We start from the raw sequence: 72089 nt of genomic DNA on the forward strand, positions 1-72089 counted from the left end.
TGGTGGTAGAATAGGGGCTCAATCTTTTTAAGCCAAGCCATCTAATTAGCATGTGAGCCAAGTTTTATGAAGGTGAGTCAGTTCAGACGTGTTGCTCCTGAGAAAGCCGAGCCAATTTCTTTTAATGGCATGTGCTGTGAGTAATTAAACCGGATTCTGCAATCAGCATATTGTCCTCCCTGGCTGCAAACAGCCGCCAGTAGGCTACAGTCAACAGGCACATCCATGGCAGCTCCTGCCCAGCAGGGACCAGCAAGCCCCACAGCCAGGATGGAAGGAGGAGAGGATTCAGGATGCTTTTAGCACCCTCTGATGGTTCCACAGCCTTGCCCCAAAGAGCTTTTCAGTACAAAAAAAAAATTAAAAAAAAAAAAATCAAACAGAATAACCACATTTTGGGGTTTCCTATCCTGCCAGCACAATACTCAGTGCCTGGTAGGCAACTGGCCCTGCTCTGCCAGTACAGTCCCAGCACAGCACCGGTTTTGGAAACATGGATGTCATGACCCACCCTCGGTGGCTTTCCAAAGAGATCTTGCAACCTCCCCAGCTTCTGCACGCAGCTTTCATCCAGAAGGAAGCTGCTCTAACCAGGACTATTCCCATATTGTTTCCATTATATTTTTATGACTGTCATGTGGACAGGGGAGAAGGGGAGGTGGGGGGAGACAAGAGAAAAAGAGAAGCAGGACGTCAAGTTCTGCCTTTGAGGAGGGATCTGACAAAAATGCGATGGTCAACTCCCTCCAGCACATACTTGCAGACACTGAAAATCTGAGTGAGCATAGGCAGCCCCGTGACGGGAAGGACCAAGCACTTCCCTCAAATGCAGTTTTACAGCCCCTCTTGCAAGCAAGAAGGCTATAACCTTAGTCCCCCTTCCTTTTTTGGGATTTTTTTGGCCTGGGCGATTTGCTCTCGATCACACAGGTCAGGAGAAAGTAAGCACAGCAATTTGACAAACTGCTGTCTGCCTGGAACCCCTCGCACGGCTGCAGCGGGACGCAGCGCTCAGCCCTTCCCCAGCTGATGCCACGTGTTTTTACCCCGGCGGTGGCACCCCACCTCCCCGTGGGTCACAGCGGACCCCGCCACTGGGGCTGGTTGCGGCTCACATCCACAGGGTCGTGCACACCGATGCGTGTCCCCAGACCCCCAGGGGACAAACCGTCGCGTCCCTCACCCCTATGACGAACACCTGACCCTGACGAGCCTCATCTAGAAAATGGGATAGTTTTATTTCAGTCTGGGTCCCTTGGCTGGATCCCACTGGTGCTAATGGATTAAAGTGCTGCAGCTTGTCCCCACGTTGATGCCACCGTGCTGGAGAAAGAGAGCTAATCTCTCCTACCCTACACGGGTGTCCATGCCCCTGGGCTTTGGCTCTGCTGCACTGGTCTCCATCGATCCCTGCCCTCTCTCCATGTGCTAAAATGTTTCTGGAGTTTGTCCTGCTGCCAAAGAGGAGGAAAATGGGAATCTCGCAGAATTCGTGAGCGGGGAAGAAGTTTGCTAGCCTGGTCACGGCATGAAAGGCAGAACTGAAGACTTCTCATTTGGTTGAGAATCAAGTTGTGATATCGGGACTGGCTATCAAAGGAAAAGACAACAGAGACAGATAAAAAAGGGAAATCATCATCTCCAAGTACTTTTACTTAGTAAAAACCCTCCACTGGATGCAAGCTCTTTCTGTAGCTGGTCCTCCCTGCGATATTTCTTAGAGTTGTGTGTGAGCACCTCGCCTTAACTCTCCGATATCTCCTGAAATAAAGCACGTACAATTAGTGCCTTTATATTAGGGTACAGACGAGGCTCAAAGCAGCACAGCACGTGCAAAGTGGTTGCATCCAATATTCTTACAACATGACAGCAAGCGCTGGGTGCACATAACTAGGGTGGATTATCTTGTCCACGTATGGCCACATGTCCACCGATACTGTTTTAACCTTCCCCCAGAAAATGTCGTTTTTATCACGGAAATCTTTTGACCACATGAAAACCATCAGACCTAAAATGCACATCGCAGTGCTTTATGGGCGCTGCAGTTTTCTCCTGGGGTTTCCATTTTCTGCAGGGTCAGGAGGCACAGCCAGACTGCACCACGAGAACAGCTTGCAACCAAAAAGGAGACATCAGGATGGGCAACCAAGCGGCAGAAGCAAACCGGGTCAGGAAAAGCAAATTACCGCTGCCACTTTCAGCTGCAACATTCTCAGTTCCATTTTGACAGACCCAAAAAGACTTTTGTTTTCACCAAAAATTTCTGTAAAAGAAAAATTGCTTTCAGGCAAGGACTCATTGTTTCCTTCCTTTCTGCTGAGCGATGACAGATGTCGCAGAAGGCCGAAGCATAGGTGGAGTAGGAGAACCACATAAATACGAGCTAAAATGCAGCTATATTTCCTTCCTGTGAATAGCGTCAACCCTTGTAAATGCTGCAACGTGAGCAGCTGGGCCAGAGGCAGAGGAGAACAATAAACAACGTAGGAAGCGATTGCCAGCATTGCTAGAGAAGCTCCTGGAAATCCCAAGAGCGGGGTCCCCTGAGGTGCTGTGGGTTGTGTGCCGAGGTCGTGTGGTCCCCAGGGGGGTTACAGGCCAAAGAGATGACGAGAACGCAGAGAGATGTGGAATAGCTGCCACAGGGTCACCTAACGCATCGGTGGCAAAGCCACGCTCTCCATCCCTTCACACCCTGTCTGGAGACCTGTGTGTAGACACCAGAATAAGTCAAAGGTGGGCAGCAATCTCTCGCTGCCACAGTTTGTGCCTCTTTTTTCCATCCACATGCTCCATGATGGCTGGAGAGAGTGGGACAGCCTTCGGTATGTTTTTTTAAAAGCCATCCAGAGGTAGAGAGTGTACCACCTCTCCAGCTGAGTGATTTATGGTAGGAAGAGGCATCTCTGAATGGAAACGTCACCGTTTGGTCTCACGCTTGCACTACTTCTTAAGGAAAAAGTAAAACGATTGACTTTGGGGTCTTTCGCCAATGGGTTGTACGTGGTCCTGAAGCATCGGCACAGCTCCTTCCTCAGTCGTTAGCAATTTCTCAGCATTCTTTTGGATGTAGCACAAAGTCAGCGTGACCGCACCACGAAACATCACGTGGACTCGGTCTCTCAGGCATCATCTCGGGCATCATCACGCTCGTGTGCTGCCAACTAGGACGTGCCGACAGGGATACTGACTGCCCAGGTTGCCCTGCGGCTCTTCATTGGGACCGCACAGCCCACCCTGCCCTGACACCCTGGGGCTGCCATGGGCGCCAGCCACTGTCAGACCAGCTGAGATGTGTCTACACATCTCCGCTCCCTAGGTAGCCATCTCCTAAAAAAGCTCGTGTAGGCCACAGAATGAAAGCTGAGAGGAGACACGGTTGCTGTCTATAAATACATCAGTGGCTAGCACCAGGGAGGCAGTTGAGCTATTGAAGCTAAAAGACAATGTTGGCACAGGAACAAACGGGCATGAAGAGGCCAGGAATAAATTAGGCGAGAAATTAGAGAGAGAAGACAACCCTCTGAGAAGCTCTCGCCTGGAACAGCCTTCCAATACGGACTACAAGACACAAAGCACTTTTCTGTCGTATGACTGAATAAATTAATGAAGATGTGGGGTGGACATGGGGTTGCTGTATGTCACGGCTGCCCAAAACACAAAGGGTCACAGTGTGTACCCAGGTGATTCTTCCTAGTCCCACATCCCACACTCCTAGGAATGTGTAGGTACCATTATGCAAGACACATAGGCAAATACAGAGATATAGCTATAAATGCTAGATTTGACCTAAGCTGCCCCAGGCTCCCATCAAAGTGTCCATGTCTGGAAATGTAGCTAAGAAAAAAAGCCCACTGTAACTTTTTCCATTAGTTTGGTCATTTTTCTTACCTGTTTCGTGCTGATGCCCACCAAGACTCTACTGCAAAACATGCTGATGAGGAACTGTGGTAACTGCTTCACAGAGCTAGTGCAGGTCTTCTCCAAAGTGCAGGTGAAATTGGAATCCACCCCCTTGACAAGGAAGGGGTAGGATTAAACTGCTCATCCTATGGAAAGAGGTAAGGAAATGGCCTGATCATCCCAGAAGACCAGATGGAAAAAACCAGTAAGACTTATTTTTCTGGCTGTCAAGAGCCACTAAGATAACACACCCTGCCATCAGTGGTTGCCAACACCACATCATGTCCCCAGCCCACCACAGTCAAAAGTGGAAGTGAAACAAGGCCTGAACATGGACCAGAGAGCTCCTTCCCTTTGCTCCGAGAGAGGAAGGAAAGCCACAGCGCAGCCCCGACACAAAGCAGAACTGGGCACACTGGGCACGGCCACGGTGCTGGCAACCTGTGCAGCCTCGGAGGCTGCTGCCTCATCGCACCCCCAGTGCTAGCCGAAGGGATGCAACCCCCTGAAACATCATTGCCCCGCTCTGGGGTCTGATTTTCCCCCTCGGAAGGAGAAGCACACTGGCTTCCTCAGGGCTTTAAACAGGTTGACGAGGTCCAGCCTGCACAGGTGGAATCTCCCTCGACGCGGTGCCTGCCGCAGGGGTCCCTTTTCACACCACGTGCTGCAAAGCCGAGGGTGGGCAAGGAGGTGGGCAGAGGTAGCTGCAGTTCACTGCCTTGTTTATGCATATAAATCGGGGATTTATGGCAGCTCCCAGCTTTCCTGAGGAGCTCTGAACACTTCCCACCAGCCTCACTACCAACATAAGACTAAGTAATAACATCTACTGGAGGGAAATGGTAGGTGCTCCAGAAAACATATTCATTATATAATTTTTCCTCCTCCTCATGCCAGAAGAAAGCCCTGGTTTAGCAGCTGAAGATTTGCCAAAAGCCAGCCTCCACCATAAGATCACACATCTGAAAAGATTGCAAAAGTAGGTTTGCGCTTAAATATCTATGATGCATAAATGTATACGACAGACACGTTCTCTAACATCCCTGAGGTAACCTGAGTATAGTTTAAGTCAGTCAAGTAATGTAACTCAGATTCATTCTGTAAACATTTATAGGCTACATTATCTTTCACATCTATTTTACTCAGGCTATATTATTGCAGTCATCCCAAATGAGAGCCAATAAACCCTTCCTACCACACCCCATATCATATGTTCCCTATATACTTCATATTCAACAGACAAAGTTCACTAGGGATGTTTTAACCTGATTGTTTTTTAAAAAAATACATCTAGAAAGCCAATTCAGGGCAGATGGGTAGGTGAAAGGCCTAATTGCTAAACTTATAATTCATGCATAGCTCTCAATTCCTCTCTACATTTAGGTTTAATCCTGGGAACGCGGTTACCGAGCATAGCGGTCATTGCATATTTTTTTCCAATAAAAATCAATGGCTGTTCTCACAGGCACAGAATCAGCTTACATAAAACACCACAAGCTCTTCTTCTGGGCCCTGTCCTCAAATATTTTTAGGTTCCTTCTGACCATCGGAGACTCTGAAAATGTGAGCAATTTTGTCAGGTTTATGAGATATTGGATGGGGGACTGTCAGGAGAGGAGCCATTTCATGTAACTCTCCTGATGCCCAGAGAACCACAAAAGGCTCCACCACATCTACAAGTGCATCTAGAGGAAAACAACTGATTTCAATTCACTTTAACAATGGAAAGAAATGCACTCTTGCAGCTGTGCAATAATCGACTGTGCAATAGCCCATGTATTACAAGCTTAATATTTACTCCAAAAACATTTTCACCTCAGATGCACTTGGTTTGCAGACTTCAGGAACATGCTCCCACTCTTCCCAAGGGAGACGAAGGCAGGGGATGTTTGAAAGTCCTCTCCATCCTGCATTGCCCGAAGACATTCTCCCGCCTCACCACATGCCCTGAAGGAGCATAGCACGAGCCCAGGAGCTAACCCCACACTTGTGAATTGAGACCATCTTCCCATTCCAGCACACGGCTCTTGCACATTTTTGTTTCGAAATGAAACGGTGTTAAGGAGACCTCTGGGAAATGAAACAAAAATGGCGTTTTATTTCTTTTCTTTTTTTTTCTATCCTTGACTTCTCCTCAAGACCTCAAGTCCCAGGACATCCTGCCTGACACAATCCAGAGCTGGCCCCTTCAGGCTCTAAATGAAGTCACAGCTTCAGGGTTTCCAGGCAGAAAGTTCACTGGAAGGGCCATGGGAGGGGTTTTGTCCTTCCTAAGGAGGAGGAGAAGTTGCAAGAGAAACCTGGATGCTGGTTGCAAAGGTAGGAACTCAACTCTTTGAGAAGCAGGACAAACCCATGAATAATTTTTCTTCTTGTGCCCATATTGATGGTGTTTTAACAAAGTATAACTTAATTTGAGAGCGTTCACAGCAGCTCACAATAGTGACAAGAATAAATGAGCCATGACATTTCACTCGGAAAGCAGTAGCTGGGGAATTCCTGGATGGGAATTCATGAAACCTATGAATTCCCTGCAGGCCCCTCCTCTCTCTGTATTCATCTGAAACACTCATTTTTCAGTTCCCTGTTATAACACAGGGACACCCTGCCCTTACTCACCAGGGATCCAAAAGAACATGAGATGCTTAAATATTCTTGCATGGGAACATCTCCTATGTACCTGAAGAACAACCCACCTTCCATAATACCCCCAGAGGGTAACGAGCCCCAGCTCTGCCTGAGTAACGGCCTCAAGAAGGAGGAAAGGAGGTGATCTGTCCATGGCTTTTGTACCCCATAAGTAAAGGAGCATAGGGGGGGGCACACGCTGCAGCTAAACGTGCTTCTATTTCTGGAGATATTTCTCCTCTTTATGATCATGTGTCGCTTTGCTGTCACTGTGTAGGGACCTCAGTAGATATACCTGCTGTGTCATCAAGCATAACTCTTGGGAGCTATGTGAAGACTCACAAGTCCCTCAATTTCAACCTCCATTTCCTTGCTTTGCTTATCTTTCAGATGCAGTAAGAAAAAGGGATCCACCTTGAAACCCAGTGACAGCAAGTTAGCCCGTTTCACCCCCACTCAAAGCAGGCAGGAACATGCAATCTGGAAATCATCGTCACCTTATAAAAGTGGCCACTTATTTTGAGGACCCAGTAAGTCAGAGTTTGCTTCATACTTGAAGCTTGGCACAGCTTTCCTCCCAACTTTCCTATATGAAATTTTAGGCTTAACACCTTTTTTTCTGCAAAATTTGCTGTTGAGCATTCAACTCTTTTCCTGCTAAAGTTTGCCTCATGCCGAGATGTGAAAAGCACGGATTTTGGCTAAAAAATGAACCACTGAGGTCAGAAAGTTTCTACAGCCCTCATAAACTCCATAGGCCCGAGTGATTTAAGGCTACGACCCTAGGGTTTCTTTTGGGCCAGCCTTTGACTGAACCAGGAATTTAGTTGACCACTATGCAGTTCCTAGTGGAGACCGTTGCTTCGGGAGATATTTTACAATTCAAGATTGATTTCAAGATGGTGGCTCTGACAGAAGCATCTACGGTGTTGCACGGACTGTTGAGACAAAGGTTGGTGCAGCAACGGAGCTCTGCCTGCCATCCCCACGATGAAGCAGTGCGAGAAGGGAGGAGGGATCCCTCCATGGGTCCCTCTCCTCAACCTCTGGTCCTCAGCATCGTGAGGCTACTGGCTTCCCATGCCACGCTCATATTTCTCCATTCCAGAGCGCTGCAAGCTCATTTTTACAAACCTTTCACCGTTTCCCTCCCAAACCCCCTCCTCTCCCTGCTGGAAGGTGGTTCCTCACCTCCCACGTTGGGATGCGGAGGGGCACCCGCCCCAGCGCAGCCACCTGGGACCTGGCAGCCACGCAGGATGCCAGGGCTGCGGTTTCCAGCACAACAAAAATAACATCAAGACTATCGACCTATTTCAGGACCGTTCCCTCATGCAGGGCTACCCGGCCAAACTATTCCAGGCTGCTACTGTACTTGCTGATGGACGCTGCCTGCGTGTGCCCGGCATACTGTACATTCCCTTGTAAGGGCTTGCCCCGTTCCCTGCTATGCTCAGAATTGTCATCTGGCCCTTTGCCCCACACCTGCTGACGGGAACGTCCCCGCAACACCCACTCTCGAAAACCCACTCCCCGAGGCTCTCCTGGGAGCTCCCTGGCAGGCTACGATGGCTTCGAATGGAAGGAGGTGCTCCCAGGGCAGAGCTGAGATGGTGCCTCGTGGTCCTGCGGCGCAGGGTCACAGTTCTCTGGTCACGCAGCATCCCACGATGCAGCATCCCGGGCAGCAGACACGAGCTTCTCGTTAGGAAACTGGTTTAAAGACCACTCCCGTTTACTAGATCGCCTGTAGTCAGCTGGGACCTGGGACTAGGGCTTGGAGGAGGGAGGGGGATGTGAGGTCTGGGTCCAACACGGGCTCCCCAACATGGGTCTCCATCAGAGATCCTAGGGTTGGAGCTTCACTCGGGGTTCATCATCGCTGAAGTCAGCAATTTAGAACAGCAAAACCAAACTTTGAAGAGGTTCACAGGGGTGCTTCAATCATCGCTCAGGAGCAGGATGGCAGCAGGCTGTGTCGGTGTAACGCTTTGTGAAATGGGATCTGGGCTACACCAAGGTCTGCAGGGATGAGTAATATTAATGAGGCAATCGTAGAAGAGAAACAGGTAAAAGCCGGTTGATACGGGGCTTTCCGAGAGTCAAGACATTTCAGATCTCAACCCAGAGTGCTAAGGACTGGGGCCTGGATTCATCCTATCTAGCTGTATTTTTTTTAATAAGATGTCTCACTGCTCTGTGTTTTCTTTACAGCCTGTGAAGACAATTTAAACTCTAGGTCTAGGACAACTCGTCTCTCTCTACCGACTTCAGAGGGAACTTAGACCAGATGCCACTTCAAAGTTAAGGATCTGAGTTAGTGGGTGAACCTAAGCTGAAACCTTCAGTTTACCACCAAAGCGGATAGAGCTCCTACACAAACATCCCCATAACACATCGAACCTGATATCTGCCAGCGCTGGCCTGTGGGAAACCCCTCGAGGGCAGGGAGGAGCACGTGGCCTCCATTGTTAACCAGTTGCTGGGCCTTCTCTGCTGAAATAGGTGGTCATATCCAAAATTACTGCCATGGAGAGGGCGGCTTCTTGATTGTGAGAGCTCTCCACCAGCAGCTTGATTGAAAACATCCAGAGGTGAGCGAGTCCCTGATGGAGGTCAGCTTGCAAGCCAAGAGGTTGGCTCTGAACTTCCTTTGGGGAATAGAGCAGCCCCCTCTGAAGTCACACAGTTAACCTCAATAATACAAATGTGGTTTTATTTTCACACCTACCTTGTCTGTCCTCCTCTTCCTCACCATGCTCCCTTCAAAACCTGCCCTGAATACAAGCTACTCGCTGCTTCTTGAGCTTTTCAGGGGAAAATCTCTTCCAGTGGTCTGCACCTACCAAAGATGCTGGGCACCTAAGAGACATGTAGCAGGAGCTTTGAGTGCTTAATTCAAAATTCACATCCCTAAGATTCACATGGCTGCTGCTTACTCCTGGAAATACCTGACATTTGCAGGGACCATGGTTCCCACTAGCAAGGTGCCTACTTGCCTGTTAGCGGGCACTGCCTCTCTCTATAGCAATGGGGTTTTATTCCTGCTTTAAGGCTTTTCCTTACAAGAAAATGTTTAATTACCCAGTTTAAAAATGAGAATGATTCTTACCATGCAAGGCACATCAAGCTAAAGAGCAGCCTGAGCAGAGAGGCACACTAGAAACGTCTAGTTTGCCTATCCACAGCCACAGTCCTTGCAAAAGACTCCATACACATTTTGGCACTGCTCATTTCTCACACCATGAACAAAGACAGTCATGGTGCTGTCAAATCCTTGGGTTTTGCTCTGGAAATGGATCCCTCATCAGTGTGAAGCACAGCGGCTGTGACAACTCGTGTCGCAGGAGGCACTGAACACCTGCCAAGAGCAACAGGAGCAGACGGGGCCACGCACGGAGGCTGACAATGTGACTAACTGACACTTAAGCATGAGATATTGCATTTAAGGAGCACCATTTGCTGCAGAACCTCCTTCCCATTTGCCATCCGTGGGGGTAAGTCAACCAGGATAGTTAAGCTTTCAAAACCAACAGAAGCTCTGTGGCTTTTTGGCAGCGATGCGTCCCTGCTGTCTCTGCAATACTGCTTCCAGACGCGCGCAATCTTCAGTCGAAAGCACCGCTCGACACTGGGCACCTTCGAAAGTTCACCCACCAACCTCAAGCCAGCTCACTGCCCCATTGCCTCACGTTTAGATGAACCACTTTGCAAAATCTGGAAGCCGTTCCTTTGACCCATCAGACAAGGCTGCCGCAGGAGCCAATTTCTCAGCAACGCTCCTGGCCTGGAGCTGAAGCCATTCCTGCAGTAGCCCAGCCTGATAAAACTGCTGCTAGATTCCTCCCTTTTTGGCTGAAGATTTAATTTGAGATCTAGTATCCCACTGTGAACTCCCCCAGACTTCCAAAATGTTCTTCTCTAAACAGCCTTCCCGTCTCGTGCTGCCAGGCTTTGCACATCTGGAGTCCAGACTTCATTGTCACTGACCCAGGACTCACCATAGTTCTCCTCCTCCAGCTCAAAATTAAACACATACAGTCATCCTGATCTGAGCGCAACCCTTCTGCCAGGTGGTGTCAGCATCCCACAGCGCCAGGTCCAACAGCTCACGTTCACTTTTAAAACAAAACAGCCCCAGCTCAAGGCGCCCACACCGAATTTCTAGGAACCCAAAAAACCTCCACTGTCTCCTTAGTAATCACTGCGGCCTCTCCACCCACATCAGTCTGAGGATGAAATCAGGGAAAAATCTATTATTGGGCTTCTTATTTCTCCCCAAGGTAGAAAAAAACCCCAATAGCCTGTGGAAATGGACTGTATCGGTACCCCCGCAGAAGCATCGGCGGTCACTGGTTAATTCCCCACCAGTGGGAAGCCTCTGCAGGCGAACACACTGGTGGGCGTAATTTCTGTCCCCCACCACGTAAGCCCACGCACCATTTGGAGTCACAGAGTGGTTAGCATCAGACCACGGGGACCAGGCTGTCCCCAGCCCTGTAGGAACTAGTGCAAGAACCACCCTCTCCTCTGCTTTATTTCTTCTCGAGAAAGTTACCCAGCTCCATGCCTGCCTCGTGCAGGGTGTCTTCTGCCTGTGTGGCACCCTGCCCAGAGCCACCACCTAGGCCTCTTGCAGCTGTAGACCCTTATGATGGCACAGGACCACAGGAAGGAGAAAAAAAAAGATACACATTATATAGCCACTTTGCTCTAACATAAAAACTTTCCCCTGCTCCATATTCCACTGCGCAACCAGTTTTGAATTTGTCTGCAGCTTCTGGTGACTTTCAGGATGACACTGGAAACATTCAGGAGAGTAAACTGCTGGCACATAAAACTCTTTTGCCTCACCAAGATGAATCCTTTTGCTTATGGAGCTTGTCCCCATCCAGACATCCAGCTTACTCTAGCAAAGAAACTCTCCAGGTGTAGTTTCTCCTGCTCCTGATTGAGAAGAACATCCTCATCTTCTCCATCTGCTGCTCTGAATCATCAGGTGTAAAGTAGCAGTAATGTTACCCACAAGGAAGAGTCTGGAGGAAACAGACTGGAGAGATTCTCTGCTTTCAGAAGACAGCAAGTGCAAGAGCAACGGGTGCTATGAGGCGTGAGACTGCTATCTAGCAACCCTTGGAGGAAAGGCTCAGGACCAGTTTGCTCTCAGCTTGATGCTATCAAGCACAGGGAGATCTGAATCCCTCCTTCAAAAACTCCTTCCTCTAGCATCACCTAACCTGACCCTTGCTGTATTAAAAATATAATCATTTTTGCTCAATACTCGAATACTAAGGTCCCAACCATCGCTGGACACCGTGATGGGTGCCAGAACCATGTCCTGTGCATGTGTCTCTCCTTTTTAGCGAGCACCCGGAGTATCTCAGTGCATCCGATGTTGACAAGATGGGCTTTAACTTTGGAGAGCTCTTGGGTGCCAGAATGACAGCGCTGAAGAATGAGATCCGCTGCTGCTGGAACGGATGCTTGTTTAACACTGGCTCGGGAGAGGAAAATGCCACTTACTGAGCGTCCAATACTTGTTTCTCAACAACCCAAAGCTCTTGGAGGTCTCCCATCTAAATGCTAACCAGGCCTGTTGCTGCGTGGCTTTTGAGACCTCACAAGAACAGGCGCAGTATAAGGAGGATGCTGCGCTATTCAGGGCAAACGGGGAGACAGTCAATTTATAGAAAGAGCCTGCTGGATTTTTAATAGGCTAATATTGAATGTTTTATTTGAGCTTTCCTGCTTCAGATTTCACTGATCAGTGGGTCAGTGCATAAAACATGCAGGTTTTGTTTGTGTGCGTTGGTGTCTGAGCCAGGGGGTCTGTGACCAGCAGGGAAAAGAAAGAGAGGAGGAGATGGAAAAAAAGATATTATTACCTTTATGCACATTTCAGGGTGGTATTTTTCTCCTGGCATCACCTCCCAAAGTCTCCATCTGCAATCTGCTCTCAGCGTACTTGTTCGGGCAAAAAATCCATGGTCAGAATATGGGGTTTCATCCGTGTTCCCCCCCGACCCACCCTGAAACACTCACTCACAATAAATTATGCCAAAAAGAAATCCCCCCCTAAGCATTTTGCAAGAATTAGCATCCTGCGGGGACCTCTTTCACCCACCCCCGTCCTACCAAAGACCCACACGGAGCTCAGGTTTTATGGGCTGGAGCCACAGGCACTATCATCAGCTGGGGAAACAGGAGACCGAGCCTTGATCCTGCCAGCTTCTGAGCAGCCTGGCCTCATCCAGCAAAGCAGTTAAGTATGCAGCTTATGCTACAGCTTAACTGGCTCGAGATCCCTGGCTAAAGGGCCTTGGAGAAGAGCAAAAGAGCAAAATAAGGCTTGGCGTGCGTCCTGCATCCGTCCGTCCGTCTGTCTGTCAGTGCCCTCTGCCGGGGAGCGCGCCGGCTCCGGGACCCCGCGTGTCCGCCGTGGTCACGCAGGCCCTGGACACGAGTGGTGTGAGCGTCAGGCAGCGATGCTGAGGATAGAGGGGGAAGGATGCGAACCTGCACCTGCTTTCAGGGAAACTTCAGCTCCCTCCCGCAGCACGCCGAGAAGATGAAACCCAAACCGGAGCAGTGAGCGATGCCGCAATACCGATGCGCCCACGCACGACAGCCCGCCTAGCCGACACAGGCACCTATGACATCCATAAATTACAAACACGCCGACCAGTGTAAAATTAATATTAACTTGCCTTGAACCACTGTATAAGCTTACTAAAATAGCGTAGCTAGCGAGAGCATGCAAGTGCTTTCTTACACTGATGGCATAGCCAGACACTATTTTGCATGGGTATGTCAGCACTGTGATCACCAAAAAAGGCAGACAGAGATGGTGCAGGCACACTTCGGAGGCTTCCCGGTAAAAAAAGGTGCCAGAGGGAGGCAGAGATAAACACAAGGGGCTGCAAAAAGGCAGAGCATCCCCCCAGCACACAAGGAGGATGGCTGGCAAGACAAAGAAAACAAGGTAAGCCGTATCAGGAGCAGGGGAACACACCAGCACCCTACCCCTTTTGGGCACTGGGTAGTAGCATAGAACATCAGGCATAAATGAGGGAAAATGGAGAAAAAAGGAAACAAGCAGTTTGGTTCTGACTTGCTCTCTCGAGCCTGGTCACCTTGACCGGGGTGACCGGGAGGCAGTGAGACTACAGCCGCCAGCGCTCACTGCACAGCATTCGTCGCTGCTGTGGTTTTGCAGGTAATATATATAGGATTGCTGGAGGCTTGAGTCTTACATGCACAGTGATGCTGATTAACACCGTGGAAGAACTGTGCGTCAGCAAGAAGGCTGTTGTGAATTTACCAAACTTTGGTTCCACAGTTCAAAACTGGCCCGATGTGCCAGTCTTCTAAATACTCCAATCGCAGCCATCTCTAATTCTGCCACAGATGGATAGCTGTGCGGATGGATGGACGGACGGACAGATTCATATGCAACACAGGGCTCTGTTGAAGAAGGACTACAGGCTCAGTAGTGTTTCACTCCATGCCTGCTCGTTTAGGTACCAAACACCACCTCCCCTCTCCCCAGGGCAAAGCAACGCGGCAGAGGACATCAGCTGGGAGCTGTACTCTCATCCATTGCCTGTGTTGTCTGCAGACCCCTCCTGTCCCCCTCCGTGGCTTTATTTGCACCAGAGACTGTGAGGAGCGCCAGCTAGTGACAGTGGCCATCAGGGGTAGTTGTCACTTACCTGCCTTGAGGGGCAGGGAACCGCGAGCCCTGCACAGGTGCCTTGTTCTGCTCCTCGTTCAGGAGGGGTTTGGACCCTCACACACCCTTTGCTTAGTCCTGTAATACAGGTTAGGGGGAAAAGAACGAGAACTGCTTCCTAAATCACATGAGAAGACACCCCACGTAATCCCAGCATCCAGCCTGTGCTGGCTTCTCCTTTGGTCTCAGAGTTTGGACAAGCACAACATTTGTCAGGAGCATCTTGCTTACAATCCTTCAGGTATTCTACACGCACCATAAATAGATAGCCACAGCAAAAGAAATACAGATCAGAGCCATGCTTTCTGCAGGACACAGCGATGGGAAGGTACAAGACGACATCAAGGAGGCAGATATTTAGGAATCTCTCGAACGTGAGGGTGTCCCCTGAGCTCTAAGCACTAAAGAACAGCTAAGGCCTGAAAGCACCATTCAGATCTGCCCCAAAACTTGTTAGCACGATCCCTTACAGGCCTGGACTAGTGCTGCGATCCATACAAATATCCAGCCTCGTTTTGAATTTTGCCAAGTGCCTGGATTCAGCAATACTCTGCTGCAACACGTTCCAGAAAATGATTGCACTTTCCATGAGAAAACCGTGTTCAGATGCCCTTTGAATGAGGTGTGTGACATAAAAAAAAATACAATACAATCACATAAAACAGTGGGAGATCCTTATTTTGGAGAGTGCAGCAATAGTTCGCTCATCTCGGAAAGGAAATCCTTGATGCTGAGGCCAGGTCCTCAGCCTGGATTTTTCCTGAGCTCTGCACTTCTCTAACCACATAGTTGAGGAAGCACTGTAATTGATAGAGAAGTGAAACCCACCACTTTTAGCTCCTCATCCCTCCCTTTCATCTGGAAGGAGGCTATTTCAGCACTGAGCTCCAGGACCTAAAGGCCACAGAGTTGGGGCAGCGATCAATGGAAAGTCTATCTGAGGGTGTGAAGGAAAAGAAACACATTCACACAGGGAAATCTGGCATCAGTAGAAGCAGCAAATGAGACAGAGAAAAAGGTTTCCTCTCTCTCAGGGGGAAAAGCACAAGAGCTACCCCAGCAAGTTTTATGGACTACAGTCTTGCAGCCAAACCTGGAATCTCCTGGCTGCTGCGAAGGACTTTATGAGATTCCCCCAATACGCACACTGAAGTAGCCCGTTTCATACGCTCCACTTGTCCCTTTTGATTTATATCCCTCAAGTTTTGCCTGCTGGAAGAAAAACAGAGCCAACAGCAAGCCAGGTACTTCAAGGAGAGCGCGACTGTCAGCAGGACTGCCTCTCTGAAAGGGTTTCGGAGGAGCAGCAGCACAAGTTGTATAATCACAGCAGTGGGAGCATGAGAGACCATCTGATCACTTCTGCTACATGGAGCAAACCCAACATGCAAGACACCAGGTGAGCATGGTCCTTCCATTCCCTTCCAGCCCAACCTAGCGATAAGGCTGGGTTGTGTTTCCTGACCCTAACATAATTCCCTGCTCATTGCTAGCAAGGAAACCATCAAATCCATTGGTTCACTCCAGTGAGGATGAAACTCCAGCCTGCAAAGACCCCCTGTTGCAATTTCAAGCATCATCTTTTCAAGCAAAATGAAAAATGCCACGGATCGTGCTTCTGCATCCCTAAACTCACTCCTAAAATCATACCTGCAAAAGCCAAAGTTAGAAAGTCTGTGAACAGGAGGATTAAGCAAGCCTGGATTCCCACCAAGTATTGCAGCCAGAGCTGGCTGGCTGAAACAGCATGGGAAGTGACCTACCTTTTTCCTCCCCTGCCCAGGCACAGAATTTTACATTGTTTATGGACTTGTAATACCTTTAACAACTCTCCCCATATGTAAAGTTTATTTAAAATCAGCCATGAGCTACTTGGGGGACCAACGGGCAGAGGTCACACTGAGTAATCTTTATTTCTTCAGTAAACCTAAAGAAAAAAAAAGAAAGAAATACTTGTCATTCAATGTACCAACAGCTTGTTCAAGAACAAAATGAAAGCCAGACACAGGCTACAGCAGAGGCAACACGTTGAGTGGCAGCCACAGCCCCTCTTACCTGCCCTGCCCGCTTGCTGCGGGCACACGAGTAAACAGCAAACTGCTCTCCTATTGAAATTGGGACACAACCTAAAGGGCTCACAGAGATCCGCAAAAGCAAAATTTGACCTGCTCAAAGAGCCATCAGTCTAAAACTTCCCCTAGTGCTCTCCAAAGGCAGTTGGAGGTATTCCATGGTTCTCCTATGGGAACCTACTGCCGGACCTGCAGATCTTCCTGGAGCAACGTCTGTACACGTAGGCTGGATGAGGGGCCTCAACCCCCCGTTGCCTCCTTGTTTCTGTCTGAGAAAACACCTGCATGTCCTCTCTCTTTCTGGGGAGCTGGTAACACAAGGGATGACTGCAGGCTTTGGGCGATAACCGCAGGCTTGGGGCTTCAGCTGCTGTTAGCAGGGGAACCACGTGCCATGGGCAGCACGTTACACCTCCTGTGATGTTCCTATTCCTTTCTTTCATGCAGCCCTTTGATGAGATGATGAATTGAGCATCGTTTAGTTCTTGCCTAACAGCTAGTGCAGATGGGAAGAAAAGTCAGAGCCAGAATAAAACCGCTCCAGGTGTATTCGCTTCAGTCCTTGCATTTTGCAGCAGTATTCCTAGCAGCACTGGTTAAGAAATGATATGTTTTTGGCTTACACTTTTCATGGCAGCTTTACACTGGGAAACGTCTCTGTCAGAGGATCGAAAGCTGCACAAGAATGTATTTTATTTGGAGCTCTGCGTGTTGATGATTGCCAGCTGCTGGGTCAAACATCAGGATTTCTTCACAGGTACATCAGGAAGTTGTTGTACTACCAGGTGTGATCATTTTACAGCAACTCTGTTTTTTGTGGACTGCAGAGAGAAATGACAGCAAAGCTCTGATCTGGGAAGTGCTCTTTGGAAGGAGAGCAGTGGGATTCTCCCTGTCTGGCCCACATATGCTCAGGAATCAGCTCAGGGTTAAAAAGGGGGAGACCACCAAGCAATGTCAGCAGGAGCAAGGGCCCAAAAGATGTCATTGCGTTGCCGTAACCCACCACAGCCATCACCAGCAGCAAGCAAACCAGTCCAGAATGGGAGAGGAGACTTAACTGTCACATGTGCTAGATCAGGGACAGGCTACATTCCCTAATAAGAGTCACAACAGGCTTATGAGATCAGCTAAGGGCAAGGATTTATGCCAAGAACAAATAATACGGGGTCGTGCTTGCAAGTATGTCCCAAAACAAGAACAGGGGTGGTATGCATACAATCCCTTTACGGTCAAGGACTGTGCTGAGGGTCAGAGATAAGCAGAACTTGGGAAAAATGCTTGAGTTTTTCAGGCCAGTTGTTTAACCATATATGTTTTTATTCTCTCTCTCTTCACTGACACAGCGATTAGAAAACTTGGAGCAAAGAAAAAGCAGAGGTCCTTCAAACACAAGGAAAACATCCTCCAGGGACATCAGATGTGGCAGAAGTGGCTGCAGTTGATATTGATGGATGAACTCACGCTCTGCTGTGGGATCAACCAACACAGCTCCCAGCTATGCAAGTTTGCGCCTGCAAAGAACCTACCCCTCACCTCGCCTTGGTGGCTTCACGTGCAATGATGTATATGTTGTAGACGGACCAAAACACATCTCCCCCGTGTCACCCCACCTCATCTGTGCTGCAGGTTTCACGTAGTAGCTCCTCCAGTTGCCACCACCGCTGCAGGTGCGAGGAGCAGCTGAAGCAAAATGCCAGCTGAGAGTGCAATGAGCCATGGAGCAAATCCTCCCTGGACAGGCTGCAGGCAGGATTTAGCAGGGAAGTGTTTTACAGTGTCAGGGTCCATTGCATCCCTCAGCTCCAGCTGGCTTCTCCAGGTTTCACACATTATTTTCACAGGAGGACAGGGAAACTAAAGGGAAGTGCAGAGAGCGGGAATCCCGCAGTTTTTGAGCCTCCCCTTTATTTCTGCACAGCGTGGAACCTCTTTTGCCCCCAGATCTCCTCTCCTAAGCTGACATTCCCAATCACCACTCAACAGGAGAGGCAAGTTCAGCCCTGGCGCTCAAACATACCTGAAGATGCACCTCCAACTAAACAACCACCTCTGCAAGCTGATAAGGTGCTTTTCCCAGGATTGTAAATTTTAAATCACTCCAAGAGATGCTCTAATTTTGGTCATGGTGGGGTTCAACACGCAACTCCTTCTGAATCAAGGACTTGCAATTCCCTCCCCTCTGCCCCCAGCATCAACTTCGGCTACAGGGGAGAGTCTGTCCCCAGTTTTATGGCTGGGCTTTGCTTTTTCACATGTCCTATAAGGAGAGCTAAAAATGCTTCGAGAGGAAGGGCGAGTAACAGCAACCCCAGCATCAGTGTCTAATATCATGCATTGAGCCGAAAGGGCAGAAAGAGAGAGGCTGGAAAGAACACTCCCTTCCTCCCTCTGGGGCAGCTAAATCCATCCCCTGCCCACGGTGGGATCAGCTGCAGCTGAAACAGTCCTGGCTGGAGCTCATCCAATGCAGCCTTCAAACTTTCCAGTGCTGGAAGACCTCCCGGCACAATCCATGCCAATGCTTCTCTAATCTCATGTTTGAAAAATCTTCTTGCTGAACCTAAACCTCCCAGGATGCTATTTGTGTCTGTTACATCTTGTCCTTTCCCTGGGATGACGCAGAGGGAAGAGGGAATCACTCTCTGCCACTGACCCTTTGCATTGTCTTCTCTGGACTAGTTGGTCTGTTTGCTCATGTGTCCTGGCCAGCCATGTTTTCGGAGTTCTCGGGATTTTTGTTGCCCTCCAAGTCTCTCTGGTGGTGTAGAGGACTGAGCCAGGCTGGACAGACCCCCATGGATCAATCCAACTCCCTGGGAAATGCAGCAATCCACAATGTATGTAGCAATGCTCCCTCTAGAGCTGGAGGTTGTTCCTTTCCACAAAACTCTATACAACATTCTACAGTATATGCATAGGTCGTTCAGGCTGGTACAAGTCCTGCTTTTCCTCCAACACACAGTTTTCCTCAAATTTGTGCTCCACATTTCTGAACGTGAAGGGCTAGGACTGAAAATAATAGGAATGTTTTCTCAACCAGAGCACAGGCAGCTCCTGTCTGTACCTTCACATGCCTGAAAAGACCATCTTGGAGTCTCCCTGTGCTACCAAATACAGAAAGGTTTGGGTGAATTCAGCAGGCAAACACCCAGCACCTTCACCTTGGTGCTAATGAATCCCTAATAAGCAAGAAGGTACCCTCCAAAAAGTCACGTAACCGCGTGGTTTCTCCATGGCACTTTCCCTCCTACGGCACTACACCTGCATAGAGCTACCATGTGTTGGAGTATTTTACTGCTCTGTAAAGTCAGCTCCTTACAGACTTGGTCCAAAGCCTGTTGAAGTCAACGAGCCTCTGCTTTGGATGAGATCCTAAATGACCTCTGTGGCAGCTTCACAGCAGCGAACTAGGAAGCACTATTGATTTCAAGTCTTCTCTTGAACAGCACCCACTGTGAGTACCCAACACAGGAGACGCATCCGTGACAGATCAAGACCGACTCATCGCAACAAACTCACAGGCTCTGACTGATCCCAGGGCTCATTCCTGATCTTCTCCCCGTTTGCCTGTAGCATCAGCAACCTGCTGAAACCGTCTCACACAGGGATGCATCAGCACTATGATGAGCTGCAACATTACCACCGTCAAATGAGCTCTAGCTCATCAATTACATGCTCCAAAGTGAGGAACAAACTTGAGCACGATTCCTGGTGTCTTGGGTGAAAGCCAGGGCTGCTGAGGATTTTACAAGCATCACTGTTGTCCTCTCCATTACGGCTCCCCACACTTTCCCATGCAGATAAATCTCAGATTTTTTCAGATCCAGAAGATTCCTGCTGCCTCCAAACCTCTGGGAATCATGAGCAACAGCCTGTACGCTCATGAAGGCTGGAGCAGGAGACATCAGTAATCCTGCACATGCGCTCCCATATCCAGAGATGTGAAGATGCGTCATAAAACCTCTGTCTCAAGTCCCTTCTTCCACTTTCTCATGCTGGAGGGGAATAAAATACAAGAGAAATTCCTTCAAATGATATCAAACCCCAGTGCTCTATGAATTCTACGAGGACAGATCTTCCAAGCAGCAGCCAGCTGTAGCCAGGGCTTCAGGCTGGCAGCCAAAGGGCTGAGATCCCTTTTGAGGTCATTTCTGCAGGGCTCATGGGTGCAACCACTGAGCCAAGAGCCAAGTATACTGCGTACAAAGACAAGTTCATTCCTGAGCCCGCAGAAGGGGAAGGGCCCCGTGCTGGGCTGCACCTGGGGCATTTGCCTCGCAGAAAGCCCCTGCAAGGTGGTACGGAGGCAGCTCAGCACCACAGCATCTCTGCTGTTCCGTGACTCGGTGCCTCACGCCACAGTTCCCAGAGCAGGGGAGAGGCATGAGCTTACAGAAGGAAGCAAGCAAACTCCTCCACGTGTGGGGAAGGACCACCAGATCTGGCCGATCAAGACCGTGAGGTGGTTCTTCAGAAGCTGCACAAAGCAGGCTCAGGGCAGGAGGTGGCAGAGACTGTGACTGTTGTCTCCAAAATACTATGTCAGATGCTCAGAGATTCAGGGTTTCTGGTAAAGGCATTGGTATTTTTTGGACTGTTCTGAAGAGGTCTGATGAGTTCCTGCCTTGGCAGACAAGTTCCGTGCTTCTGTCTTCACCAACCTCAAACACAAAGCGAGTTTTTCCTTCTGCACTGCTGGTGCACGGAGCAGCAGTGTCACAACCTTCCCTGTCTGTGCAACCTGCAAACACATCCCAACCTGCCCCTTTTGGCCCCCAGGATCCTGGACTGGGCTGAGGGAGTAGGAGAAATTCCCTTTGCACAAATGCTCTAAAATACTAAAGCAGGGGATGCGGGGGGAGAATAAAAAATCCAGACATCTTCAATCACTAATTGGTCTCTCCCACCCATTTTCCATGCAACTACTAGAGGAAGACAAATAAATAGAGACAAACCTAAATACCTCTATGCAGAGTGTGAAGACTCACAATTATTTTTCTCCAGGTGTGGGCAGTAGATCCAGAACTGGTGGGTGCTGTATTCTGGCAACCCAAGTGCCGCCAGCACTAAAGGCGAGTGTGATGCTCTGCTCAGAGGACACGCACTTGTGCCTGTGGGGGCACAGAGTGGGGACACAGTGACTAGGAATGGGAACATCAGCTCTCCTCCCTCTAGCCCACGTAGCATGTCCCACCTCTTCAGACAGCTTTGCTACAGCCGTGCCCTTGGTCCGCACCTCACTCGCTCCGAGAACGTGCTCCGCACCAACAGCCACCACCCACAGAAACATTTCTGTAGAGAAACAGGCTCATCACCAGATGAGTGACACAAACACACTACAAGACAGAGAGAAAGCCCTGTTATCCCATCCCTTGGTTGTCACTTTACATCCCTCCTAAGAGCTTGACGACCCTTCTTGCACCTACCCCGTGCTCCCAGCTCTTCTTTGGATGCCCGATTTAGGCCGATTTGTCCTAGGCAAGGGACACACAGGTGCAGAGTTGGACACCCAGGTCCTTTAGCGGCTCTCGGATACCCCCACCCTGGTCCAGCTCTCAGACCATTGATGGGGACTTTGACTCTGAAGAAAGGGAATTTAGAAATATTATTAGATACAGGTTTTGCTACATTCACACCTACACAAGTGAAAGAAACTGAATTTACAATCCAATAAAATATTATCTGATTAAAAAAACCACTTGGCTCCTCTTGCAGAGCGCCAGGCCTGGTTGTAGGTTGCTATTTGCCACCTTGGGTTGCATCCTTTGCTGCACTGTGGTTGGGCCAACAGCTGACTGTATTTAATACTCTGCCATGGGATAAAACCCCTTCTCTTGAGCTTTGCTTGTGTGTCAAACAAGAAAAACAGTTCATTCCCATGGCCTTCACTTCAGGCTTACCTTCCAGCACCCAGCCCACACGCGTTGCAATAGTGGTTAAGGATTTTTCCTGTTTTGATCCTTCGAAACGGTGCATCGCAGCTGAAGAACCTCGACCACAGCCTGTGCACATCCCAGCTAAGCAGCACGATTCACACCAAAGCACTAGATGGGGCTACGCACCCGCTTCTCATCCCCAGTCCTCCTGCAAATGTTAAATGCTTCTCTGAGGCTCAGCTTGCAAGAAAAGCCCAGGCTGCAGTTACTGACCACAGGGAGCACTCCTTGGCACTGCTTTCATGGACTACTTCACCACATTTACTTTTATATCACGGCGTAAAATTCAGCATCTCTTATGTATGAAACTCCAGGTTGGCTGTCGGGCATGGGGACATCTCTTTTGGTACCCAGGTACTTAAAATCATTGAAATTTCCAATACAGCCTGAGTGTAAGCTGTTATAAGCGATGGCTAGGACCGACCCTTTGCAGCAGGAGGTTCCAGCCCAAGTCACCCAAAAGCGTCTCCCCAAGCTGCAGAGTTACAAACTGACATTCGTCCATCCACTTTTGAGCAGCAGCCAGACGCAGGCACAACTCAGCACAAATTGCTGGCTGGTGACATGAGAAACAGCCCATGTGGGGGGAGAAGTAGACTTAGGAATCATGCCCAACAAAACCAGACAGGAGAAGCTGTGACAGGCATCAGACCCTCGTGACCAAGCAGAGGAAAACCCCTTGAGGTTTTGAGCTAAGCCATGATCTGTCCCGATTAAGTGCCTCTATGAACAGGAAAGGACTTGCTTAAGAATAACTCTAAACCTCTCCACCCAGCCACAAAATTGAAAATGCTTGCAGTATTCTCAATACTTGACAGCTAGAACAAACCAAACCATCTTACTTTTTGAAGATTTTTGCATAAAGAAGGCATGATACGACCAACTACAATAACCTGCAAACTTCTTTCCCCCAACAGAGCAGCACAGAAGGGTCATAAAAGTGCCCGGACCCCCATCCTGATCTTTTCCTGCAGGTACAGCAATGCCAGACCCTGAAAAATCACACCAGCTGCTTCTCATGAGCATCTGCTCTCCTCAGCAGAAACGAGAAGTTGGCCCAAAATTTTTACGGAGATATTTTGTGGATATTTATGTTACAGCAGCGTGAAATGCCCAGACGCATTGTGCTATAGAGGGTCGATCCTGGCAGCTGCTGTCCTGCTGCAGAGGCATTCCTAGGGCTGCATTCAGATGTTCAAATGAGACACATGTATATTCCTGCCTTCTCCAGCCCACCACTGCCCAGGCCCTGGTTTCATTCCCCTCCAGGCCTGCTTGTCCCAAACCTCCTCCCCACCATATCCCTTGTTTCCCCAGGTCCTTTTCTCAGGTTTCTCTGCTGCAGCCTCTTAAACTCACAGCAAATGCCTTTGCATCCCTTGGGCACAAATCATTTCCACCTGAACTTCTCCAGCTAGTCAGTCTCAAGAAAAGGCCAGAGAAACACTGCAGCCCAGTGCGGTGCACAGGAGTATGCAAGATGGCCGAGAAAGGCATAAAACAACATTAAAAAAAACCCAAAAACATATTGACTGCCCAAAAGAAAGGAGACAGAACCAAAAGAAATGCAAGAGAAAAAGCGAGGAGCAACAATCCAGCTCTTGCAGAGCAAAAACTCCTTTGCAGCTTCTCTATCAGCTCCACCATGTCCTCACATCCTCTCGTCCGGAACTCAGCCTGAGGTGGTGGGGAAACGATTCCAGCTTGTGTAAAGTGTCTTTTATTTTAAGCTGAGCTCTTGCAAGGAACCTTGTTTCTGCTTCCGTCTCAGGACTGGCTTACATATTAGAGGCCCAACCTGGGGCTCAAGCATTTCTTGAGCTACAGAATAATTATTTTAGCTACAGCAGGAAAGCAAAGACCACTGAGAAGGAAACTTGCAATACTTAGCGCTGCAGCATCTGCTTGTATTTCTAGTTTTCCTTTGTCAGAAAGACGGAGGGGTGGGGGGAGAGGCAGAGTTTGTTTTTCTGCGACTTGCCCATCATGTTCCTGGTGATCCTTGGCAGCCCCTTCCAATGAGCAGCTCCAGCACCCCAATGCTGCTGACACTGTCCCATGCAACTGGAAGCACCTCCTTGCAAAGGCCAGGGCTTCTCACTGCCCACGAGGAGGGAGGAGGAGTGGCTGCGCCGAACAAGAAGGCTTTGTTCTCCTCAAAGGCATATGTAGGAGCTTGGAAACAAGTTGGTTTTGGCCCAAGCACAAGAGAGGCAGGCTGTGAAAACGAATGACCAGGCAGATGACCCCAAAGGGAGGTAAACCACCTACGTTCGGCTCTGCTCAACCCTCCAAGTGTGAGCAGCTCTAATTCCAGTTCACAGGCTGGAAAATGCAAGTGTTAACAGGTATGAGAATTTAAATCAAGATTCAATTACAGCTTTTTTTTTTTTTTTAAACCATGAAGAGGTGATGGACAAGTGCTTGAGCAAGAAGAAAAGGGTAAATCAGCTGGAACAGGCAGGTAGCTGAAGAGATTAACAAAATCTGTGGGCCCTGCCTCTCCCCTCCCCTGCCCGAAAACCAGGTAATTCCTGGCCTTGCATATCAATATAAACCACAGAAGTCGTCATAGCACAGTTGATTTAGCACCTGCCTCGACCATCAGAGCTGCCACTGACAGTGTCATGACCTTGTGAGAATCAGTCACAGGTGATAAAGTCTGAACCCCAGCTTGTGAGGAACACATACCAGGTCCCCCCCAAAGTTCCCTTGCTATGCTTCAAGGAAAGCATCTTATTATATTCTTTTTAATTAAAAGAATTTGTTGCTTTTAGCACACAGGTGGATGAAGCTTTATAGAGAGGAGCAAGGAATAAAGGTAGAGTTTGAGTAGGGGGATTCCCTCACAGCAATGTGCAGATCCATCACCAGCAATACACAGCCCTATGAGCCACTGCGGCCCCTTCCCAGGAATGGTGGGGAGGATTACATACGTATAAAATTAAGCAAGTTTTGGTCAAACAGTACGAGCGCTCACTTTGCGACACACCACATCCCCTCTTCGGCTGGGGACACGGTGAAACACAGACCCTCAATATACAAGTTTGTGATCCACACCACCAGTGGGCACATGAGTGGGTGCTTCAGTCCCTGCTCACAGGGCTGTTTTAGGGAAAATAAAGAAAACAGCCACAGAAGCAGAGAACGCAGCAGACTCTGCTTGTAGCAGAAAGTGCCTCTGAAAGGTGATCAGACATACAGGGAGTTTTAGGTGTGGTGTGACCAAGCCCCTCGGGAACTCCATGAGTAGGCCGCCTACCTTCCAACACCTCATGAGACATGGGGCAAGGCTGATGCCGAACTGCTCAAACCTCTTGCGACGACCCACATTTGTCTACAAACATAACTCCTACAGCTTCAGGAACTTTCAGGTCGAGACTCCAAGAAGGTAAATGTTTCCAGAGTTAGGTGGCTGCAGAACAAAGGGGTTGCATTTCACAACAGGGCTCAGCTGTCCCTCTTCACTATCTCACCCCTCTCCCTTCAATTCATATTTGGATATGGTCATATGTCACTTCAGGCAATGGTTTCTTCAACAGTGCCTAGCTTTTCATCAGCAGTATTTTTAAATCTCATATTCTCCAGTATTGCTAGAGTTGGCAATTATCTCAACCCCAACAGGCAGGATTTTGCTGGGCTTTTTGTTTTTAAAATACAGGCAATGTTGTTCTTTCCTGGGAAACAAAGAGCCTTCATTTTAGATGACAGCAACAAAGGTTAAGTTTGTCAGCATGTACATCTTGCATTTATTTAATAGTAAAGGAGCTAAGTGGAATACCTTAGGTACGTTTGAAATTAGGAAAGGCAGGAGCTTTCCCAGACAACAGAAGTTTCAGAGAGCAAGATCCAGGTGCTGGCAAAATCAAGTATTTGTATAAAACCTTGCTGCTGGCAGGCTGGAGGAAGGAAGTCACAGCATCCCATCTGTGCGAGTCTTAAGAGGTGCATGAGCTCTTCCTTCATCTGCCTTTGGCAAGAGGCAAAAAGATCACACTCACAGTACACAGCTGCTTCCTCCGATCCCCTCCCATCTCTTGCTGGAGTTCCAACTGCAGCATGAGAGCCAAAGCTATCAGCACACATCCATCCACTGAAGAGGCTGTTCAGTTTCTTATCAGCATCTGTGCTGGGTTTGGCCAGGATAGAGTCCATTGTCCTCCTAGTAGCTGGTATAGTGTTAGGTTTTGGATTTAGGATGAGAACAATGTTGACAACACACTGCTGTTTTTAGCTGTTGCTAAGTAGTGCTTGTCCTAAGTTAAGGATTTTTCAGTTTCCCATGCTCTGCCAGCACGCAGGTGCACAAGAGGTTGGGAGGGGACACAGCCAGGACAGTTGACCCCAACTGACCAAAGGGATATTCCACACCATATGGCATCACGCTCAGCAATAAAAGCTGGGGGAAGAAGGAGGAAGAGGGGACGTTCAGAGTGACGGCATTTGTCTTCCCAAGTCACCATTACTTAGCGTGATGGAGCCCTGCTTTCCTGGTGATGGCTAAACGCCTGCCTGCCACGGGAAGTGGGGAATGAACTCCTTGTGTTGCTTTGCTTATGTGCACGGCTTTTGCTTTACTTATTAAACTGTCTTTATCTCAACCCACCAGTTTTCTCCCTTTTACCCTTCTGATTCTCTCCCCTATCCCACAGGGCCAGGACAGGGAAGCGAGCAAGTGGCTGCGAGGTACTTAGTTGCTGGCTGGGGTTAAACCACGACACCATCTCAACAGCCGACCCCAGGAGCTCAATATCCATTTCCGATGTCAACTGGTCACAGACCGCAACCACCATTTCAGCACTTTCCCACTCTGCACCCAAGTGGGTCTACATGTCTCCTTGTACAACTCTGGCATGTGTTCATGGTAGTATAACAAAGAAATCGTAACCTTACCCGTGGTACTTCTCCAAGGCGCCATCAGTTTGGCTCCAGCTGAAGATAAACCAGCTGGGTGCAGGACTCCTATAAACACTTGAAAAACGGCACCATAAATTCCCACTTGACAGTTCAAAGTCTCCGTTTGTTTTAACAAATCGGATCTAGCCAAAATAAGTATGCTGTTCATCTTTTCCTATTCCCTAAGCGGCCAGACAAATCTGAATATATTCAAAGAAAAAACAAACAACTTCACAAATTATCTACATCTTCAAACCAGTTTCAGAATTGTTTAGTTCTAACAGAATTTTTACTTATCTCACCTGAAAGGCTAAAGCATAACAGATAATGCAAGTACTTAACAACCACCCTTAAATACAAGGGAGGACAAAGTTGAAGCTATGTTCCCTGCACAGGAACCACGGATAAAACAATCCAGTATCAGAACACGTCAGACACATACATAACTGATAGCTCCTATGCAGAGAGGAGAGTTACAAAGTGAAATTCTGATGTGGAACACAACAGCTTTATCACAGCTCCCAAATTCTTTGTTGACTTTTTAAACAAACACCATTAAGGAATATGTACAAGGGATGATGCAGATTCTTTACAAAGCATAAGATCTGGGACATAACAGACACACACACAGCTTTTTGTTTTTATCTCACCTGCAGCAAGGCTGAAGCACACACCAGAAGCTGCAGTTTGTCTCCACCACTGAAGGATACACCCCCTTGAATTTAAGGCCAGTGCTATAACCCAGTCTGAAATATTCTCATCCACATGATCTTTAAAATCCTGGAAGCCTACAATATGGTTAGTGTTGAGAAGGATTCTCTCTTCCAGGCACCAAAGAGATATAACTCCACTGACAAGTATTAAAAAAGCATAAATGAAAGGAGAAAGCTATCATCAGCCACCAACTCCTCTCTTCTTGAGGGCCTGGGATTGTATGAAGACTTTCTATTGGACCAGCAAGACATGTAAAATCCTTAATAAAGGAGGCAAAACAAATTCCAAACTGTGAGACAAATAAGTAAGTAGAAAGTGGTTTCATCAGTTTATTGCTTTTTGCAATCTGAACTTGCTGCCATTTCATGGATGGTCGAGTCTGTGCAGGCATATTCAATGCAGTATACACTACCACAGAGAACAATATTTTATCACAAGCCATAAAACCGGTGGGAAAACAATCTAATCCTACATCAACTTAATTTGAGAATTTGACAGTAAATACAGCATCTCCAAAAAGCTATTGGCATTTACATTAACTAACTGATTATTTTCAAGTTACTGAACCAAGTGCTCTGAAACACGTACTTCCAGTGTATTCAGGATGTCCTCCCAACACACACATTCTGAAATCTTCCAAAATTTCACTATTACCAAATGAAATTAAGGTACTTCACTTCCAGTTTAAATACCAGGAGAAAGTAATTAGTGCATTTTAATACATTAACTAAAAGGCTATCTGTACAAAACTCTTCACACTTGAAATATTTTTAAATTAAACAATATAATTATACTTACAAGAAAAACATAGACTAGAAATTTATTGCTAGTACAAAAATTAATGCATTTCACAGAGGAGAAATTAGATTAATATTATTGCTATAAACACAGTGTCAGAGACAAGAATCTGATTTTCAAATTTGCTCACTGTCCACAACTGGCTTTCAAGGACATGTAGGTACATGGGACATACAAAAGATGAGGTCCACAACTTTCTTCAGAGTTATACTTTATGTTTTGATGTCATTTTATTGCCTTTTAGTATAAAGGCAAGAGGCATTTTTCACATACTGTAAACTGAGTAACAACACTACTCAGTGCAAACACAGTTATATCTACTACTCTACTAGTAACAAAATGAAAGTGAACATCAAAACCTGCTTACAGAAGATCTGCACAGTCCAGTTTCTTTGCAATGCACTGATTTCCAGTCACAAGAATATATATCTATAGCTTTTTTCTTTTTTTTTTTTTTTTAAGTATGCTGTTTTCAGCAGTTATCTAGCTTGCTACTAGATCATACTACCTTCTCAAAGTGATTTTCTTAATTTATACACACTCACCCAATTGCTGACTTAAAAGCTGATCCAGGAAAGCCAACAACTCTACCTCTCCCTTCAATTAAATAGTCAACACTAGTGTTCATAAGGGTTATCATCATTGTGAACTATTAAGGTTATGATATCTGCAATTAATTACTTAAGGATCATAAAGTAAACCAATGGAAATTTTAACCTAGTCATAGATTCTATTATTGCTAAATGGAAAATTCATACAAACCAGTGTTTTATAGAACCAGCAATTTTCAAGTCACTCAAAAAAAAAAAGGCAGATTTTGTATTAATGCCACTTCTTTAATTGGGGTAGGTGAACTCTGCTGCAAATCAACTAGTTAGAAACATTTATCTGGGTCTTAAGGAATGGAAATGACAAATGATCTGGTTCAGGTGAAAGCCTCCTACTGGCTAAATCCTCTTATAGTGTGCCCTGGGCCCGAACATGCTTCATGATAAAGCAGGATTCTAACCCAATACATTAATGCATCAATGATTTTAATATCAATCATGAACGCCAAAGTATTTACTATTCAGTTATTGCCACAACAGTTCCTTTTCCTTCACCTCCACTCCCACATTCCTCCTCTACCCCCAAAAAACCACTAGCACAAACCCAAAAGAATACAAATACTCGAGGGGGAAACAAAACATCCAAGTTGCAAGAAATTAAAGACTTGAGAAGCATACACCTTTCTTTTCATGGCATGCATGAAAAGGAGTCCTACACCAAGAACTGGATTGACAAAGACAGTAGTTCAGTGGAAAATAACTCTTGTATGCTGTTAGACAACTCAGGCTAGCGTTGTGCGTACCATATACATCTGAAAACAAAAACTCTGCTTTTCTTCAGACAACTTAAAACATTAAATATTTTAAATGGAACTCTTTCAACTCCAACTTGTATTTACATAGTTATTCACAAAAACGTGCAAAGAAAATCTGACATCAAAATAAATTTAAAAGTCCAACAAACTGAACTTAACGTTAAAAAAGGCAGCAGAGATTCCACGTCCATTTTATACACACTTTAAACTACTACTTAGAACAGTGAAAAGGTTGTTCCAGCTGAACCTCTGGAAATTTAACAAATTCAAACCATGCCGCACTTCAATCACTAGCTGCCTTTGCCACAGAATTCACAATGTATCCCCCCAGTGAGGTCTCTGACAACTTTTTCTTTGATCAGTTTTTGCAGGAATTTTGTTTCACTTGTCACGTTGTGCATAGTTTGTCCATTCATGGCAGCCATGCAGAGGTTGTTGTAATAGTGCAAAGGTGTGCTGGGCTGATCAAGGTCATATCCAAATCCTGCTAAGCTCACTTCATCACATAAATGTGTGGCCAGAACAACTGCTGTGACCCCAATTGTAGGTACATTCTAAAAAAGGGGGGGGAAAAAAAGCATGCTGAATTCAAACATTCTCCTTTGCCAGTTTTTATAAACACTTTACAAAATTTAATGGTTTTGTCTATCCCCTCTCCTCGCTTAAAACTGAAATCAATTAAACAATCAATTAAAACTAAAATCAATTACAACTAAAACTAAAAATCAATTAAATGATCAATTAAAACTAAAAACTTCAGGAACAATACTAATACAGCTTAAGTATTTGCCTTAAACAAGACTTCTGGCTGTCAACACTAAATTTTTTTTTTTTTCTGTGAAGGCAAGATGCCCTATGACTGTGTAGTTAAACTACAAGTGAACCCTCGCTCCAAACACTCAAACAACTCCTGACATGCAATTAAACTTGACATTTCTTGATGTATGCTTACTTCGGTCTTGAGCAAGAGGCTCTCTAACAGCATTCTTCAGAATATGACTTTTCACTGAACAACCTGTGAAGAAGGCAAGTATACTACGATACCACTAAAAGATACATAGCTTGGTATGTTATTTCGATAAAGGTGAGAAGATCCTTCAAACATTTGTACAATAATGCTACCATTAAATGTTTTCACAGAAAAGATGAAAGACAGTGGTTATTCAGTATTTTTCATAGTTCAAGAGAACTAGTGACATCCAATTTCTCAAACAAATAATTAAAGTAACAAAAATGCAGTGTATAATTAAACTAGGCAATTCATCACTCCATACTATTGCTGGAGCAAAGGACATAGAGGGAGGATATACCCATCAGTTGTTATGGAGCACACTGGCATACGTCGCAATTCCAACAATTGGAAGGTTGCTTTACACTGGCCTGGTTTCCATACTTTCTGCATTCCCTGCAGCTGGAGACACATCTGTCTATAGCCGATAGCTGGTTTGACTTAACAGGGCTGCTCTTAACACACTTAACATACATCAAATGCATTTTTTGAATATTTAACACCAGCCACGATGATGTGCGAATGAACACGCTGTACCAGAATGAATTTATGTCTCACTGCATCTGAATGCTTTGTAAGACAGGCAATTTCATGTCAGCATGCACAGGCATAATACCTCATCTAAAAAGGTGAGCTGAAATCCTGCTTTGATTTTACACAAGAAAATACAAGCATCTTTTGAGAGCACATTAATTTCCCTATTACATGAGACCAGCTCTGAAACTGCACAGAGAAACTACATTGAACAAAAAGCCCAAAACTTTTTTCAGTTTCTTATTTTACTTTGTATTAGTCTTCCTTCTCCTAAAAGAAAACTTCTTACCTTATCCCAACCCCAGAATTTTGATCGAGGTTCAGGGAACTGTAAAATGTCCAAAGCTGTCTCTTTGATGATGACTGGATTCAGAATCCGAAACTGCTTTGATGTAAGAGGAATTTTCTCAGCAACCTCCTTCCAAAAGAAGAGTCGCACCCACAGAGGCTAAGAGAAAGAAAAAAATAGTTCAGCAAAGGGGTACTCTGAGACTGCAAAGTGTATGGCGGACACGGTACACAAGTTATATAATTCATCAGTGATTCTGAGAAATTCAGGAAACAGTTTATAGCTAAGGTGGTTCAGGAATACCAGTATACAGCTCAAGTGACTGACCCAAAAGAGGAAAAACCTCCAAAGTATTTGGAATTGCAGAGAGGACAGCAGAGGGAAAAGTTGTTTATTCTGAGTAGTTGACTGCACATTGTGTTTAATCAGTCAACATATCTACCAGCACCTCCAGTTCTTTGGACCTTCCCCAGCACAACTCAGCAGGCACCAATATTTAAAGAAGTGGGAAAGGGAACCACAGTTTTCCACAAACATTAACCAGGTATTCTGAGGCAAGCACTGGATTTAAAACAATTTTGCTCAGGCTTTGACACGAACAGCTGTTGTTTGACAGCATCCACCTAGCGATAAATGTAACGCTTCAGAAGAGAGTTTACGCAAGGCTCAGCAAGCTAGATTCTGATCTCATGCCACTTGCAGTCAATTAGATGCATGCTAATGGAAAAAGTTATACTAAATCAGGCTTATTTTACAAGTCTTTCCATATAATGGGTAACACTAAGCAAACGATAAAACTGCTAGAGCTGCAACATAGACCTACATTTTTTTAAACAGCCTTTAAGGTACAACCCTAGAGCAGCTTAAACTGATGAAATCTAGGCTGCTATGGTCCCATCTTCCCACCCATACTCTGAATCAGTTTACTGAAGTACCAATACCTGCCCAGAGAGCTGATCCAACTGAAAGCCTAGTATTTGAAAGGAGAAGTATGTTTTCAGTTCACAGAATCACAGAGTGGTTGAAGTTGGAAGGGACCAGTGGAGGTCAAGTGGTCCAACAACCCTGCTCAAACAGGGACATCTAGAGCCAGTTGGCCAGGACCACGTCCAGACAGGTTTTGAGAATCTCCAAGGATAGAGATTCCAAAGCCTCCCTAGGCAACCTCTGCCAGTGCTCGGTCACCCTCACAGTAAAAAAAGTGTTTCCTGATGTTCAGAGGGACCCTCCCATGTTTCCATTTGTGCCTGTTGCCTCTGGTCCTGTCACTGGGCACCACTGAAAACAGCCTCATTCCATCCTCTTTGCATCCTCCCCTCAGGTATTTTTGCACGTTAATAAGATTTCCCCCAAGCATTCTCTTCTCTAGGCTAAACTGTCCCATCTCTCTCAGCCTTTCCTCATAGGAGAGATACTCCAGTCCCTTAAGCATCTTTCATGGCCCTTCGGTGGACTCTCTCCAGTATGCCCGTTCCCAGATCAGTTCCCAAAACTAGCCCTCTGCACCAGCAAAAACACCAGAGCAAGCCATGAAGGTGGGAATGAGCAGATCTGCCCCTAAGCCATGCAAAACAAGAAAAGGTACTCTTTTCTTAAAGCACATACTTCAATCTTCTAACTCACTAACAGAGGATGCTGCAGATGCCAAAAAGCAATCACTCTTTCAATCGCCTCAAAACAAATTTTAATACAGAAAGCCATCCTTGTACTAGTCATTCTTCAACACCAAACTTTAAAACATGAAATAGCTAGATAGCTTGTAAGACAAGTAAGTTAGGGATTCAACTCAAGTTAGAAAGCTGCTGGTCATCAAAATTACCATACTGCTGCAGGGAAGGTCATAGACCAACATTGTCTCATCCCTGGTAAAAAAAAAAATCAGGGAGCAGAAGTTTTTAAATTTGTGCAGGTTCATGCATTCAGGAAAAACTACCCTCTACAAAACATACTCAGATTATTCAAAACAAGGCACACACTCTGGGCTAAAGTAGTCGTAGACAGTCATGGTCAATATTAAACATGCCTTCCATATGCTCTCATGTTATAAAAATCACAGAATTTAGAAGGGAACTTGGAGTACCTAAACTAGCATGTATCAAACTGTTAAGAAACTTTACAGGCTTTTTTCTAAATCTCTCTCAAAAATTTAGAGCACTCGTTTTCAATCTGTGGTCAGAAAAACTTAGCTACTGGTTTTCAACTTGCAAAAATTACCTGCCTGCAAATTGAAAGAGGTGAAAACCACCAATTTAAAGAGCGTTTGGAAACATGGAACCCTTCTATCAGTTCCTTAAGAATCTCTGCTCTTCAAATATTCAGTGAGAAATAAACGATGCCTTAATTCTGGAAGCACAGACAAATGTGAACTAACAACTGTGATGCTTCAATTACACATTAACTGCACATATTCCTATTGTAGCAGCACAGACTTTAGCTGTTAAAAAAAAAAATGACTGGTATACGGAAGTCTCACATCTCCTTCAAGCTCTGCAGACTTGAACAAGTCACTTAAACCTAATCTGAAATGAATTCCACTTTAGTGAACACTCAATATGTCACGTAGCATGGTGCAAACCACCAATATCTGCAGGGAAAAGTGTTACTGTCAGCACAGAGTTTCAACATGAATGCTGGTACCAACTGTAACTAGGAGGCAGAGCTAAAAAAAACCACAAAGTTACATAAAAGATCCTCAGTATAATAAAACAGAAAGTAATAGATCAGTCAGCTTCTTAACCATTGGAAAAAACAACCAAACAAAAACCACAGGTACATAACACTGCTACATTACATACCAAGGTTTCATTTTTTACCATTGCTTGAAGCCAATTGAAATCAACACTTTTAAACAAAACAGCCACAAACAAGCTAGCAGGAGGATACTCATGTTCAGAAAGTGGGGCTCCTTCTGGGTAAGTCATCCGTATAGTAGTTTTGTTACCAACGTGATCTGTGTATCCTTGAACTGGTGCATCATTTAATCTAGAAAAAAAAAAAAAAACCACAATGGAGAGAAACTGTATGTAATAAGCATGAGTTAATCTCATTAAAACATCAGACACTAAGCAAAGAACTTCTATTTGGCCCACAGATTTTTAACAGAGCAGAATACAGTGTTTTCTCAGTATCACCGTGTTCCTTACCTCATGCACTCATCTACCCCTTAGCTTTGAAAGGAAGCCAATTCTATTTCTGAATTAACTGGCACAAGTGCAAACCTTCAAAAAGAAAAGCTTGAACAGAAAAGTAACTTAAAACAGCATCACAGAATTTCATATTCATTGCCTTGTGCCAACTCAGAGAGGCTTGAAAGAGGAAGGGAAAGAAAGCACAGGAAGTCGCCAACTTGCCTTCATTTTTATATCTATACAAATACACACACACACACACACAAGTATTACACACAGAAAGACAGTCAAATTATCCCTTCAATACAATGTAATGCATCCTGTGTAATGCATCCTCCTCATTGCACCTCACCAAAAATTTCAGATGCTAGCACACTGCTGACAAGAACAGCCTCAGCCAGCTCTACCAGTTCTGCAGAACAGTGTAAGTCCTGCAAACTTTCCTGTATCAACAGAAAAGTCACCTTCATGCTGCCAGTCCTAATTTCAGAGAACAGTTACTGCAAGTTCTCTGTCCCTCCACATGCGGACAGGTTTGTTTACCTTTGTGTAAGAGCCATTGACTCACTGTATCAAGTCTTCTCTTTTTAAGAAGAGCAAGTCTTAGTTTACAAAGCAACTTGGGAAAATGTTTGTATTAAATTTATTTGTGACTTAACATGATTCAAAATACAAGGAAGGAGAGTTCAAATAGTAATGCTCAGAAGGCACGAATACAGAGCATGTATTCATTTAATTCAGACATTAGAAAACACAGGTAATCATAGAAAGCATGCACCTTTACAAGATCTTACATGCAAGATCTTGATAAGGAAAGACAAGCATGCTATACAGTGTGTAAGCAAACTGTATACTAAAACACCGATTAATACTTATTGTGTTTGAAATAGCTCTTATAAAAATCCTTCAAACAAGCATCCCAACTAACCAATGGGAAAAAGGCAGGGGTTAGTCCTAAAGCCTACCTCCGAAAGATTAAACACATGAACAGATAAAACCAGGACTGTCTACTTATCTATGATTTCACTGGTTTCTATCTCATTTTTGCCCATGTTTTGTTGTATCTGAAGTCCAAAAATAATTACACTGAATTCCTGTCTTGTGAACGTGACAATTTATTTTGCTCCCAAGATTTCAAATTCCATCAAGTCACAAGACAATTTCTCAAAAGCACTTTCAGAAATAGCCTTATAAATTGCATAAATGTTGGAGATACTTTCTCCTAAAAAACCGAAGTTGGCTCATAAAGTTGAAGTAGTTGAAATCCTTAAAATGAAAATTACATACCTTATAACAATATCAAACTGATTCAATAAGTGACCCAGCTCTGATCCATGAAGAATTCCACCACTGCCAACAACAACACAACGCTTACAGTGTTTTGACTTCAAATCTTCTGGTAAATCATGCTCAGGTAAGAGTTCAAGGACATTTTTAAGCTTATCAAAGAACTTGTGAAATCCAAAAGGAGGTTCATATTTAAATAAAGCTTCTTCTTCATTTACATTTTTTCTTACAAAGGGAGATATGTCCATGCGATATTTCTCCGCAAATAACTTTCCCATTTCTTTCTTTACGTAAGAAGGTCGGCACTGTTCCTGCAATGCAGTGCTGGCATACTGTTGTGCTCTCTGAAACAAAACATACGTGATTTCAGTCAGAAAAGCCAGCTTCAGGAACATACAAAGCCCTCTTAATACAACCCACCAGCTGAACACCAGCAGTTTTGCAAACACAGGGGTTTATAAAGAAGGCTTAAACATGGAAATTCAAGACTTTTTAAAGCATTCACTCAAATGCAGATACGTGCAAAGGAATGCCTGTCCACCCAATCACTTAAATCTGGATAGGAGGTTTTCTAAAGAATAAATTAGGTTAGTAAAAGTGGGAAGTGAAAATGAGGTATTTCAGAACACTTGTACTGTTATTTACAAAAATAGATTAAAAAATCTAGAGGTACCTCTACCCATCTAATTCAGCAGCAAGCAGAATTCTACTCCGCTGCTCAATTGCATGACCTGAGTTCTGCCTGCGGTAGGATTTTACCAGGGACACATCCACTGGGTAAAACTTCTGTGAAATGGCAGGCTGGGATTGCTTACTAATCAAAATGAAGCAACACTTCTTCCATAAGTATCGCTGAAGTGGTATTGCTAATGACAAAAACACAACTTTAAAAGGAATGCGGGGGGTGGGGGTGGGGGTGTCAGGTCTTCTTTCAAAGACTAGTCACCAAAATAAAAGACTACAGTTCCAAGTTGCATAAAAAGATTAAGCTGTCAGATAAAACCACACATTGATCTGGCTCATTTAAAAAAAAAAAAACACACCCAAAAAAACTATTCATGTACATTTTTTAGAAATCTGTAGCGGCAAGCCAGTATCTGATGTAAGGAAGAAAAGAAATAGCAAAGGTATTATTTCTACCAGTTAAAATAAAATCTTTTTGCATGTTCTCTTCCTCAATACAACTCTGCTGATCTTTCCTCCAGTGTAATTAAAAAAAACACATGAGCAAACACAGGGGCCAGAGACTCAAGGTTCAAACCTAGTGCTAACTCAGTTCTTCTGTACTGTTAAGGAAATAAAAGTGTGTTTGTGGGTGCACAAGGAGGGAAGTTGGTTTTGGTGTTGTTTTTTTTTTTTAAAAAAAGCACAAGATAGCTCTACAGAACTGCCTCTGCCACTGTTAGAAAGGCCTCTGCAAGTCTGGGCATAACCACCACACTTCTTCCTTGGAAAGGCACAACTGAGCAACTTCATGCTGTACTGTGCCAGCAAGAGTCAATGCATCTTTGGAAAAGCCTCATTTTTAAGGCTGATAGTTGTGCATCCTATCAGTAAAAATTAATGCCAATCACTTGACAACTGCCCCAAACAGTTTGTGATCAGCTACCACCTAACTAGACAAAGAGCAATCTTATTTCCTCATCCTGCATCTAACACAAACAAAACGAATCATGAGACAATGATAAACACAGTCCATACAGTCTTTAAGTTTGTTTGGCTTAAGGTGTTTGTTGTTCAGAAGAAAGAATATGTTACTGAGAAAAGAAGTAAGTCAAATGAGAAGAAAAGGGGAGGCAAAGAGGCTCAGAAGGGGAAAAATATGCACTGAAGGTGGGAGGTGGGGGAGGATGCACATGCAGTGATGCTAAGACGACACTCTCTTAAATCAGGGCTTCTGCTCTAAGTTGAGTCTTAGCCTGAAGACATTCAAAGACAGAAATATAACAACTCTTGAGCCAAGTTAAGTACTGTTATGAAGAGCAAGCACGTTAAGTAGCAAAGGCAGAGAACTGTCACCAAGAATTAAGAGAAAGCTTTATTGGCATGTTACACCAGCTTAAAAGCCACATGCAAAACTGTAGTTGAAGTACGTAGCTGCTACCTTAAATAAATGAACCAAGAGCTGCACCCTGCTGCACATTTGCCCTGCGATTCCAAAAACATCTGAACAACTACAAGGCAAAGCAAACTGCAGAACTGACCTAGGTAAAAATAAACTTTTGGCTTAACGTATTGGGCTTGGGGCTTTTTTTTTTTTTTTTAAAGTATGTTACTTTTCATTTGCATCAATTTTCTGATCATCAGTGTCATGTGCACTGACACAATAGTATGATGACATGTCCATTTCAAATGTTATTCTTAACAGTCAGTTACCTCATTTTACCCCTAAAAATCAAGTTTCTCTATGCACTTCTGTTGTCACTCCACAAGAACAAAAAAAATAGAAGTTCTGTGGCATGAAATGAAGCAAAATATATTTTCCCTCACAGGATAATTTCAGCATTCTAGGTCCTTCTTATAGATCTTTATAATTCTTTTATTGTCAATTAATAACTTTTTTTAATCTAAGTTTAAAAAAAAAAAAAGCCAAAAATACCAACCCTTACACGATCGAGGTCCACATACGGCATTTTTGTTCTGTCACATTCTTCGGGTCCAAAATGTAATTTGAGGATATAAAGGAAGCACCCTCCAACCACAAACAGTGCAAGAAATCTAAAAACAAACAGGAAGGGGTAGGGGTAAGAGGGAGGGTGGGGGTGGGGGGAGAAACAAACCAACTTTTTTCCAGCAATCCATCAACTGTTAAATGAGTATTTTTAAACAAATTTAAGACAGTTGAAGAACTTCAGGTGAATACTTGCTCTTGATTCAAAACAAGATAAACTATTGCTTTGTTCATTGCAAATCTTTCACAACTGTTCAGAGGTATCTGCAGGAAAGTATGAACATATATAGATGCTTTGATAAGGAAAATGTTGCATATTGACACTGATTTATGCAGTTTTGTGCCTGTATCATAGACTTCAATTGCATCTCTGATGGATCAAACAGCTCTTGTCACAAAGAAATGAAAAGTGACCTTTGTTTTCCTACTTTAAAGCGCAACTATTTTGAAATATGTCTTTTCATGCAAGTTAAAAAAAGGATGAACTTCAAATTGCAAGATTTTGGGCCAACAACCACCACTTACAAAACCTTCAATTCACTGGCAGGCCGAATGCAGAATTTAGATGCTCAGGTGTATGTTGAGAAGCCTAATTTAGCTATTTGCACCCCGAAAACATGCAGAAGAAAAAAAAACAATCAACTTTAAAATTGAATAATATAGACTATCCACATTTTTGATCTACTAAGTTCTCATTCCTAAGGAATCTCACTGTTTATCTCCAAATATTCACTTGGCTCATTTCATGTCTATACCAATCTGCAAAAATTGCACTGTTCTTTGGTTAGAGTTGTGGTTGTTGCTCAAGTATGTAGTTTGACCTTTATTACTGATTTTAATTTCCTACGGCTTCCTAAGGACTGGACATTTGTTTAAATGTAAAAAATATACAACCTACTAAGTATTCAGTGCTTCTTGAAACTCTTTCAGATGATGATAATACAGGTTTCCAAGATTATTTTTTTTTTTTAGAAAACCTTGTACCATACAGACTAATAGATGCAACCCTGGCACTCAATTTGCAGTATATGCTGCAAAAAAAGGTGATCACTGGAAAAGCAGCACTGTTCTCGCATCCACTTTAACTAAATTAAATTTTGCACTGATAGGGGGGTCTAAAACCTTCAGTAGCATGTTAGGCTACAACCCCTAGAAATCAGCTGACTGGCAGAAAACAAGGGATTCACAGCAGATTAATGAGGCTGGTTTTCCTCCACAGAGTTTTATCAAATATCTCTAGATTCAGCTGGGGCTGCACTATTCAGATGCTCAAAACACCAGTGGATATAACAGTTTGGCTTTGGGTTTTTTAAGCTTTAAGACCTAAAAATTCATGTGGCAGAGAAGCATCACAGTAGTGAACTTTTTTGGCTTAAAATGTGGTTCTGAATGTACACTAGCACACACTCATTAATTTTAATTTGATGTCAAAATATAAACAACGGAGTAAGATTTTGTGATGTGGTATTCCAGACGTCTTCATAAACAAATTAACTACGAGGGGACACCTCCCCAAAATACCCACTAAACATCCACTGCCCTTCAATTTCTTCAATTATCAGACTGCACAAAAGACTCGGCATTGTTACTTATCTGGATACAAAAAAGATCGGAAACACTTGTCAGCAAAGTACTGGGATCTCATATTGGCTTGGGAAAACAGGTACTACTACGAGAGAGCCTAGGCTCCTCAAAGTGTTTTAGGGGCCCCAAGGAAAGCTGTATGCCTAACCCTCCATTCAGTTCCTGTGGCAATCTCATCCCTTGATTTTTGCATCCTTTTTGTAACTGTCCAGGCTAGGGGGAGAGCAACTGACCTCTATGTTGCTGTGACAATGACACTTACTTGCGAGTACCTTTTAAAAACCAGCTCGGTCTTCTCATCTTCATGTGCAGCCACCTTACACCATTGCACAGGAGGTGAACAATCACTTTTCAGCTTCACAGAGTTATTGTCACTCAGCATTGCTGTAAGAAAGAATGAAAAAAATGATCATAACTTTTGCTGAATTGGAAAAAGTTCATAGGACATCCAATGACTATTAACTTACTCTGTTTCCCAGAGAAGACTGTGATTCTTAGTTATCTTGTCAGGAATACTGAATTGCTCCTGACCTCCTTGTGATAAAGAACGTACACATTTCAGATGCACCACTAGGACGTGATTATAAATATCATGTACGTGTTGCCAGGTATAGATCTTTGCATGATTCATAAGCCTGAAGTCTAATAACTGTGATTACATCAGTTACTGTGAAGCACCACCGTTTGATCCTGGTCAAACACCATTTTGTTTGAGGAATTATTAGACTCCAGACAGGAGAAAAAAAATATCTACACAGTATGCTCAGGGCATTTACGATCTTTGAATCAAAATGTCCAAGCACTACGCTACCCTGCGGACTTCAAGCACGCTCCCAGCATGCAGAACCTGTACAAACCATCCCATCCTCAAAACCAGAGTCCCTATTTCAGATCAATGCCCTGATTTCCCCAAGGTTAAGCAAATCTGTCTCATCATTGGTCTGAATCTACTGCTGACCTCTTCAGAAGCCCCAACAACATGGTCAGCAACTTCCAACAGCAAGCACCAAAGAGTGTGTGCAGGAAATTTTGCCTGGCACACAGAAGGACCGGCAGGCTGCCAGCATGTCGTGGTTTAACCCCAGCCAGCAACTAAGCACCACACAGCCGCTCACTCACTTCCCCCCCACCAGTGGGATGGGAAAGAGAATCAGAAAAGAAAAAAAAAAAAAAGGTAAAACTCATGGATAGAGATAAAGACAGTTTAATAGGACAGAAAGGAAGAAACAAATAGTGCTAATAATAAAATGACAATAATAGAAGAATTGGAATATACAAAACAAGTGATGCACAACATGATTGCTCACCACTTGCCAACTGATGCCCAGTTAGTTCTTGAGCAGCGATCCCCCCCCCAGGCCAACTCCCCCCAGTTTATAAACTGGGCATGACATCACATGGTATGGAATACCCCTTTGGCCAGTTTGGGTCAGCTGCCCTGGCTGTGTCCCCTCCCAACTTCTTGTGCCCCTCCAGCCTTCTTGCTGGCTGGGCACAAGAAGCTGAAAAATCCTTGACTTGGTATAAATGCTACTTAGCAACAACTGAAAAAATCAATGTGTTATCAACATTCTTCTCATACTGAATCCAAAACATAACACTGTACCAGCTACTAGAAAGAAAATTAACTCTACCCCAGCTGAAACCAGGACACAGCACAAGGGCAACTGCTGCCTGCAGCAACAGCTCCCCTCCAACAAATATTGTGAAAGCAGCAGGAGTGCACAGTGCTCCCTCACAGGTGGGCAAGTAACTGATTATTAGCTAACAAGAAGCAATCTTTCTGCTTACTGTTTGTAAGCTCCCATGAGTTTCTATCAGCATGCTTCAATTCTGATTTTGGAAAGAAAAGTGCAGGCTGGCACATCAACTTCTCACAGGCTCCTGCCATCAACCAAAGATGTGAGCAAACAGGGAAACACCATGCAATACCTACCCATACAAGCCTGCTAGTTTTCCCCTCAAAGGAGAAAGGATACAGGCAAACATTTTTTTCCTGCCTCGCAGACCTCCCAAAGAAGCACTCCCTCTGATCAGCCAACCATGGAAAGGTGCAGCCTGATCCTCCACAGTGGAGGATTTCAGCCCTACTCCTTGACTTTGATCTCAGTGCTTAACTCTCTCTGCTCTCCACCGCAAAGATGTTCACACTCTTCTGTTCTCCTGCCAAGAGCTCTGTCACAAGAACTCCTAAAAAAAACAGGGCTAAGGGAAGATTTTTATCTAGGGACAATCTTCCACACTCTCTTTTCTGCTCCACCTCCTTTTATTTTATATGGCCATATGACCCATTTGAATTACCCAGTATTGCCACTTCAAAACACTGTTTATTTGGACAAACAACTGACATTCTTAAACATCAGGATGAAGGAGCTGATGAGACAGAAGCACCCCCTCCAGATCTCAAATCCAGCCCACTGAAATTTCAGGGATATCTAATTCGGAAGATGACTCAAAGTCAGTCTCTCTTTGAAGACACATAATTTCTCATTAACAAATTTGATATACATGGTGGAAGGTCAAAAGCCACAAACTATTGTGAGACATGGTGGGACAAGGAGAAATAAAGATCAACATCAGCATCTTAAGTCCTTTGAAGAGCAGACAACAGTTAAGTGATGCCTTTGAGTCACCTGCAAGTGATCATAACCCACAAAACAGAGCAAGGCAAAAAAAAAAGCCTAAATGGTTTTTGCCAACAGAAAACTGCACCACTTACCTCAAACATATGTAACTTGGTTATTATGATACTAAGAACCTCAAATTACCTCAAATTACCCACCTAGCTGTATTTATTAATTGCACAGACTCTGAGCTGTCACACTTGTTTGTAGGCCTTTGTCGCAAAGCAGCAATACCTTAAACAACAACTTTTAGCAGCTCTGAAATCACTGTACAAACCAAGGTCAGTACCATTAGGCTTGTCTTGGAACAGGGTAAACCGAAACCCAAGGGCTAAGTGACACCTCTAGGTCCCTCAGAATCCTAGCAGTTAAGCTGAAAATCAAATCCAGCTCCAGTCTTCCACACAACCTGTCATGACACAAGACAGCAGGTCATAGGGAACCTATCAAGCCTTACAAGCTCATTTCCACAGAGCAACACCTCATCTTTACTGGCTGCATCTACACCACTGAATAAAAACAGCACCGAGGAGCAAAACTGTGTGTGGACACCACAACCCCAATCATCTGCAGTGCAAGTCCACTTTGCTCTCAGCTAAGATTTGCAGCGAATCAGTTAAGTCCGCGTGGGTAAAGGTCTAGTGTGCATCAGCAGAATTTGTTACAAGGACCATACCCTAGTACCAGTTATGGATCACCAAGTTGAACTGCTCTACCTGGAGATGCCCAGTACCAATCCAGCGGGACTTGCACCATTACCTTATATTCCAGGTATGACACACGTTCTTCCTGCCACACTATGCAGACAGGGCAACTAAGCACCCCCCCTCATCATTACCTGGGGACCCAGCACCTTCGTAGCAACACATCTTGGAGAAAACAGGTATCCATAGAGATCATGTTGTCAGCATGCACAGGCAGCAGCCCCAGTTCATGGAGCCTGCCAGCACGGTCACATGTGGCACACTAAACAAGCAGTGATTAGAAGATGCTGCAGAGCTGCAGAGGAGAGCGTGGACAAGGCCTGCAGATCATGTGGAAACTCCAGGATTGCTCCACATACTGCAGAGAGTACACACAGCCACATCACCTCGGAGGAGGCTGGCTCAGACCAGCACAAAAAAGGGGCACTCAGCACTGTTTGGCAAAAGGGAAGGGGATCGCTCACCAACATGGATGGCTTATGGCATGGACACGATCGCTGAACACTGCATGTGCCTAAGCTACAACATACAGCAAAACAATAATTACATCTGTCAGTTCCACAGATCTCTACATACATGGCTGGGGAGAAGTATAAAATGGAACTTTTCTTTTTTAAAAAGAAAAAAAAGCTGAATAAAAAGCAGGAAGCAAGCTTCAGCCATTTTCACTAGAGAACAATGCAGGTAACAATTCTCTCTCAGGTAAAAAACATAAAGAGGTAACTGGATCACAGTCTATAGGAACCTAGATCAGAATGGATTCTGCACAAAAGAATCAGTCAGTCCTGCTACCAGGAAATCATTGCAACAACGTACTAAGTGACACAGTGAGGTCTGGCCCTGGTACTGGTAACATTTATGAGGGAACACACTCCAGATTATGCACGTATTTTCCAGAAGTTTGAATCAAATCCATAACATTTTACAGCCTGAATTACAAGGGTAAGGTTAAAGCCTCACTGCCCTTGCTTTGTTCAAAGCAGGTCTTTATTTCTTTGCAAATTAGTCTTTCCTATTCTAGGACCCAGGTTCTCTTATAATTTTACAGAAAGACTTGCTGTGAAAGACTGCTCAAGGTATATAAATTTTTTTATTGCCTAATGGCACTGACATACTCCTGGAATCATCCTGCAGCACACAAAGACACAGCCAATCTCCTCTGCTGTATAAATCGTCAAAGAGCGCTCTGCAAACAGCACACTTTTAATGATTTCCAAGGGTGAGAATTTCCTACCACAGAATTGTATGCAGAGGTCCTACAACAGATGCACCTTTCATGAAGCATTTCAAAGCAAAGAAAAGGGAAGGCTGCAAGAGATCTGAAAGATGGAGAAGAAACTGAAGAGTTGGAGAGTGATGAAGACAGAAAGGGATTAACGAGGAATGCAAGACTGCAATAAACAAGTGCTATGAGAAAGTCTTCCCTGCTTCTGAGCAAAACAAATTCCAGTCATCCCCAAACAGTTGCTTCACTCATCCTGAATGTGCAAAAAGGAACAAGGAAACACAGAGAATTTAATCAATCACCTCAGCACATCTTTCCAAGTCTAACTCTTAGTATGCTCAATGGTTTTGTTTAATTTGTCTATGTAACCGAAACACTGTCTGTTTTCATTTGCAACAGTTTACTTCAGGTTGACTTTTGTCAGTTTACTGCAGACAATTCATTTCTTAATCAAGTCAATATACATAGACAGATAGATAGATCAAGTCAAAAAACATCTGTCCAGCACAACATTTTTTTTTAAATTACCCAAAGTTTGATCCTGCACTCTTATCTAAGTCAATAAGCGCCTTCCACTGGCTGGAATGGCGTAAGAATGCTCAGAAGAGCAAGATCAGCAGTAACAAGCACCTGAGAGCGCACCTCTCCCCACAGTCTTCCTGAGCTTAAAAAAAACCCAAGCAAACAAAAAAACCAAACAAACCTGTGTCTTTACAGAGAGAACCATGGCAGTTCAGAAACCAAGCACCAAAGACAAGCTGTGCCTACAGCATCCAGATTTTGTTGTTTGCATACAAACACCACTGGTGAACACCACTACATCCTTTCAGAAAGGTGCAGTGCTACAGTTGTTTTGGGAGCCATAAATGCAAATGTCTCCATTTGCATACCCAAGATGTCTCAGTAGTAATGCTGTATCACAATAATCACATTTTGCATTGACATTTCCATAGCTACTCATTGTGGTGTAATGAGTGAGGACTCAAGGGACTTAAATTTGCTTTTCATCTACTGAACTTAAGTGATCTGTATAAAGCTGCTGCAAAAGCTAAATTGTCCATCAGTAGGAATACACTCCAAAGCTTTTTGTGGTGTTATTCATTTCACCATAATTTACTTTTGTCTCATTGTTAGTCTTAAGTAGACAAAATTTCCACACTTGGAATATTTCAGAAGCAATTAATTTACGTCTTCAGGATGTATTTTTACATGGGAATGCCAAAAACTAAAAAGCAGTACATGTCAAGTTGCACATGATCACTGCCAAACCCTGAAAAACAGCATACAACACCTGGATTTACCTAAGACAAAGACTCTCAGCCCCCATTTTTTGGGTGCCAACAGTGTTATCAAGCACGGAGACAGGACCAGACCAGCCTGCAAATGAGTGTGGAATGAGGCATATACGTACATCTCCCCCCCACCCCCCGCCCCCCCCCATTTAGTCCCCAGAACTTTAACCCCACACAGGGGATGTTTCCACCTATCTCCTTTACCCTACCAATCCAAGCATGTTCCCACCTCCCCACACCGAGGGTCCAGTTTACAGCCTCCACAGTTGAGCTAAGCATTTTATGTGGGCAGGTACTGTACCAAATTGACTGTGCAGGCAGAGAGCAGAGCCACAGAGGAAGCACCGGCACGGACAGTTACTGTCAGTCGGTAACTCTTCATGCAGAAGCTTATTCCCCAGATCTACACAAGTACCTGTACTGTTATTCACTACTTGCTCTTATCCCAGCCCATGGGGAAGCTACCCCAGGCAAGCCACTCCTGAAGGCCCAGCAGGACAAGCCAGCTTCTGTTCTACAGTTGTACAGCATCTAGCACAACATGATCTTGGACAACACCCGAATCCCCTAGGAGATGAAAATACAAGTTGACTTTCCCTGTCACAGTACCACCAGAAGTAGTAGAAACAGTAGAGTCATTCGCAAGACAGTCCATCTTAAGGTCTCTCTGCACAATGCAGCCTTCAAAGTTCACATAACAAGATCAAGATGTTGGCAGTGTAAAGCTCACAGCAACTGAAACCTGAAAGTCACACCTATATAAAGGAATTACTAATCAAGGACAACAGGGCTTGAGCAGGCAGTGAAACAGAAGGTAAAACTAATGCAAAAACACCCAAAACCACCTGCTCATTTCATGTCCCCTCTTCTAAATCAGAGGCACATAAATTACTTAAGAAACATACTTCCAAACCCAGTAAATGATAAAATGAAGCTACTTGGTTTTGAGCAACATTTATGTTTCAAAAAAGAAAGACAAGGTTAAAAGGCAGAGAAGGCATTTTCACATGGAATAAACTTGAGCAAGATACTCTTCATTGAAATGCTGTGCACATTATCAGCAATTAATTCTGCATGAACTTCCTGTTCTGAGGCTCTTTACAAGGAGTCAGAAGAATACATTTAAGAAAACTTAAACTGATTACAGACTGTTTCCTGGGACACATTTGGGGAAAACAGATGAAAAAAAAACCCCCTTGACAATTACAACACCATTGTCTGTGATTACTTGCAAGATTTGTGCCCATGAAAAGATTATACATTTTATTCTAGCCTCATTTGACCAAATAGATATTAATTTTCATTAAGGTTTTCAAGATTGATATCATATTTGAATAGAATGTTTTTCATATTGTTACATAAATTAATAAGTTTGATAAAATTTATAGTTAGGATTAATTTTGTTTGCTTCTATAGTATTGAAACCCATATAGATTGAACGTAAGGGCTGAGATGTAAAAAAAAAAAAAGAAAATTATGGTTAATTAGGTGGTAGGTTTTGTGTTTGCTTTCTTGTGTTTTTTAAACAGATGTAAAAAATGTTTAAGAGCCATCTGTTAAGTAGAGCGTCTCAGCTGAAGAAACCTAAGAATATGAAAAATTTAACTTCTTTATCCTCTGTTCTTTTTAAGAAAGTCATTAAAGAACTGATTCAGAAATCAGTATAAAACCCTCTCAGTTCCCTCCCACATCTTCAAGATGTGTTCAACTCTCTTTAATGGGCAAAACTACCTTGATTGGGGGAATTTTTAAGTAATATAATTTATTGCCAATTCATACAACTTCCAATCAGTGATTCTAATAATGAGAAAAACAATTTAACCCATGAGTAAACACCTTTCCTTCCCTTTCCACAGGCTAAACTTAAGCCAAACACTTCTCCCCTCCTTGTCTTCATTTCCCTCATTTCTGCCACAGGTTACACAGAGCCCGTCCCAAGTCCTCTGGGGAGGGGACAGGCAGTGCAGGAGCTTGGGGTCCTATGCATAAAGGTTTCTGCCTGCAGCTCCTCTGTGATTATCACTGGGTTTCTTCTGCTCCTCTGCTTCTTACCAGCTTACCTGCTCTGGCATAGGTGGCCCACAAGTCCCCCAAGGGTGTCCCTCCTCCTCCAGGACTCTCCCTTCCAAGTCTCCTGATCAACCCATGATAACTTCAGATCCTTCCTATGCTTTCAAACTTCATCATCTCTTCACTGGAAACAATAAACCATAATAAAATAAATTTTGCAAATAACCTCTGTCCATTTAAAAAAAGATCATGCTAAACAATTTATATTTTTTTAAATCAACAATGAATCAAGTCCCGTCCCAATAATAATCAGGGAGGAAAAAATGGCAATACAAAGAATAAAAAAGCTGAAGCTAAGGACAGTTAGTTGTGCAACCCACTATACATGGAGGACTCCGCAGTTACAAGTGTTGTACAGTCAAACTGCTACCTTACAACTGCAATGGCTTAGAGGTATTTTTATCCATCCAAAACACATTTTCTTAAATACAAAACCAATTTTGAAACATATTTTCTCATAACTTAAAAGAATTTTATTAAAAAACCAATCAACCTAGAACAACATACCATCATCCTCTAGCAAGAGGCACTCCAGAAATTGCAACACAGTGAAAGACTGCCTCACTTTCCAATGACTTCTGCAGAAGTGACTCCAAATTTTTAAGCCAAATTTTAAACACAGGTTTAACAGACCAGGAAAGCTAATTGAGAAGCTGCCCAGATGTTGAAATTGGATTTAAAACCTATACAGGGTAAGTAAAAAGCCTTTTATCTGAATGGGCCCATTTGCCCATAGTGACAAAATACTCAGGAAAAAGTAGGGAAAGAAGAGGGACAGACAAGTTACCCCAAAAGGAACTGTTTCTGATTGGGAAATCTCTTTCTTAAACACAATAAACATTGAAATACCTTAAGACCCTTGTTCAATGGTACATGACAAAAATCCCTTAAAACCATAAGCATAAGGAAAAATTCCAGAGATATTAAAGATTTGAGGCAGACTTATCAGGCACATGCTGAGGCATGAGAGACTGCTGCATTATAATCTGTAACAACGTATTAACTGTTGGATATTTATCTTCAAATAAGCCTCTGATCATCATCCTAGCACTTCCTAGCAGAAATGGTCACAAGACAAAGAGCCAGCAGGCAGGAAGCTGTTGCAGATTATGGACGGACAGCTTCTTGCCGGAGGAAAAACTGGAACTAAAGTTAAAAATTAGAGACTTCTGTCAATTATTTCTTCAGTTGCAGCTATATATACCACAGTGTGTGTATATATATATACACACACACCCCCCACAGTAAAGTTGGTACAAGTATTTCAGTATTTGATAAACTTTATTTGAATATTATCTACTTAGCACCTATTACTATTGAATGAAAAAAGCATTTGGCAGACGTGCCTGTTCTGATGAATAGTAGAGTCCATTGTTTTCGTTAATTTAGTAAAGTCAATAGAAAGAATACATCCTTGACAGCAGAAAGTTTAGCCTATAACATGGTTATAAGCACCTACAACAGGACATTGATTACCTTAGCACATAATGTATCTTACAAAATTAACTTCTACTGGTAAGACTTTTCAATCAGACAATAAAAAGTAAAAACCAATGTCATCTGTACAGTCTGCAATTCATTTGGTCAAGATCTGTCTCCTCAGAAAATGAGAACATAATACTGAATCCTATACATGTGGATACAATTGGCAAAAAGTGAAACGAGGAGTAAATGAAAATTTCAGAGCAGCTGACACTCTCAAGAGCACCAACAGAATCACAGGTGAAAATTAGTTTGCCTGGAGGCATGAACACCAGCAAGAAGTGAGAGTACTTAAGAGGCATCATCATTTTTCTCTCCGTGCCTTATGATACTCTACTTGTGTTTTCTTCTAATTTTTTAACAGCTCATTCCTACATCCTCTTTGCAACATCAACCACCAACTAACTCATGAAATCATTTATAACCTTACATTATTGTGTCTATTTGCCCAGGCTTTTCCTTTAGGAAGGATACACATATCTAGGCTACAACTTGGTCTTAACCTTGGGTCGTCCAGACTGAACACGAGAAAATTTGTTCCAGCTCAAATCTGGTCCAATTATCAGCTTGGAGATATTCAGAGTGTAACACCATCACTTCCTTTCAGTAGCATTCACAGAAAGCTTTTTGGATATTAATAGTGCCTACTAAAATAATTTTATAGGCAAAGAAGTCTTAGTAAGGTTCTAAATGACAGCTGCATGTTCCAAACAGGGACCACCCTCTTGATTTCACTTCCGCCTCAGCACCCTCTTCTCTAGTCAAGCTTCCCAAGCTTTTCTAAGCTTTTCTGTGAAATCTTTTTCAGTTGCTATAAAGTGAGGAACAGCAAAAATCCATAATGCATAAACACAAGAAATATCAACAAGATGTGCTTCAACACTTAAGAGGGCAGCTGATGCTTTGCAACAGACAAAAAAAAGTATCAGGTTTTGGAATTTTCCCGACCCAAACAAGCCACAAAAAGTCACCATTCCAGCCAAGACGAAGAAACAGATGAGTTAATACCACAGTGTTCACAACAGCAATGCTTGAAGAAGATAAGTTTATTTCTTGCAGAGGAGGCTTTTGGGCAACCCTCACGGGGGTCTGGGGGATTTTGGTTGTTTGTTTTAGAGCAAATCCCAGTTTTCATTTTCATGTTACTTGTGTAAGAAACATTGGCCTGTCTGCTCAGGGTGTTCAGAACCTGAGGTCAGCCACTCCTCTCAGCATCTGCTGAAGCTAGCAAACACACAGGAAGGATGAACTGCAGCCTAGCAGCAGGCAGCTGCTACTCAGGAACCCCCCCCTATGCAAACCTCACATGCTTCATTCCACAGAACATCCTGCTCCTCAGGCCCACAGACCCTGCACGTGTGGAAGCACCGCTCTGCTCCAGTGCTTTGAGGAAGAGCCACACCAGCTAGGAGGGGAGGAAGAGAGCACAGTGTAGCAGTGTATCACCCACCAGCAGCTGGGCAAGTTCATCCAGCACAAGTGGAAGGTATTTCTGAGCCCCCCCACAAGGAAGCCAAAACAAACCAGGTCTTTCCCCTTACAAGTGAAGTTTGAGGAGTAAATCTTCCCTAAAAGAAACAGTCGGAAAAGACGGGGCATAGCATTAATCTTTACTGGGCTAAGGAAAAATGCCAGCAGACTTACACAGCCAAGATGTTTCATATTACATCTGAATTATGCAGCAGAATAGCACCGAACAACTGGTAATTATGGAACAATGTTAATAGTACAGCAGCATTTTTACCACAGTATCATCTAACACTCCAAAAGATCATGGTAAAAATCACACTTGAACCTACAGAAGCAAAAGGGGAGATGCAAAAAGCCTCCCATGAAGAAAGGGCTTAAAGGAAATTGCAATATAGCAAAGAACATTGCTGGAACCAATTTTAGTGCTTAACTTCTGAATTCAAGTCTTCGGGACCTAACAGGTTGCAGAGAGAGGTGGTGCGATGGCTGAAGGAAAAGCTGCTCCCAAGAAGAACACAGCTTTGCAAAACAGGTTGAGTTTGTCCTTAGACACACCAAACACATAAACACCAATGCCGAAAGCAAACAATTCAAACAAAATGTCTGCACACAGTAAAAAGTGGTCACAAATAAATATGGACTATAAGCAAAAGATTCCTGAGTAGCAAAGGAATAGCCTTCCCATGGGAGTAATGGAAAATAACAGCCTACACAAGCTTTAAGAAAGTCCTTAATAATTTATGAATGACTTTATGAGAGAGAGTTGCCTGCAACAGAGGAGACTCCTCCATGACCCTGAAATCCTATGTCCAAACTACGGTTGTGCAGTTTTGAAGCACTGGATGTGCCTGCTGCAGATGCTTTAATCCGTTGTGTTTGAGTAAGTTTCGTACAGACTTGCTTGTAATTTGCTAATTACTCCATGACAAATTTGAAGGATTGGCTGGGTCTTGTTCAGCAACCTAGCCTTTATCAAAACTCAAGACCTACTTAAGTTTTCCAGGCTCTCTTATCTAAACAAGATAACTCAGCCTTCCAACAACCCAACTCCACAGCAATCTTGGCACGTTCCACATTCATTACCTAAACGGACGTATGGAAAGCAAACAAAATTAAACATTTTAGCCCCTTTTCCTCAGTGAAAGGAAGTTTTCTGCTATCGCACTTTGTCTTCCTACATCCTGCCCCTAACTGCCTGTCAATCATTTGGCCAATTTAATTAAACTCTACGGAAGGGAGGATGCTAAATCCCAAGAATTTCCAGGAAACCAGAGGCAGGACAAGCCCGTTTCTCATCAGCCCGAGGGAAGCAGACAGTGCACTTGTGCGCACTACTCTCCAGCTGCATTTTGACCTTTCAGTGAAATTCCCTACGTTTGTTCCTTCTTGTCCAGCTAGCAGCAGGCTTGGGCTGCAGCTCAAGGTTTCCTGCTGCGTGATCTAGAAGGGAGATAGTAAGCTCGCTGCAGTAAAACAGATGGAATAACAGTCTGCTGAAAAACTACACACCACTTCCAAACTGCATCTGTACAGCCCCATCATAAGCTGTGTTTAAAAACACGTATCCACTTTAGACACATAGAGAGCATTTATCTCTAGACACATAGAGAGCATTTATCTCAAGTTTTCTTTAGAAAAGTAAGAACTATACACCTTTATTTACCCTTTTTCTCAGAATGAGGCAAAACCAGCCATCTACCACAGGAAAGCTGTTTACCCCCAGTAATTTTATGAACATTTCCCATTCGTTTCCATAACTAAAGAGAGCTGCAGAATAAACAACTCCATCAGCCTTATATTTTGACCTCATCTACTGAAACAGAAGGAAAAGGGGGTGGGGGGGGCGACCGAAAACAGAACAGCTCAGCACAAAAAACTCTTTCCTGAGCAGGGATAAGAAAATAAGGTTTTGGCAGCAAACAGCAGAGCTCACTTCTGTTTTGCATTCGCATCACTCCAGAGCAGGAAAAGACAAAGTCACCCACATTGCAACCCACAGACAAGTGGAAGCCTATACATTTTCATCAGAACAAATCGACACAGACCCAACGACATTCCTCTCCCTCCCAGGAGAGGCCCGAGACAGCCCTGACTTCCATTGCCCATCCGCTCGAGAACTCCCAACCACCACCTCACCACCCGGAGACCTCCCAGCCTGGCGTCTCCTCGTCTTCTCCGGGACAGACCTCGAAGCACAGGCGCTGCCGGCAGCACATCCTAAACACCTCAGCCCCACATCGCAGCGGGACGGACGCCGCGGCCTTGGCCCGGCTGACCCCGCAGGCCCTCCGGGCACCCCCGGCCCGCTGAGGGAGCGGCGGCCCCGTGGCACCTCCGTATCTCCGGGACGTATCTCCCCCTCAGAAAACACCCCCAAACGTTAGTGCCTTCACGTCCCAGCGGCGCCTCGGACCCTTTTCAGCACCGACACAGGCCCCCGGGGCGCTTCTGAGGGCAAAGCCCCCTCAGCACCACCACACAGACACACACACCCCCACCTCAGTACCCCGGGTCCCCGCAGGCCCCACTCCGCCGCACCGGCCCTCCCCTTAAAAAAAAAAAAAAAAAAAAAAAAAAAAACCAACAAAAAACCAAACCCACCCTTTTTCTCCTCCCTCTAAATCGCCGCCTCCACACCCGCGGGGCGACGGGTCTCCGCCACCACCTACCTGCACCGGGCTCGGTCCGGGCTCCTCGCCTCCGCATCGGGGCGCGGGAGGGCGGCGCGGCCCCGCCGCAGGTAACGGCTCCGCGGGAGGCGGCGGGGGGAGGGGGGGGAGGGGGCGCCGCGGCACGTGGCGGTAGACGCAGCCAATGGGGGCCGAGCGCGGCCCCGCAGCGGGGCGGGGGGGAGCGGGGCCTGCGCTGCGCGTGGCTGAGGGGAGGCAGCACCGGGCCGGGGGGCCGGCGGCAGAAATGACGCAACCTCCTCACTCGCCGGCTTTTTGGGGTGGGTTTTTTTTTTCCTGAAACGAACCTTTTTCCAGACGTTTCTTTCCTCAAGAAATTGTGGGGTTGGGGGTTTTTTACCACCACCACCACCACCACCACCACACACAGCCGAGGGGCCGTGAGGGGGGACCCGCGCCCCGTCCCCTCAGGCCGGCCACCCCTCTGCCACCTCAGTCCTCTCTGCCCCTGCAGCGCCTTCACCTTTTCCTTGTGGAAAAACGAGGTCGGTCCCCAAATCGCGGCTTTTTAGCTGCTTTTATTGTGTACTCCCAGGAGCTTGAGTGCGGGAGGGTTTCCAGGCCTCTCCGCAGCTGTGTGAGGAAATTTGTTTTCCTGACAAGACACCCAATGCTACCGCAGTAAGCGTAAAAAAATGTCTGTTTTAGTGGTGGACTCGTGTAAAAGGCTGCTTGACTTGCAAAAGAGGAGAGGTGACCTTGCAGACCTGCCTGACCGCGGGCATAGAAGTCACAAGCTGAACACCAAAAAAAAACCCAAAAAAAGCTGAAACACCACTGGGGCTGAGCTAGAAAGCCTGGGTGCTGGCTGCAGGAGGAAGCTGATGAACCACGGAAACAGATTAAATCGTTACAGATTGTGCTAGCTAGAAAAATGTTACTGTTTTTTTAAACATCTGGCTTATTGCTATGTTATCTAAAAATTGCTCCCTAGCCTAGATGACTGTTGCAAAACAGAAACAGCAATTCCAGACATTGGTGGCTGCTAGTTTGTGAGCGCTGGTATTATATAGTGCATAACACGCTACAGCAGCCATGTCAGGAGAGCCAGGCGGATATGCTTGCTCTTAGACAAGGTGGGATAAAACCAGTCCTGTGGTGTCATTCACAGTTAAAAAGGGGTGATGTGGTAGAGCTCCACATCACTTCCCTATGAAGAGAACTGCTGTGCATTGCTACACGTGATTTTCTGATGGCTACGTGTGTTCCCTTACTGCAAGGGATGGATGAGCTCGTGTCCTGAAGCAGGATGGTTTACGTGCTTTTGAATTTTAATATAAATGCAGCTGTCTTTTTTATCCATATAGTGGTCTTCTCAGTTCTTGCTAAACGACATTGCTTAGTCTCTGCAATGCTTGTGTGTTCTGTTGGCTGTTTGGTAGTTTGATTTACAGTCAGGGCAGATCCTTCATCACTATTTTGTACATTTCAAGAGAAAATACATGTCAGAAACAAAATCTTTCCTTCTCCATTTTTTCAGCTATTAGCATCACCGAGGAAAGATTTATTTAGGATTAGCTATTAGGTTTAGTCCTACATAATTGCAAGCAACCATTCATTGGTTTGGACTTTCAGATGACGCCAGAAGAGGTAAATAAAAACCCCGACTGTACAGCCAGCCATTCACAAGGGTGTCACAGGGCCCGTCATATCAGGCTTCAGCTGGGAAAGAACCAGGCTTTGCAAGCAGCCTTGAAGAAGAGCAGCTGCAACAAAGATGCATTCTATTCATTTTTTAAAAAAAATGCAGGAGTGATCTCAGTGGGTCAGAAATAAAACCTTATCTGAGAAAAAGCATCACTGTAAGAGAAAAAAGAGCACCTAGAGCGGGGGAAAAAAAAAAGAGAAATAGCAGAAAGCATTTCAGAACACATTTCACTTCCACCAGAGTGAAAAATTGCTAGAAATAGATTCGGTCAGTTTTCAACTGCTACATTTGCTGCTGAAAGTATGTCACTACAGCAGCTTTGACAATGGCAGTGTAATGCATCGTGGCAGTAAATATGTTTGGATTTGGGAGCTGGCAGAGTTGCGGACCATGCTGCTGCCGGCTCCTGCTCCTGCCACGTGATGTGGCCTCTGAAACACTGCCCACTCTTCCGCGAGAGGAGGCAGCAGATTGATGGTCTGGGGTTCGGATGCGAGAGGTACACACGGCAGTGTGCACGTAGCTCACGCCGCTGGGCAATGCTGGAAGGGTAGATGGGCAGAGAGGCAGCATCTCATCAACCATTATACAAGAATAGTTCCCGTGATCTCCGAGATTTGTGGTTATGGACTTAGTGATTCTTGGAGACATTTAGATACTTAAACATACAGTTTAGGCATGGAAAGGGGTTTTTAAGTGCATCTGGGCACTTCTTCGCTGAATCAGTGGGAGTTAGGAACCAGAACACTTCTGAAAGCCTTGTGACATTTATCCTCAATATCTTTATTTAAGCAAGCCTAAGAACAACATCCCCTTGGCATATGCACCAGCTGCTAAAAGAATATTATTTGTTTGGGTCTGGTTTTAGATTTGTATGCATCTGTTATTTTCTAAGTTGTTTTTTTAGAATGGCCTTGTTACCTGTATCATTATTTTAACTGTGAGCTTGTGTCTAGCCATTTCCATAAACTTTACTTTTCTGTAGGAGAACTGGGACCCTGGATGCCTTTCAGTTTTTATCAGTGAATAGGAGCAAGCCACTGCTGAATCAGAGACCTCAGAGATCTCAGCCCTGAGCATAATTAGGTCCATACAAGAAAAACATTTTTAGGTTCAATCATCAGTTTTGCCTTCTAGGAAAGAGTCTGAATCCTGGACTGTGCTTCTTCCCATGTTCCAGCTGTCCTACTTTGATGGGTGGGATAAGGTAAGTCATCACTTTAAAAGGATCCTCCATTTAAGTAAATGGCTCTCTCTTATTACCAGTCTTTGTAATTATTTCTGTGGCACAGCTCTAATGGTTTTATTAAGCTGTGTTATACTTTAATGTTTATTCTGATTGATGAATGAATTACAGAATAGTGACATTGCTGTTGTACTAGGGAAGAAATGCTTAGACAATCCCGCTGTAGTTCATAGGAGAAGCATTTTCTCAACAGAGTGCTTTTGTAACTAGGTGTTTGTTGCTAAAAATACAGGCTGTTTTCCACAGTAATTTGAAAAAATTAAGTTTCTCCTGTGGTTAGACATAAACTGTGTACCTATAACAGTTTATATAATGACATTAGTCATCTGTATAGGTGGGACCTGCCCAATTTGCATGGAGGGCTGTCGCATCCCAAGGTTGGAGTGACTCAGGTTCGTGGATTTTCTTTGTCAGAATTAAGGTGAAACGACACCAGGGGACTTCAAACAACAATCAACATTTATTCAACCAAGCTAACCTTGCCCAAGTCCAAGTGAACTTATGAATATGAACCTGGCATCATGTCGTTAAGCTGCTGTTTGAAAGGAGAAGGGAGGTATAGAAAAAGAAATTGAAAAAAGGAACATGAAACTATGTCAGTAAACTGTGCAACATGTGCTAACCATATGCAAGCCTTAATTATTTGGGGATCAGTTCAGAGAAGACAATGAGAGCCCTCCCATTGAGTCATGAGGTTCAGAGTGGTCCCCCTTACTTTCTAGACTCCTTCTCAAAGAGGAGTCCAGGGGCAGATGGATCCAATCCTAGTCCCAGAGTTGGTCAACGGTTTATGTTTAAAAGGGTAAGGTGTGAGGACTGTGGAAAAAAGAGAGAGAGAGAAGAAAAGGATTTCACCAGTTCTGGGTCCAGCATTGATCCAGCCAGTCTAGAGATCCAGTTCCAGAGGGTGCCCCGAGAACTCATCCTCCCTTCTTTTATACCCAAAGGGTCCACCCCTGTATGTGGGGATTTGCCATCATTGAGCAAGTGCAGTGTGAGCTCAGGAATGTTCCAGAAATGAGTCAGTGGTCTCGACATGCACAGTTCACATTCCTGGGATTCTCTGGAAATGGGTCGGTGGGCTTGGGGGATCATCAGAGAGTTGCTTCTCTCTCCCTGCAGGCATGACCGGTGTCTGGCCTTTCCTTCAGGTGCACACGTGCTTCTCATAGTCACTTAAGATGAGGAATTATGGCTTTGAAGAAGCATGATCCCACGCTCCGTGGGGCCTTCTCCTCCAGCCACATTTTCCTGTTCACACAACTCTAGCACTTTTACAGAGACCATCTTATCCACCAAAGTTCTTTAACAAATGTTTGAGACATTGGCTATAATTTGTCAGACCGTCACAAGGACAAAGGCAAAACAGCATGGATCATCTTCATGTCCAATCCCACTCTCCTACCTTGAAGATGACTTCTTCTGTTACTGGCAATGAAAGATACTTAGTGCCAGCATAAAGAAATGGAAGTACATTCTAGAAACAGTTAAGGACAAAGTAACGGAGAAAGAAATCCACACACCCCAGCTATGCTAACAGAGGACCGATTACCAAAATAATTATGCAGTATGCATATACCCCCCTGCCATGAACAGCATGTGGAACCGTGACCTGCCCGTCTTCTTTCAGACTGAGACAGGAGCCACAACACTATTAATCTCAGGTTTTGAAAGCCAATAGGAAAAGTGAATGCTCAAATTTATTATGTGTTATATTGTTGAAATGTAAAACACAAAGGCAGGACGAGGCATGCCAGTGGATAAGTGATGCTATATTTTAAAGAAGGCTTAGAGGATCTTCCAATTACCAATTAACTCTGTCAATGAATAACATAGAGTCTCAGTGGATTGAAGTCCCAGAAATAAATAGGAAAAATGCAGTGCTAGGACTGCATCACCAGTCTAGCTAACAAGACAGGGAGATCAGAGAGCCTTCAGGGCAGGAAACACAATCATAAGTGACTTCAGTAACTCCAGTGTAGGTTGGGTAGCTGTCATGGGAGGGGGTGATACTGTGTCTAACTGTACAGAAACTGTCTGTGACCACTAGTTGGGAAGCCAGAAGAGGAATAGCAGTCCCTGGTTTGGTCCTAAATAGTGTCATAATATTATTGACAAAGAACCATGCTGTAGCAGTAACTGTAGCATCCTTGGATTCAAGACCCTTGTAGCACCAAGAAAAAGAAAATCAGTAGTATTCTGCTTTCTTTTCAAAAAAGGCAAGCAATATAAAACAAGACACACCTTTCATTAAAAGGGGCCTAAAACGAACATCTAAAAGAGTTGAGTCTTCACAGGTGGAATGAAGACTGTTTAAAGCCACTGTTCTGGAGGCAGAACCAATGCACCAGAAGAAGAGAATTTCTAAAAGAAAAACTGAGTAAAAAGCATGAAGGCTTCCTTCAACAAGCAGAAGTTGTATCCAAATTAGGAAAAGAAGGGCCTATAACCTCTAATGGGTTAAATACAAAATCACATTAAGCAGCTAGGAGGAGGTTTCAGGGTCAACTTGCAAAAGATACAAAAAATAATAGCAAGTTTTTCCTGGAACAAATCAAGGAGCCTGCCCAGCATATGACTGCTCTGAAAGGCAAATAGATTGTTTAAGATGCAGAAGAAACATCTGGAGAAGATACAGCCATAAAAGAAAAGCCAAATGGATTTTTGTATTTGTGAATGGGCTGGATGATCTTGGGTAAACTCCAATACTGGGAAGCTTCATTAAGGGGTGTTATTGGGAAAACATGTCTCAGGTTAGAGCGTAAGTATAAGAGATGAAGGAACATGTTAACAAAATGAGCAGTAGCCAGCTGCTGAGACCAGATGGTGTTGAACCAAGAGTTTTCAAGCAGCTCAGAGATGAAGTAGTTCAGGTACTAACTGCTGTGTCTTAACTTCTCACTTAAAACTACCTCAGCATCAGAGGGGTCTGGAAAGTTGCTTATGCGACAGCAGATTTTTGAAAGGATTTCAGAGAAGATTTTGGAAGCTGTAGACCTGGAAGCCTGACATCCTCACTAGACAAATAAGTAGAAATTATGCTGAAGAACAGAAAAGACTTAGTGGGCACATGGAGAAGATGACACATTAGGGGAAGTCATTGCAGCTTTTGTAAAGCAAATTACTGTCTCACAAATCTATCAGCTTTCTTTGAAGACATCGACAAACTCATGGACCAGGAAAGATTCAATTAACTGTCTATGATGATTTTCAAAAGCACTCAGTAAGATTTCTCCCCAAAGGAAGTAAAAAAACCCCAACTGTTAATGCATATGAAACATGGACAAATAACTGATAGAAATGGAGGTGAACAGTGATTTACAAAATGTGCTGATGATACTAAGCTATTCAGGGTAGGGCTAGCTGAGAAAAACTGTGAATGACTTTATGTTACTAATACACCCAGTGACAAAATAGCAGGTGAAATTAAAGTCAGATAAATATGAAAGGATAACATATGAGAAAAAAAAAAATTCCTAACTTTGCATATACACTGAGGAACTTTGAGTTGACTTCTACCACTGAGGAAAAAGGCCTTGGGGTTATGAGAGGGGGTTCTGTGAAAACATCAGCTCGGGACTCAGCAGTGATCAAAACAGAAATTGAGAACTGTTAGGATTATTGTTAAAATTTATTAGGAGAGAAATAGAGACCAAAAGAGAACGAATAATTATGCCATTGTATAAATCCCTGTTGCACCTGCACCTTGAATTCCCTGTGCAGTTCTAGTATCCCCATCTCAGAAACAATATGGTAGAACTGGAAAAGATTTTAAAAGTTTAATAAATAGAATTATCAGAAATAGTAGGAGGTGAGGCCTTCCAGATGGGGCATGGCTAACTCAGTTGGGTCTCTTCAGTCTGCAGTGGAGGGGAGATAATATCACAGCCTATATAAAATCTTCAGTTGTCCAAATAAGGAACAGGAATCAAGATGGTTCACTAACTTAACAGACAGAAGAATATCAAATGTACATCAAATGAAAGTAGAACTTGGCAGGCTCAGAACAAACAAAAGGAGATAATGCTTCATATAGTCTGTAGTTAAGCTAAAGCAAGTCTTTGCTTCAGGATATTGTGGATACCAAAACTTTGCATGGGCTTAAAAGCAACTGAAGAATCATCAAAGACTCTTGATCTAGCTCAGCAAGTTCCTGACTTGCAAGTTGCTGGAGCTGGGAAGGTATTTGGGGGAAATACAGAATGTGTTTGCCCTGTTCTTGCTCTCTTCTAACTCACATACTATCAATCACTGTCTCAGAAACTGCTGGGCTAGACGGAGCTTTCATCTGCCCCAGTATGGGGTTTTATGTACTTATGATTATTTTAACGTAGTGAGCCTGATAATATTACCTCCCAACCCCAGATCATCCAACTGTTATAATCTCTCCAAACTATTTCAGATAATTAAGTAATTACGTAGGGTTTCTGCACCTCCTTTTTGTCTTTGCCTTAATTCCTTCACTGTTTCCTGTACCTTAGTATTATGTTTAAGCCCACATGCATTTTTGGCACTGCCCACTATTTTGAAAAAAATATCCCACTAAAAGTCTTTAATGTGTTCTTCCCAGAACCATTAAAAACAAATTAATGCTCGTAGGTGTACTGCCTTTCTCACTTCCAGGGGAATGCAGGTTGTCAGCGCAATCCTAAATACAACCTAGATGGAAGGAGTACTGTTATACGTAGCGTGCTGCTGTAGAGGAAAATAATACATTGTATTGTGAAGTGATTGGTGACAGCCAACATGGCTTCACTAAGGGCAAATTGTGCCTGACAAATTTGGTAGCCTTCTATGACAGGGTTATAGCATTGGTGGATAAGGGAAGAGCAATGGACATCATCTGCCTGGACTTTTGCAAAGCATTTGACACTGTCCTGCACGACATCCTTGTCTCTAAATTGGAGAGAGATGGATTTGATGGATGGACCACTCAGTGGGTAAGGAATTGGCTGAATGGTTGCACTCAAAGAGTTGCAATCAACGGCTCAATGTCTAAGTGGAGACTGGTGACAAGTGGCATTTTTCAGGGGTTGGTATTGGGACCAATGCTATTTTTAACATCTTTGTCAGCGACATGGACAGTGGGATCGAGTGCACCCTCAGCGAGTTTCCCAATGACACCAAGCTGTGTGGTGCGGTCGACGCGCTGGAGGGAAGGGATGCCATCCAGAGGGACCTGGACAGGCTTGAGAGGTGGGCCTGTGCAAACCTCGTGAAGTTCAACAAGGCCAAGTGCAAGGTCCTGCACATGCATCGGGGCAATCCCAAGCACAAACACAGGCTGGGTGATGAGTGGATTGAGAGCAGCCCTGCGGAGAAGGACTTGGGGGTGTTGGTGGATGAAAAACTGAATATGAGATGGCAATGTGCACTTGCAGCCCAGAAAGCCAATCACACCCTGGGCTGCATCAAAAGAAACATGACCAGCAGGTCGAGGGACGTGATCCTCCCTCTCTACTCTGGTCTCATGAGACCCCCATCTGCAGTACTGTGTACAGCTCTGGGACCCCAAATGAAAGAAAGACATGGACCTGCTCGAGTGGGTCCAGAGGAGGGCCACAAAGATGATCAGAGGACTGGAGCACCTCCCCTATGAGGACAGGCTGAGACAGTTGTGGCTGTTCAGCGTGGGGAAGAGAAGGCTCCAGGGAGACCTTATAGCAGCCTTCCAGTACTTAAAGGGGGCCTACAGGAAAGATGGGGAGGGACTCTTCATCAGGGAGTATGGCAATAGGATGAGGGGTAACTGTTTTAAACTGAAGGAGGGTAGATTTAGATTAGGTGCTAGAAAAAAATTCTTTACTGTGAGGGTGGTGAGGCACTGGAACAGGTTGCCCGGAGAGGCTGCGGCTGCCCCATCCCTGGGAAGTGTTCAAGGCCAGGCTGGATGGGGCTTTGAGCAACCTGGTCTAGTGGAAGGTGTCCCTGCCCATGGCAGGGGGGGTTGGAACTAGATACTCTTTAAGGTCCCTTCCAACCCAAACCATTCTAGGATTCTATGATTCTAAGTCAGTGGTCAAAATGGGTGGATGCAGAGCAGTTTGTTACTCTTCAAACGTCTAAGTTGGCTTTGTGAATTAAGGGGAAACAGGATAGAAATACTCATATTTCCCATTTTAACTGGTGCAGAGAGGCTTAGGACTATTGGAGTAAAGATGTATCAATACAAATATGTACTTTATAATTATGATAGAGCAGATATGATTTGTGTCCTTTTAAGTTTCTTTTTCCTAGAACTATTTTCATGCAGTTCATATTGTTTTAAGTCTATTAATAATTGTACAAAGCCTTAACAGCAGAGATTGTAATGTATATATTAATAATGCATTTGCAGAGAAAAATATATTAATGCTTTCCTAAATGCTCAATTAAGCAATTACCTAATGCCACAAAGCATTAGTAATAGAGAGCAAGTATAACCTTAAAACATTTTACAAGATTGTAGATGTAGAAGCGTATTTCTAAGAAATCTAAGAGAAAAGCACATGGACTAAAGCAGTCTGAGAGGAGAAAAGCATCTAGCCTGCTGTGGCAAACCGCCTTGGGAGGTTGTCACAAGTTCTTTCTCCGTGGCTCAGCTGGGCAGGAGGCATACCTTGGCCACAAGACTGGCTGTGGACTGCCACTCCCCGGAATATTAAATACTATCAAATCAGCCTGAGCCAAAACAAAGACTTACTGCCTTCTTACTTCCCCTTCTTTCTTCCTTGCCCCAGCCCTTCCTGGAAATGTCCATGTTAAAACAGAAACTGAATCAATCTAAAACACCAAGCAAAAGGAGCAAGTCTGTAGATTTGTTTAGCAAGCTTTCTTTTGCACTTAGGTAAATTTTGCCTTTTTCATTCTAGAACATTACTAATTCATGTGCAGCTCCTGCAGTTATCTTTAAAACCCAGTAAAAATCACTGAAACAATTTGTCATTTTTTCCTGAATTTTGTTTAGGCAGATTAGTAGATTTCTTCAGAGTAAAGTATAAGCACTTATCACCTGCTCGTTTAAATTCCAACACTGTGGTTTTGATCAGCCTGTTTACTTAGCATATCAGCTGTAACCTTTGGCATATCTCTGAAGCAGGGACCTTAAAAAAAGAGTTGTTTAATGGGAAGTATGTACACACCACAGACCACACTCTTTTTGTGCCATTCTTTATCAGTTCAGCAAACTTTCAAGTCACTTTGTCTACCATTTTTTAGATAAGCTGCTCTGCAGATAAACTTAAATGACATACATTAGGATCATACAGCAATTCAGGTTAGAATGGACCTCAGGATGTCTCTTCTCCAATCTCCTCCTCAAAGCAGGGTCAGCTCTGAGGTCAGACCAGGTTGCTCAAGATGTTATCCGGTTGGGGCTTGAATATCTCCAAGGGTGGAGTTTGCACAACCTCCCTGGGCAACCTGCTCAACTGTTTGGGTGTTGTCACAGTGAAAAAGTTTTTCCTTGTATCTAGTCAGAACCTCTCATGTTTCAACTGATGCCTGTTGTCTCTTCATCCTCCCACCATGGACCCCAGTGAGGAGGCTGGCTCCATCTTCTTGGTGACCTCCTCAGAGGTACTGGAGGGCTGCAGTCAGATCTCCTATAAAACTCTTCTCCAGGCTGGACAAGTTTCCAGTTTCCTCAGTGCTTCCTCATGGGACGTGCTCTAGCCCTCAACCATCTTGGTGACTCCCTGCAGATGTCTTATTTAAGGTGCTGGGTAGAGGGGTATAATCAATCTATTGCTTATGATCCTGTTAATACAGCCCAGGATGCTTTTTGGCAGTCTTTGCTTTCAGGGCACACTGCTGGCTCATGTGCAGCTTGCTGTCTACCAAGACCCCAGGTCCTTCTCAGCAGAGCTGCTCCCTACCCAGTTGTTCCCCAACCCGTGTCATTGCCAGGGCTTCTTCCTTCCCCAGTCCGGGGCTTTCCATGTGTCCTTGTTGAATTTCATAAAGTTTCTGTCATCCCACTCTTCCACCCTGTGTAGGTCCTTCTGAGTGGCAGCCCTGCCCTCAAGCATACAGACTGGTCCTCCCAACATGGTGTCACCTGCAGGCTTGATGGGAATATGCTCTATCACCTCTTCCATCCAGATCATGAATAAAGATGTTAAACAGGACATGTCCCAGGATAGACCCCTGCAGTACTGCACTTGTTAGCAGCCTCTAGGAGGAGTACACCCCATTAACTACTCTCTGAGCTTGGTCATCCAGCCAGGTTTTTACCCATCTCATTGCCTGCCTCTCCAGGCTATAGCATCCTAACTTGGATACAAGAATATTGTTGGAGACACTTAAAAGCTTGCTAAAGTCCAACTAAGTAGCATTCGCTGCTCTTCCTTCATCCACAGATCCAGTCATTTTATGATAGAAGGGAATCAGGTTGATCAGGCATAATTTACCCTTGTTAAATCCAAACCTCTTCCCTGTTACCTTCTCCTTCAGGTGCTCAGAAATGTGCTCCAGGAAGACATGCTCCACAATTTTCCCAGGGTCCAAAGTAAGACTGTCCCACCTTTTTTCCACAGGTTGAACTTCTGGCCTTTTTTGAAAATGTGTTTGGCATTTACCCTTTTCCAGTTCTTGGGCTCTTCCACCAATCTCCATGACCATTCAAAGATGATGGAGAGTGGTCTTGCAAGGACATCAGCCAGTTCTCAGCACCATGGATGCAGCATGTTAGGTTCCATGGACTCTTTTTTTTTCTGGTTCTCTCCCCCATCCCACTGGGTGGGGGGGAAGTGAGTGAGCGGCTGCCTGGTGCTTAGTTGCTGGCTGGTGTTAAACCACGACACCAATTTAGCAAAGCAGAACTAGTGTGTTCACTGATTCTGCCTGCTGTGAACTGATAAAAAGCCTTTTTTTCAACCATGCTGTTGAGAAAACTACCACTTTAATCTTCACAGCAGCTTTGCTTGCGGTAAACTAGATACACAGTGATTAAACCAGTGAAAAGGAAGAGGCTAGTGAGGCTGTGATTGAAAAAAACTTCTTGTCTCTTCCTCTCTGCAGCCTCCAAGAGCACCTCTGGTACCCAGGCTACATTCAAGACAAGCCAGAGAGCCATGGCAAAAAATACTTGGTGTGAGCAGCAGAATGGCAGCTTGCTATGAGTAAGGCTAAACTGCTGCAGATAGTAAATGGATAAAATAGAGAACTGCACTAAGGCTACAGCTGCCAGGCTCAAACTGTCAGGCTGATGTAGAAGATGTAAAGCTGTTGTAAAAGGGGAAGGTGTTTATTAGCTCTGCTCCAGGGCTGAGAGGGCTTCTTTTCAGGTGGTGGTAAGATCTGGGAAACTAAGCAGACTTGCAGGCTGTTGATTGCTTTAGCGTGTGCTTTCCCAAAAGTGTTTTACCTAATATAAAGTCCTAAGTTAACTCTGTCTGGGCATAACATACATAACTCATAACTGGGCAGCAGTGCTACAACTGCTGAGTTGCAGTCAGCTGCAGGGCAGGTCCCAGGGAGCTGTCCTGAAATCAAAGTCTATGGCTTTGCTTTGGGAGGAGGGGGATTTTTGCCTACAGTTGACATTGAAGGGTGACTATTGACCTCCAACCAACCAAACATGCCCAAACGTTTCTGTTTCTATTGCCATGTGTTCTATTTTCTCTGCTTTCTGTGAGCCCAAAGGAGTAATGAGGAGGAGGAAAGAGATGATTTAGCATTGCCTGACAGACACAAGAGCAATTACCAGAACCCATCAAAGCTTTTCTCAGCTGCGGAAAGCGTGAAGAGCATATTTTGACAATGTGCCACAGGCAGACAGGGTCCTGCTTTGTGTTACGTTGTGAATAAATAGTGCCTGGCTGCATCAGGCATTTATGCAGGGTTTTCAGGAGCTGCCGAGGATCTGTCATTAAAGAGTTTCTCTTACTTCTCTGAGCTGCACAACAAATTAAATAAAGCATGCTCTCCACAGCACACAGTTTTACTGTGCCATAATAGGAATCAGAGCAGGACAAAACAATGAAAAAGCTTGAAAAAGAACAGGCAAGATGGAGGCTGTGTGAGGGACAGATCAAAACAGTACCGTTTGCATACCGTAGAGATATGAGGCTGCTCGCTGGTGCCCGAAGGGGAAGGATACAAGCTCTGAGAGCATGGGGTTACTGACGCTGCACTGGGCAGTGTGACATATCTCACATCCTGAGTGTAGAAATCCCACAACTGATCCTTCCTCTCCAGACACAAGGCTGTTTTCTCAAAGATTTACCCCAGCAAATGCCCCAGCAGGGCACCATGGTCTGGGACCCACCACAGGTGATGTCTTTGTACTTCAGTCTGCCTTCATGTAGTCAGCCATGTAGCCCACGCATGACCGGAGCATCTTCTGAGCAGGTCCAAACCATCTCTTTTCTCCCATTCTTAGGATCAGGTTTTCTTTTGAGGAGTACTCATCAAAAGCAGACCGCTCCAAGTCATTGTTAAATCAGATTATTTTGGTTCAACAGCTCAGGGAAAAAGAGCTTCCTTCCACTTTTTCTCTGTAAACCGGAGCAGGTGTTACAACAAGAGCCAGTGGGTGCCCATGTCTTGCCCTAATAATACAAAGGCAAGAGGCAGGGTGTGCATTTAGAGTTGGGGGGCTCATCAGTGCTTCTAGGACCCCCCTTCGGAGGGTGGACTTGCCTGCCAGCCTCTCTCTCCACTGCAGTAAGACCACCAACACTTCCTGCGTGTGGAAGATGTCTTTACAGCAGAAATGAAGCTGCTCTTCCTAGAAACGTACAAGTGTTAAATCACGCTCACTTGCTAATATTGCTGAAGTTGTGCCAGAGAACAAAAGAGATGCCTGGGCCAAGATAAATCAATGCTGAAAACAGAGAAGAGCATTATTTGCCAGCTAGGCTGGTGAGCGAGTTCAAAACCAAGTGCCCTGAGCCAGCACATGCCATTTCTACCCTTCCCACTGCTGCCAAATGACTTGCTTAAGATGTGGCATTTCAGGCTGAGAAGCAGAAATAATGTGGTTTTTACATTGTAATAGAATTATAGAGAATTCTTCCTGCAAAAGCATGTAACCTGAAAACCTAGTTGCAGAATTACCTGGAGGCATCTTTGGACCTTCTCCATGCTTTGGATGCTCAGTGTGTTGTGACGTGTCTTTACTTTGACTTAAATTTGCATTGTCTATTCTTTCTGGGTTTGTTTCCATTTTGGTTTTATTTGTGTTGTAAAAAAATAAGGCATCTTTGGAATGCATGTTGGTTTCTGAACACTCTCTTTCTGCTAAAAAGGTTTGTTCCTGAGAGACAGTGGCCTGCGAGGTCCTGGCTGTTCAGATGCTGCCTTAGTGAACCAGAAGTATAAATACAGCTCTGTAGCAAGGCCAAGAGGAAATACTGCCTGTCTAGTCTTTGCTTTCAAGAGGAATGTTGAATAAGAAACCACCAAAATAGTTTGTGAGAAGGGTGCTGTGATTTAAAACACAATCAGAAACATATTTTGTTATTTTTGCAATCTTTGTTACCAAAAAAAGCTATCATTAACCTTGCTTGAAGATTGTTTTTAAGCCTTGTGTAGTAACATGTGTGATCTCCATGAGCCCACAACTACAGGACACTAGTTCTACAGGAACATGAGTACTTAGGATGGACTGATGGGAACATGCAAACGTGGCAGCAGTTCACATTGCCTTGCTTTGCCAAGAGCTTTCTGCCTTGCAGATAAGACGAGGATGTCACTGAGTCTCTTGTAATGTACCACAAAGGCTGCCCATTCCTGCCCTGCATCGCAGCACCAAGCCTGAGAGGGACCAGGGATTTTCCTGGCTTTTCCCGTTCTCCCAGCAGTGCTGCTGTATCATCCCCTTCACCAGCATTGCTGTTTCCCTGCCAGATCCCTTTTTGTCCATTATCTCTTCTACCCAAACAGCAATTTCCATCCCTCTAGCAGTGCCTGCAGAGCTCCCTTTCCTGGCAATCTGAGTCAAGCCAGGACATTTCCTTCTCTAGGAAGCAACCCAAGGTTAACCCGAGCCTTTTTTATTTTTAGCTGAGACTTTAACTGGCTGGGACTCTGTGCACGGGGAAGGCTAGCAGGGAGAGAGGTCTTTACAAAAGCTATGGGAAATATTAAGGTAGAAGAGAGACTGGTTGCTTGAATGCCCCTTTACAGACTTTTCTCTTTGCTCTGGTTAGAGACCAGTGAGCCCTTTCTTATCCCTTAAGTTAGTTTTTGTAAATTATTCCCTTTTTAGGTCTGGGGCAACATTCAAAAATTTAAGCAGAGCAGCCAATGCCACAGACCTGAGGCACAGCAGCATCACTGCAGCAGTGGTGCCGATACTGCAGCATGACAGGCGCCAGGGCAGCTGAATGACACTGCAGTTCTTCCTCCGAAAGTGGTTCAGATTCACTTGTCAGGATTTTTTCTGGCACTGCTGAAAGCAAGGCAACAGGCAACAAGCTTTGCCAGTAGGAGTTTGGGGATGTCAGTCTGGCCTTTGGTGTTATCATCCCTTATAAAGATAATAACTGCTTTAATGAGGGGTATGAACTTTTCTGTTTGCTTGGTTTGGTTTTGGGTTTTTTTTCCACAGAGGCATCATACCAGGAAAAACCACAAATATTTTAGTGAAAACATGCTCACATCATCATAGTTTATCTCCCTCCCCAAATGGAAATGCACTTATATCACTATGAAATACTACTGCTTTGAAGTTTACTAGTTTAAAAGCATTAGAAAGCAATGCATTAACAAGCACAAGGATGAAGTGGCTTCAGAGGAAATGCAGCATTTGACATATTATCCTCATTTTCTGTTTGATAATGAACAAGAAGCACTAAGGACCGTTCACCACCACAGTGGCCACAAGGGCCAGGCTCAGTCTCTAAGCTTTGGTAGTGAAAAAATGTTTTCTGTGACTTTTTTATTTTGGCTGAAAGATGGGTGGGATGAATCTCCCAGGGCATTTATTGGAATATCTTCTCCCAGTGGTAACTGCATGTGCTGTGGTTATGTTGACAAATGTTTCTACAATAGCCTGTAATGAAAAGCCCTTATAAAATTTATTGCAAACATCCCCCCTGATTTTAGGAGATGTTTGATGGAGTCACAGATGATTGTGGAGTTCCTATTTATAGCATGGTATCTCCTCACCCTGCTGTAGACATTGCTATGTGAAGGAAGGTGAATCCTACCTTAACTTGCCTATTTCTCTTGGCTGCTGCCAAAGCAAGCCCAGAGTGTCTGGCTCAAAGATCCACATTGCAGTGGGAGGCCTAGAGGTTGGGTCAGATAAACCTCAGGGGAAACAAGCATCAAATTTCAGATAAACAATGTCAGGCAAGCAGATACACAGACCTTGCCTTAAGCAAGGTTGAACAGTATTGAAAGACTGGAATGCAAAAGAAAACAGTGGGGGGAAAAGCTCATTTAATTAGGCATTACAGCCTCTGATGGATAGGAACAGGCATATGCAGAACTGGAGATGAAAAAATGCGATGTTTCAGACGGCTCACACGTGAGCGTGGCTGCGAGTCAGCTATTCACAGCTTTTCTTCAGCAGCAAGCAGAGGTATAAAAATTTATCTGAGTTCTTAGGGAGTGGCCTGTTTGCAAACCACACAGAAGAGCCATAGAATATTTAAATGAAATTAGAGTTATAAATTTTGCTGATAATGTAATTGTATTCTCTAGTAATTCTATTCATATCTATATTCTTCCAATCACTTCCCCTGTGTTGGGGAGGGTAGGTGTTTTATTGCTTCTGATGAAAGATATGAAGAGTAAGGTGGATAATGATCTTGGAAAATTAGGTCTTTGGCTTTCTTTTAAATCAATATTGCTACTATTTAGTGGTAAGAAGACAGAGCTCAGTTTATTTGCCCCAGGCACCTTTACTTACCACTAGCAAAAAAGTGGGATTTCAATACAGCAGAAAAGCTTCTAAAAGCTTCTGCTGAAGATGTAATCTAATCCAACACAGGCACCCTGAGTGCTTCCTGTCCTCGGAAAGGAAACAGTTTGACATTCCTTGTGTGTGGAGATGAAGGTGGGATGAAGAAATTTTTGTCTAGAAGTCCTAGAAGTCCCAGGCCTTGGGAGCTTGTCGGCATCAGCTTCATAACACCCCCCCCGCCCCGTGTACCCAGATAAAGGCTGGGTAAAGAGGGCTGTTGTTGGTACATGTCTTGTTTTAGCACCTGAGAGCAACAACTTTGTATTCTTTTTAACCCCAAATGACTACAGTTTGTTTTGCAGTAAGTCTGCCATAGCTTTTCAGTAGATAAAGGTCATCTAAAAATACTGAACAAAAACTTACTCATTTTAAGCCCCTCTACCATAGGTAACACATTACCAATGGTGTTTGCACATGTCCTTTTAAGTGACATTTCTCCAGCCGTCCTGTAGCAAATTATCTTGCTCATCCAGCTGTCTGCTTGTAATAACACTGCCAAAAATATTTGCAACCACAGGACTTACCTGTGAGGCCAGTTTGACATCTAATACCAATGATCATTTCATTGTTTTACACTTGCTTTTACCTGATGCTATGTATACAGCTGGCCAGATCCTTCTGTATTCCTCATTTTGAGGGCACATGAAACATTGCATGCCTAGGGGCAGTGGCACTCCTTGTGAAATACAGTTGGCTCCTTTTGCCCCCAACAGTTATTATGGTTTCTATGAAAATAATACTAAAAATAATTCAAGAATCAGCCTTATCTTTATCATTAAGGAAAGAATTCAGTTTGTTCAGACCTGTCAGGTAGGGCACATGCAGTTCTCTCACATTTAATTTTTGGCTTACCTACAGCCACATCTTAAGTCTCTGGCAGCACTGGAAGAATGTATATGGAGATTTCAGTACACAACTGAGAAAAAGTCTTACCTTCCTGATGCTGCTTACTTCCTCATCACAGCTTGGCAACATCCCTCTGGTTTAACTGCCATGTTCATGTCTCCTGCATTAATGACACTCCTTTCCAGCCTGCACAGTGTAACCAGCTCTGCTCTGCACAGACCACCGTGCAAGCCTGGCCCTGGTTCCAGTAGCTTTCTGGATGTGCCTTCTGTTGGCCTTCAGCCTGATATACTCCTCCTGCTGTACGACAGATGCAGAACTTAGGTCAGGCAGAAGTGTTACGTT

At 44.4% G+C, this 72089-nt stretch overlaps 1 protein-coding gene across 6 annotated transcripts; it reads right to left on the reverse strand.

The window, feature by feature from the left end:
* Positions 1 to 28192: 28192 nt before the first annotated feature.
* On the reverse strand, positions 28193 to 54189 carry ST3GAL5 (ST3 beta-galactoside alpha-2,3-sialyltransferase 5). 6 transcript variants are annotated; one of them, XM_049794499.1, is made up of 7 exons: positions 54087 to 54189; positions 40823 to 40934; positions 38905 to 39013; positions 36296 to 36639; positions 34676 to 34862; positions 31881 to 32039; positions 28193 to 30602 (listed from the first exon to the last, which is right to left on the reverse strand). In XM_049794499.1, the coding sequence occupies exons 1-7, from the start codon at positions 54121 to 54123 to the stop codon at positions 30339 to 30341; spliced, it is 1212 nt and encodes a 403-aa protein (XP_049650456.1). In that variant the 5' UTR covers positions 54124 to 54189; the 3' UTR covers positions 28193 to 30338. The 6 variants fall into 6 exon arrangements, with proteins under 6 accessions (XP_049650456.1, XP_049650466.1, XP_049650447.1 ...); XM_049794509.1 differs by having other exon boundaries at positions 34694 to 34862; positions 38899 to 39013; XM_049794490.1 differs by having other exon boundaries at positions 38899 to 39013.
* Positions 54190 to 72089: the final 17900 nt, after the last annotated feature.

This window comes from Accipiter gentilis, chromosome 3 (genome assembly GCF_929443795.1).
Source record: "Accipiter gentilis chromosome 3, bAccGen1.1, whole genome shotgun sequence".
Classification (NCBI taxonomy): Eukaryota; Metazoa; Chordata; class Aves; order Accipitriformes; family Accipitridae; genus Astur; species Astur gentilis.

Bases quoted from the DNA above. Each gene is read 5' to 3' on its own strand.
- ST3GAL5 (XM_049794490.1), bottom strand. From the start codon at position 54,123: ATGCGGAGGCGAGGAGCCCGGACCGAGCCCGGTGCAG. The intron at 40,935-54,086 runs GTAGGTGGTGGC...TCTTTCTTACAG, and splicing joins CCGGACCGAGCCCGGTGCAG to CAATGCTGAGTGACAATAAC. The intron at 34,863-36,295 runs GTATGTAATTTT...TTTTTTTTCTAG, and splicing joins CAGTTTGATATTGTTATAAG to ATTAAATGATGCACCAGTTC.